The sequence below is a fragment of the Triturus cristatus genome, chromosome 10 (genome assembly GCF_964204655.1).
Source record: "Triturus cristatus chromosome 10, aTriCri1.1, whole genome shotgun sequence".
NCBI classification, from domain to species: Eukaryota; Metazoa; Chordata; class Amphibia; order Caudata; family Salamandridae; genus Triturus; species Triturus cristatus.
In genome coordinates this window covers 1,062,219,946-1,062,292,034 of record NC_140593.1, presented here as the reverse complement: position 1 = coordinate 1,062,292,034, position 72,089 = coordinate 1,062,219,946, and the positions used below count along the sequence as shown (strand labels likewise).

The 72,089-nt window shown below is 45.0% G+C and overlaps 1 protein-coding gene across 1 annotated transcript; it reads left to right on the top strand.

The window, feature by feature from the left end:
* Positions 1–20,646: 20,646 nt before the first annotated feature.
* LOC146796565 (uncharacterized) lies at positions 20,647–57,226 on the top strand. The gene is made up of 4 exons (XM_085631349.1): positions 20,647–20,759; positions 21,160–22,522; positions 50,805–51,481; positions 56,927–57,226. The coding sequence occupies exons 2-4, from the start codon at positions 21,199–21,201 to the stop codon at positions 57,224–57,226; spliced, it is 2,301 nt and encodes a 766-aa protein (XP_085487475.1). The 5' UTR covers positions 20,647–20,759; positions 21,160–21,198.
* The last annotated feature ends 14,863 nt before the right edge of the window (positions 57,227–72,089 follow it).

The window sequence follows — 72,089 nt, the reverse complement described above, 5'->3', positions numbered from 1 at the left end:
TTCTAATTAACCAGATGAAATTATTCCAATTGGGTATAAATTTTAAGAAAAACTGGGGATTCTTCTTGGAAAAAATTAAGTTTCATTCAGGCCCTGGTGCACATTTCAGAGAAATTAAACCTCAACAGGAAGCACTTACAAGTATAAACGTAGCAGGTGCCCCAGTGGATGCTCCACTTCAGTAAAGCACAAACAATCCTAACTTCTTGGATTTGGCGAAAGAAAAGCAAGTGTGTTTCCTCTCCTACTCCACACTGAAAAACAAGCGGAAATCCTTAAGGGAGATGACTGCATCGTTAATCTATTGGAGTGCAATCTGATATGAGGGGACGTACTGAGTGATTTGTTTCTCATCATCTCCTGGTGAGAGCAGAGTCCATGAATCTCCCTTTTGAATACCCTAGGAATGCAAATGCCCAAAATGCATAGCACCACTCAGACACTCACTCCCAGACATTCACAGGCCCTCACACGCCCACTCAGACACTCACCCAGGCACTCATAGATCAACACAGCCACTCAGTCACAGACCCACACAGGTACTCACAGACCCACTGACAGAGCCACAGAGGCACTCAGACACTCACACGGGTACTTACACACCCACTCACAGACCCACACAGGTACTCACACACCCACTCACAGACCCACACAGGCACTCACAGACCTACTCACAGAGCCATACAGTCACTCACATACCCACTCAGACAGTCACACAGGCACTCCCACACCCACTCACAGACCCAAACAGACACTCACACATCCACTGACAGACCCACACAGGCACCGACATACCAACTCACAGACCCACACAGTCACTCATGTGCCACTCAGACAGTCACACAGGCACTCACAGACCCACTCGCAGATACACACAGGCACTCACAGACCCACTCAAAAACGCACAAAGGCACTCATACACCCACTCACACAGTTACTGACACATACACACACTTGCAGACTAACACAGACACACACACATACACACACAGACTCACAGACCTTCTCACAGACCCACACAGCCATTCACACACCCAGTCTCAAAGGTGACAAGTTACAGTTAGGATTAAAAAAATATATAAAAATGTAGAAATTCACTGAAAAAGACAAAGGTTAGAGGAACCTTATAGTTAGGAAATAGAATCTGAAAAAATGTGTATATATATATATATATTACCTACTGGCAGTCGCCAGTAGGTAGTTATAGTTAGGACCTATTATCCATAGGAAATCCGCAACATTCTATTTGGAATAACCTTGGAGCCGGTTGACGAATCTTCTCAAAATTTTCAAGACTGGTGGGGCGCTCCGGTCAGCTCCTATCCTGAAAGTCTTGGGGTGATTTGTCAAGCGGGGGCCGAGAAAAACAGGGGGACCCAAAACGTGTTTTCCCCATGCAATTTTCCATAGGAACCGTTAATCGTAGCTGCAGCCCGAACTGCTGAACGGAATTACACGAAATTTGGCAAAGAGGCAGCCCTTGGTTCACACTCGTGCCTTTTGGTTAAATGGTGTAAATCCGTTCAATAGTTGCTGAGAAAATGAAAAGTAAATTCATAGCTATATCTGGGCGGAGCCTAACCACACATCTCATCGTGAGATCTGATTGGCTGTCAGCACTTCATCCAAGAAGTTTTGGCAGCCATCTTGGGACCAATATACATGATAGCACCTCATTAAAAAGCATTGCAGTTAATAGAAGGTTTTAAGACTTTAGTTACATTATAAATCATTTGTTGATGGTACCATACTCATTTTAGGAATTGTGGTGTGTTCTAAGGTGATTTTACCATATGAAAAAGCCTTCTGCTGGGATATCATGAATCATGTTTGAGAGAAAACTATTTTCTCATGCTTTTCCCACAGAGGTTTGGAAGGTGATCTATAAGCTAAACTGAGAGCATATTTTCTGTAAATTCACATTACCTTTCTCAGTCATGTGAGAATGAAGTCTGACATTATCAGTAAAACATGTACATCCAACAAGGGCAGAGACTGTCAGTTGATTCCGTTGTGTTCTACTGCAGCTTCCCAGAGTGTTCTAAAGAACAACTAGAGCGCTAACAGTCCTACTTATGACAAACGTATGGCACACCTAAAGCCATCCTGATTGGAATAAAGTGGTAACTCTTAAAACATTTAATTTAAAAAGGAACAAAATGAGGGGGTTCATTTTGCCATAGAAAGTATGATTAGTGCTGCAGAAAGAAAAATGAGGGCACATTTTGAGTGACTTCTCAAATCCTCTTCTATTTCATTAAAAAATTCTGACATGCAGACTGAAACATGCACTTTCAATACCAGCAGCAAACTTCCCTGGTGAGCTGTAGCTTTACTACAGTGATCTAATGAGCAACTAGAGTGCTAACATTCTGAATTTATGGCAAATGTGTGACACATCTGAATGCCTTCTTCATTGAATCAAAGTAAAAAACTGACAGTATGCCTACTGAGGAGACTGTAGTAAATGAGGAAATTAGGAAACTTTATATAACAAAGAAGTCTCCCAAGATGGCCACCAGAGACAAAAGAGCCCAAATGTAGCACAAATATCACCCAGATGTAGCCCAAGTATAGCCCAATGACAGAATGCCCCATAGTGTTCTAAAGAACAACTAGAGCGCTAACAGTCTTACTTATGACAAAAGTATGGCACACCTGATGCCATCTTGATTAGATAAAGTGGTAACACTTAAAACATTTAATTTGCAAAGGAAAAAAATGAGGGGGTTCATTTTGCCATAGAAATTATGATTAGTGCTGCAGAAAGAAAAATTAGGGCACATTTTGACTTCTCAAATCCTCTTCTATTTCATTAAAAATTCTGACTGAAACATGCACTTTGAATACCAGCAGACTTCACTGGTGAGCAGTAGCTTTACTACAGTGATCTAATGAGCAACTAGAGTGCTAACATTTAGAATTTATGGCAAATGTGTGACACATCTGAATGCCTTCTTGATGGAACCAAAGTAAACAAGCATTGAAAATGCAATAGGTCCCACCCTCGTTTAAGTTAAAGAAATTCTGTTTGTAATTAGGTGGCTTTTTAGCTTTGCTTTTATTAGTGTTTTTCAAACTTTCATGTACATGACATGCATATGTATGCATATATGTATATGTATATGTATGCATGCATTTATATTTATATTTGTATTTATATAGATATGCAGATTGTATATATGTTTATATATGTATGTATATATATGCACATACATATATATAAATGCATATGCACATATATATGTGCATATGTGTGCGTGTAGAGAGAGGTGGAGAGCTAAAGGTGTAGAGAGGTAGAGAGTAGTAGAGAGAGAGGTAGAGAGGTAGAGAGTAGAGAGTGAGGAGTAGTAGAGAGTAGTAGAGAGAGGAGTAGAGAGTGAGTAGTGAGTGAGTAATAGAGAGTGAGTAGTAGAGAGTGAGTAGTGAGTGAGTAGTAGAGAGTGAGTAGTGGAGTGAGTAGTAGATAGTGAGCAGTAGAGAGTGAGTAGTAGAGAGAGTAGTAAAGAGTAGTAGAGAGTGAGTAGTAGAGTGAGTAGTAGAGAGTAGTAGAGAGTGAGTAGTAGAGAGTGAGTAGCAGAGAGAGAATAGTAGAGAGTAGTAGAGAGTGAGTAGTAGAGTGAGTAGTAGAGAGTAGTAGAGAGAGAGTAGTAGAAAGTAGTAGAGAGTGAGTAGTAGAGTGAGTAGTAGAGAGTAGTAGAGAGTGAGTAGTAGAGAGTGAGTAGCAGAGAGAGAATAGTAGAGAGTAGTAGAGAGTGAGTAGTAGAGTGAGTAGTAGAGAGTTGCAGAGAGTGAGTAGTAGAGAGAGAGTAGTAGAGAGTGAGTAGTAGAGAGTAGTATAGAGTGAGAAGTAGAGAGTGAGTAGTAGAGAGAGAGTAGTAGAGAGTGAGTAGTAGAGAGTGACTAGTAGAGAGTAGTGGAGTAGTAGAGGGTGAGTAATAGATAGTAGTAGAGAGTGAATAGTAGAGTGAGTAGTAGAGAGTAGTAGAGCGTGAGTAGTAGAGTGAGTAGTAGAGAGTATTAGAGAGCGAGTAGTAGAGAGCAAGTGGCAGAGAGTGTGTAGTAGAGAGTGAGTAGTAGAGAGTGAGTAGTGGGTAGAGAGTAGTAGAGTGAGTAGTAGAGAGTGAGTAGTAGAGAGAGAGTAGCAGAGAGTGAGTAGTAGAGAGTGAGTGGTAGAGAGAAGTAGAGAGTAGTAGAGTGAGTAGTAGAGAGTAGTAGAAAGTGAGTAATAGAGAGAGTAGTAGACAGTAGTAGAGTAGTAGATAGTGAGTAGTAGAGAGTGAGTAGTAGAGAGCGAGTACTAGAGAGCGAGTAGTGGAGAGTGAGTAGTAGAGAGCAGTAGAGAGCGAGTAGTAGAGAGTGAGTAGTAGAGAGAGAGTAGTAGAGTGAGTAGTAGAGAGTGAGTAGTAGAGAGAGAGTAGTTGAGAATAGTAGAGAGTGAGTAGTAGAGTACTAGAGAGTGAGTGGTAGAGAGTAGTAGAGTGAGTAGTAGAGAGTAGTAGAGAGTGAGTAGTAGAGAGTGAGTGGTAGAGAGTAGTAGTAGAGAGTAGTAGAAAGTGAGTCGTAGAGAGTGAGTAGTAGAGAGTGAGTAGTAGAGAGAGAGTAGTAGAGAGTGAGTAGTAGAGTGACTAGTAGAGAGTAGTAGAGAGTGAGTAGTAGAGAGTAGTAGAGAGTGAGTAGTAGAGTGACTAGTAGAGAGTAGTAGAGAGTGAGTAGTGGAGCGTAGTAGAGAGTAGTAGAGAGTGAGTAGTAGAGAGTAGTAGAGAGTGACTAGTAGAGAGCGAGTAGTAGAGAGTAGTAGAGTAGTAGAGAGTGAGTAGTAGAGAGTAGTAGAGAGTGAGTAGTAGAGAGAGAGTAGCAGAGAGTGAGTAGTAGAGTAGTAGAGAGTAGTTAGTCAGTGTCAGTCTGTGTCAGTCAGTGTCAGTCAGTCAGTGTCAGTCAGTCAGTCAGTGTCAGTCAATCAGTGTCAGTCAGTGTCAGTCAGTGTCAGTCAGTGTCAATCAGTGTCAGTCAGTCAGTCAGTGTCAATCAGTCAGTGTCAGTCAATCAGTGTCAGTCAGTCAGTGTTAGTCAATCAGTGTCAGTCAGTGTCAGTGTCAGTCAGTGTCAGTCAATCAGTGTCAGTCAGTGTCAGTCAGTCAATGTCCGCTAGAGCAGCTCTGCTGACCAGGTGCTCTGGCTCTAAAGCAGCTCTGCTGACCTGGTTCTCTGGCTCTAAAGCAGCTCTGCTGACCTGGTTCTCTGGCTCTAAAGCAGCTCTGCTGACCTGGTTCTCTCCCTCAAAAGCAGCTCTGCTGACCTGATTTCTCTGGCTCTACAACAGGTCTGCTGACCTGGTTCTCTGGCTCTAGAGCTGCTCTGCTGACCTAGTTCTTAGGCTACAGAGCAGCTCTGCTGATCTGGTTCTCTGGCTCTACAACAGCTCTGCTGACCTGGTTCTCTGGCTCTAAAGCAGCTCTGCTGACCCGGTTCAACGGCTCTAAAGCAGCTCTACTGACCTGGTTTCTCTGGCTCTACAGCAGCTCTGCTGACCTGGTTCTCTGGCTCCAGAGCAGCTCTGCTGACCTGGTTCTTAGGCTCTAGAGCAGCTCTGCTGACCTGGTTCTCTGGCTCTAAAGCAACTCTATTGACCTGGTCCCTTGGCTCTAAAGCAGCTCTGCTGACCTGGTTCTCTCCCTCTAAAGCAGCTCTGCTGACCTGAATCTCTCGCTCTAAAGCAGCTCTACTGACCTGGTTTCTCTGCCTCTACAGCAGCTCTGCTGACCTGGTTCTCTGGCTCTAAAGCAGCTCTGCTGACCCGGTTCAATGGCTCTAAAGCAGTTCTGCTGACATGGTTCTCTGGCTCTAGAGCAGCTCTGCTGACCTGGTTCTCTCCCTCTAGAGCAGCTCTGCTGACCTCGTTCTCTCCCTCTAAAGCAGCTCTACTGACCTGGTTTCTCTGGCTCTACAGCAGCTCTGCTGACCTGGTTCTCTGGCTCTAGAGCAGCTCTGCTGACCTGGTTCTTAGGCTCTAGAGCCGAACTGCTAACCTGGTTCTCTGGCTCTAAAGCAGCTCTGCTGACCTGGTTCTATGGCTCTAAAGCAGCTCAGCTGACCTGGTTCTCTGGCTCTAGAGCAGTTCTGCTGTCCTGGTTCTCTGGCTCTAAAGCAGCTCTGCTGACCTGGTTCTTAGGCTCTAGAGCAGCTCTGCTGACCTGGTTCTCTGGCTCTAAAGCAGCTCTGTTGACCTGGTCCCTTGGCTCTAAAGCAGCTCTGCTGACCTGGTTCTCTCCCTCTAAAGCAGCTCTGCTGACCTGAATCTCTCGCTCTAAAGCAGCTCTACTGACCTGGTTTCTCTGGCTCTACAGCAGCTCTGCTGACCTGGTTTTGTAGAAAATAGGCCTCAGCTAGGCCTACCAGTGCAAGGGGTTCGCCCTTCTCTGCACAGAGTCCTCAGACTATTAGAAAGAAGTTGGCACAGACACTGGAATAGAAAATACAGAGTTTAATAGACCTCATGAGGTGGAACTACATTCAGACAGCACCCTTCGGTATTGAATGAAGTAGCACACTGAACAGCAGGGCCATGGTCCTTTTATACCCACTCAGGGGCTAAAAGAAGACGGTACAAATATACTTGAGAGGAGTTATGCACAGATATGGTCATACAGAAACTGCACAGTCGACAAGTGGGAGGAGTTGACAGTTTGCTAACACTGGTAAACATATCCTGACAGTTACATGATACTAGCAGCTGCAAACTCAACTGGGCATGTGCGGAAGTAGAGGATACTAAATATAGTTTGTTGCTAGGCAGATTACAAGAGCAGTCAACACTAAGGGAGGACAAAGCACATGGTGAGCACATGGCAAACAAAATGGCTGCCAGAAATACAAAATGGATTCTACAACATGGACAAGATAGCCTCTAAATACCAGATGGATTCCGCTAATACTAATCCAATCGCTGCCAATTTACAACAGACGACCCTTTTAGCATTAGCTGAAGACATCTGTTCCTCTAGGGTAATCTAAATATGTATCACTTACATCTATTAACATTATTTCGGCCACTTCTTTATTCAACATTTGTTGGGCCTTGATCTCTTCAATATTACTTTTAACAGGTATACAAGCAGAAATGCAAATGGAGCAAAGCATTGGACCACATTGGATGCATACACAGCATGTAAATAAAACAGTAATAATTATACACAAGATAGTTAATAGCTTCCAGCCCCAAGCAGAAACGAGAGTCCAGAACCATCCAGCTAGAGTCCAAGTACCAGTCTCTGGATGAATTTCTGCAGCAATCTTATGCAGTTTTGATATTGCGTCATATACTGAAGGTGAGTGATCCGGTATAAATACACAACAGCTGCTAACGATGATGCGACATGCACCACCTCGATCAGCCAGAACAACATCTAGAACCATTCGATTCTGGAGAGCTACAATCCTTGCAATTTGCAGCTCCTCTGTAATATTTCCAAGCGCCAAGGCTGTCTGATTGGTAACAGCTTCCACAACTCTAGTCAATCGTCTAATTTTCCTACTGTTTAATGCAGCTCCCACAAAGAAGAACAAACCCAGATTAAAATCAACATACTGTTGTAGAGTGGTATCTGTTTGGTCTACTTCGTCAACACTTATTGTCCTCCTATATCTGTTCTCAGTAAATAACTTAAAGTCTCGGTGGTAGGATGCAGGTGCCAGAAACACAGGGGGCAATAGAAAAGATACATAGCATACGCCTGACCATCCAACAGGTAGGTGATAATATCCGTGGCTACCACAGATAAAGTAAGTATTGGGTGAGGCTATGAAAGTGCTATTATTTGTACCCTCAATAGGCAGAATCACAGTACATTCACTTTTCCCCACTGGAATTCTTCCAACACTGCTTACACATAAATCTGCTTTAGCGCTAGTAACAGAAATCACAAATTGTTTATTACTAGGAAAAGTTCTCATATTTGTGAAAATATATGGCGTTGAAATATTGTCCGGTTGATACTCTTCCCATTCCCATTTAGTCCCGTTGGCTTTAGGATAACCATCGTTGTCTTGGTAGCATACTTTATTGAGGCGAAAAAGAAGCCCACCTAATGTACGTTTCCCAGATGCAAACAAAAGCGCATACCAAGCTTGGCAAGAACCATTATGAGAAAAGGGAAGGGGAATAAAAGGTGTTCCTCCTTTCTTCTGATGTGCAGGTATCATCCCACACACCCAACAGTTTGTAGTATTTGTGGCATTGTGAGTATGATGCAACATCTGAATGAAGGTATTATTCAAGTAGGATTGTCAATGCTTCTGCTCATGATAGGGAAGCGTGAAGTAGTGGTGTTCAACTGGTACGGAGTAGTGGCAATCAAAAGTTCTCGGGCAGGAGCCACCTTCTCAACGAACCAGGGTATTACTGCTACAGCCACCATAGCAACAACAAACCCCATAGTACAAATGATCTTCCTCTTAGAAACAGTGGATCTCATTGTGGACATAATCGGCTTATTTGTTAAAACAACCGTTGGAGCTCTTATCCCTGGGCAGCCGTTGATTTCTTCACCGAGGGTCAAGACGGGTCTCGCTACACTACACAGAACTGATCCCCCCCCCTTGCCACATCGGCATTCCGCTTCACTAACCCAGGGAGGTTGCTCAACCAGTCTTTTTCGACGATGCAGGCTCTTTCCGTGGTCTCAGTTGGTATCGGGATACTCCAGGAATCGTGTGGTCCGGGAAGACTTCCTCAGGTTCGTCAGGTGATATGGCCTGGCCTTTCTCTCTATCCAAGATGTCCCGATGGTCGATCAAAGCAACAGGATTCACCAAGGTAGACGGCACTTTCTTGCAGTGGGTGGAGTGCACCCAACTCCTCATATTCGTTACTCGAACCGCAGTTCTCGTCGATAGGAGCACCTGCTCCGGGCCGCGCCACCTCGGTTCCAAGCTGCTCGACCTCTGGAACGATTTGATCCTCACCTGATCTCCAGGCCGGAGTCCATGGCCTTCACCTGCAGACCTGTCCGGAAGAGCTTCTCGAACCTGTTGATGAATAGAGACCAAACTGTCAGTCAATTGTGCTAAATAGTCACTCATCAATACACACGGTACGTCGTGTAGGGGACGTGGCTTAGGAATTCCCCAAATGTTCATAGGCCTGCCGAACACCACCTCATAGGGAGTAAGGCCAGACCGCGAATGTGGCACTGATCTAATGGACTACAGTGCCAAAGGTAACGCGTCTGGCCATTTCAGGGATGTGGAGGCTAGTATTTTCGCCAATTTTAATTTAAGTGTGGCGTTATACCTCTCCACTAACCCTGCTGATTGTGGATGAAAGGCGGCGTGGAACTTTTGTTTTATTCCTAACCCCTTCAAGACATATTCGACAACTTGCCCAATGAAATGGGGACCGTTATCACTCCATAAAAATTTACAAACACCAAATCTAGGAAAAAAATCCTTCAAAAGCACCTTTGCAGTGGTGAGAGCTGTATTGTCCTTCGTAGGGTATGCCTCAATCCACTTACTGAAGGCGCATACCACTACTAGGACATACTTTAAGTTATTACAGCGCTCGAGCTGGATGTAATCCATTTGCAAGACCTCAAAAGGTGCAGTTGGCGTAGCAAACCCTCCTGTTGGAGTTTGTGTCCCTTTTCCAGGGTTATGCTGAAGACAAATCAGACAGGACTGTACCATCTTTTTAGCTGTGCCGGCAATTTCTGGATGCTCCCAAACTTGCGTAAGCAATTTCGTTATCGAGGAGGCTCCAACATGTGCCGGCCCATGTGCCATATGAATCATAGGTTGTAAATAAGCTGTCGGCAATCTCCACTTACTCATCTCTTTATTCCTCCAACAGCCCTCATCATCCAATGTTCCTTCCTTGGACCATTGCTCAATTTCTTCTGCAGAAGCAGATTTCTGCATATCTAGCACTTCCTGCCTGGTATCATGCCAGCGTTCAGCTTGTGACTTTACTACATACATGGACGTGGTGCTTCGCTACATGGCAGTTTCACGGGCTGTTTGGTCTGCAAAAGCATTGCCTCGCCCTATCTTATCAACTATTTTCTTATGTGCGCTACATTTAACAATCGCTATTCTCTTTGGGTATGTTAAAGCAGTCAAGAGATTATGCACTAATTCTCCATGCATTATCTGCACCCCATGGGATGTAAGAAAACCCCTCTCCTTCCAGAGTAGCCCAAAATCATGAGCCACTCCGAAGGCATAGCGACTGTCTGTATAAATATTCACAGATAAGTCAGTACTGAGTTCACACGCTCGTGTCAATGCTATTAGCTCAGCTGCCTGAGCTGACTTCTGTGGGATACGAGCTGTCTCAACTACCGTCTGAAGTGTTGTAATTGCATATGCAGCTGACGTTGTACCATCTGGTAACTTCAAACAGGACCCATCAACCCATAGCTCCCCATCGACACTTAAAAGGGGCGTGTCTTGTAAATCAACACGACCCTTTGTCTGTTCCTCAGTAAGGAATATACAATCATGAAACTCCTGTGACTCAGACTGAGTCACCGGGTATGGCAACAAAGTGGCTGGGTTTAATGTCGCACATCTCTTTAGTGTAATGTGAGGGGCCAACAATGTCAATTCATATCCTGTCAGACGAGCGCTAGTTAAATGTTGCGTCTTCGTCTGATTTAAAAGGGCATCAACCGCATGGGGTACTAGCACCAACAGCTTATGTGACAAAACTATCCCTTCACTCTGACGTATTGACACAGCTGTTGCTGCAACTGAACGGAAACACCCAGGTAACGCACGAGCAACAGGATCAAGAACTGCTGAAAAATATGCACAGGGACGCTGTTTGTCGCCGTGTGTCTGCACTAAAACTGACAATGCGCATCCATCTTTCTCGTGTACATATAATGAAAAAGACTTCGTATAATCTGGAGTTCCTAACACTGGTGCTGAACAAAGAGCTTGTTGTAACTGTCGGAAAGCAGTCTCACACTCATCTTTTCAATGGAGGGGCATTGGGGTGTCTTTGGTTAAAAGTGCCAACAAGGGTTTAACAATATGTGAAAATCCTAATATCCATTGCCTACAAAAAGAAGTAAGGCCAATGAATGCACGGACATCTTTCTGAGTACGGGGCACTGGTGTGTCTAAAATGGCTTGAATGCGTTCTGGTGTAAGTGCACGTCCCTCCTTAGACAGAAGGTGACCTAAGTAGGTTACCTTCGGTCTACAATATTGCAATTTCTTTCGTGATACTTTGTGATGATGGGAAGCAAGAAAGGACAGCAAGGACAAAGTAAATTTTTCACACTGTTCAGGGGTGTCAGCTGCCAACAAGATGTCATCGACATATTGTATGAGAGCCACTCCTTCAGACAAAACAAAAGAATCAAGTTGTCTTTTCAATGCTTGACTGTAAATACTAGGACTCTCAGTATAGCCTTGAGGAACTCTACAGATTCTATACGATCGATTATTCAGGGTAAAACCGAACAAGTATCGGCTGTCAGGATGAATAGGGATCGAAAAGAAAGCATTCTTCAAATCTATCACAGAAAATGTAGTCGCAGTTGGGGGAACCAGAGTAAGAAGTGTGGTTATATCAGAAACCACGGGGTATTGTGGTACTACAATCTTGTTAACTTCTCGCAAATCAATAATAAATCTGTAGACCTTAGTGTCAGTATCTTTTTTCAGAATAGGAAGAATCGGACTGTTACAAATATTGTAGGGAACTTCCTCAACAACCCCCACTGCAATAAGATCACGGACAATACATGTGAGTGCTTCTTCACCTTCCTGGTAAATTTTGTATTGAGGCAAACGTGGCAATACAGCGCCCTCCTTGATACTAATGTGTACTGGTGGAATAACCATTTGCCCTACATCAGTATCTGAAGTAGCCCACAAAGTACTAGGAAGTGAGGCTAATACAACATCCTCTTTAGCAAGACAAGCTCCCTCCGCCACAGGATGGTTGTCATTCCAGATAACACGGACACCTTCTGGAGAACAGCGTATCGTAGCCCTGAAATACTTAAGCATATCAAGACCCACAATATTGTCTGGTGTATTCGGGAAAGCAAAAATGGACATGGAGCAGTAAATTTATCCACATGGAATGCAAGTGGTTGCGACAATGGGCTAAGGGAAGGGGTTCCATCGAAACCTATCGATGTAATGGTTAAGCCAGACAGGGGAGCCCTTGGGACCAATTGTTTAGACAAGGCACTACGAGTAGCTCCTGTATCAACCAGAAACTGATCAGTGGAGCCCAGAACATTTGCTGTAACATAGGGACCCCTCTGATCTACTGGAACTTCAACTGATTCCTTACCCCATCTTAGGCAATCCTATGCATGAGCAGAATCTTGAGAATCAGATGGCACATAATCAGACATTTGATATTGGTTCCTTCTATCAAAAGTGTTAAACCCATCCTGCCCACGTATATTAGTATCAAACCTAGCACGATCACCTGTGTTTCCTCTAGGCCCTGAATATCCTGGTCGAGTTCTCATTTGTCCCCGACCACGTGTATACTGCGGAGCACGTAGTGCTGGGCAATCCGAAGCCCAGTGGCCAAATTTCTTACGGTATGCACACTGGTCAGCAGACAAATTCGAACGAGTATAAGAAGTGAAAGATGAACCATAAGACCCACGTCCACCCCTATCGCTACCTCTGAAAGACGGACCATAAGCCTGAGCCAACATAATCTTCGTTTTCAATTCTTTAGTCCTTTTGTCCTCATTACCCTTTGCCTCTAATTCCTGGCGCTCATAATACTGGGCCATAGTCAAAAGGGAGACCGGGGAAGACGTGGTCCAGGAACTCTCACTGGCCTTTAGGCAACTAGCTATTCCTGGCAACAGGTTTGCGACATATTTATCGACAAACAGATGTCTGCCTGTGTCATCTGTCAAAGACTGGCCACTAAAATCGTGGAATGCTTCTTCAAAGCGTGTAAAGAAATCAGAGACCGATTCATCTGCCTTTTGCTTACAAGATGCTAAAACAGTCCAATCTATCTTTTTAGGAGGAATAATCGTTTTTAACTTGACTAATATAGCTGCAGGGAGATCTAAAATTAAGTGACATGGCTTCTGTGCGGGTTCCCTTTCGGCATCCATTCGTTCCAAGTCTTTCCATAATGCCCCAAAAGTTGCCTGATCATCAATTTTACGAACAGTTCTCCACATATCAGGTGGTAATATCAATCCGAAAAATAAATCAATATCAGGCAAAGTCATAGTGCAAGAACTAATAGCACCTTCAACTTCCTCATAAAAAGCGGCTGGATTTTTCCGCGGATCAGGCAATGCAGTTTTAAGTGCCATAACATCCGTCCTATTCCAAGGAGTGTAAACCCAATTATAAATAAAATAACCCTTTGCATCAAGAGAGGCCTTATCATCGCTTGTACCCTGTCCTTTAGGAGGAACATACAAGGGCGCGGCCTCCCGCATAGGTTTCGCATGGACTATCATAATCTTATCTGTTCCGGAGGTAGAAGCTTGTGCCATGCCGGTCTGAGAGGTCTGCACAGCCCCGTCTGCAGTCTTTTTCTCCTCTCGCAAGCGGACTGCATCAACACGAAGTTTAACCAAACGCCTGATTGTATCAGCCACCTGGGAGAAAACAAAAAGACCATCACGCATTTGCTTATAATCATCTGTTATATCCTTAGGCTCTAACTCCTCAGAATATTTCCTAAACAACTCAAGGACCTCTCCGGCAAACACCTCAGTAAAATACAGATGCTCCCTTTCATACCACCCTCTCATACTATCAAGAACTTCAGGGGTGGTGGCAGTTCCATGAGCTGCTTTACGAGCAGCAGATCGGAGCTGAGACGAGCGTGCAGCAGTTAACATAGAACGAGTTTCTCGCGTCTTATCTTCCTCCAAACCAGAGTCCACATCTAATTCATGGGGGGCAGAAGGAACAGTATACGGAGGTGGAGGACGATCTAATAATAAGGAATCATCTTGTGGTTTATTAAGTATAGGATAAGGGGGCCTCCGAACAGGGTATTGGCCAGTTACCTGTAAAGCGCGCTCCCTATCTTCTCTCTCCTTCAACTCTTTCATTTCTTTCTTCTTTAACTCTAATGCTTTCACATAAACGGTTTTCCGCTGTTCTTTTTCAATCAAGGCTTGCTCACGTTTCATCCGTTCACGCACTTCTTTCTCCCACATTCGTACACAATCAAACATATCGTGCCTAGTCTTTCGTTTAAACATACATTGCTCCACATACTCAATCTTTCGTAAATCAAATGACCCATACATAGGCCAATGCAACTCAGGATCCTTACGCGTATATTTATTCCATAATGTGCTGTACATTATAGAAGAAAGACCATACTTAATGTACATATCCCTATTAGGCGTCCCCTCCGGGGGGGCCGGTTGTGCTTCATTAAGACTCAAAGTGGTACCATTACTAAAGCAACACATCCTACGAAGTGTGCTAAAGACAGGCATGCCAAAAATAGTGCAGAATATGCAGTATTATAATCAAAGTAGCACTTAAGGTACCTTTAGTACGATGTGCCGTTCAAATCAATTCAGTTAGAGAAAATTCTCCTCATTACCTGCCTATGTGAATTGCAAGTCACATATGTCAAAACAAACCAAGTTGGCCAACACAAAATATACCATATTCAAAGCCACAGTAAGCGTTACTAAACTACCTTACCAATCACAGGCATCAAAACCAACAGCAAGCGCCGCACTTGGTGTCCAGATTCATCCTGCCAAGTTCTAAAATTGGGAAAAAATATTTTAGAAGAAAAGAATATAAGTACATTAAAGTAAAAAATGAAAACAAAAAAATTAATCAATATTTCAGTTTGAATGTTTTAAAAAAATCTTTTTTGCAATTTTCAGAAAAATATATGTTATTTAATTAATAAAATATTTAGAAATAAACAACAGTTAAAAATCTGTAGAAAAACCGTACAAAAAAATAGGTATAACTACTACCACACTTAAAAATTAGCATTTAAAAAACCTTTGAAATTCACTGAAAACAAACATAGGTTTCAGAGACGTTATAGTTAGAAATTAGCATTTAAAAAAGCTTTGAAATTCACTGAAAAAAAACATAGGTTTCAGAGACGTTATAGTTAGAAATTAGCATTTAAAAAACCTTAGAAATTCACAGAAAAAAGCATAGGTTTCAGGGGTGTTAGGTGGCCATTTCACTCGTACAAAACCATAGAAATTCCTCCGTTATAGTTAGTTCTGCTAACTATAACTTGCGCGCTCGCAATGCACTGCTGATGATGTCACATATTGCATCATTCAGGACATGGTCAGTGACATCACTGATGACATCACTGATGGCATTTCAAATGACATCACTGATGACATCATCCACATGACAATCTGATACACCTCATTTTACACTAGTATAACCTTTCATCACTCACTGTAAAATAGTACCATATTTGAAACCATTGACACACCAATATCAGTTACTACATACCCACTCACTGATTCCTAAGTCTACACACACAACTCCGCATTCAACAACAGAATCATTTATACATGCAGTCACTACTTAATAGAACACTATCAAATGCACTTATACACATATATAGACATTGACACATCAGCAGTCTTCTTAGTCGGTTATGCAGTCATCCTACTCACTCGTGAAAAAAATTAATCACACTTACATTTACTCACTTACACAATTATCCAACAACACCTCATTTATTCAAACACATAGTAACTCATAGTTAATATGTTAAAAAATCACCATTACAATTATACACTCATTCATATAGTTACTCTCACAATCACTGACTCTTACACGTACTTATCTATATACACCAACTCTTACATACAATGCCTATTATTTTTTTACTTGTTGAAGATGTACAACTAAAACATATATTCGCTTACCAACACACAAATAAATACACTCAGTCACCCAAACAACTGTTTCCACATGCACTCTTAAACCTATACACCTAGTCAATCAACCATTCACACATCTATGCATAGAGTTACACACACCCCATCCAACCACACACAAACTCAGTGTCCCATACAAATACTCACCCAACTAATTAATAACTAATAACTAATATACACACTCATGTAGTTAGTGACCAACTGATGCAGCATGTTATACAACAACAGTGACAGTGATGCACACATTCACATAGTTTAGTTACTAATCCATGTATTAAGTGAGACACTTTTAATTACTCACTTAAACAGACAGTCAGACAGCTACTAAATCCTCCATCCAGACCGTTATATATCCACTCAATCTTCAATATAGAGACTGGTATATATATAATACATATTTAAATTTCAAACTAAACCACATTCACTGGATAATGTCATCAGTGATGTCATCAGTGATGTCATTTGAGATGTCATCAGTGATGTCACTGACCATGTCATGAATGATGCAATATGTGACATCATCAGCAGTGCATTGCGGGTGCGCGAGTTATAGTTAACAGAACTAACTATAACGGAGGAATTTCTATGGTTTGTACGAGTAAAATGGCCAGCTAACTATGTGTGTACATACAGCGGCGGTGCGTCCATTGGGGCGCAGGGGCGGAGCCCCACTTACCACGCGAACGCACGCACGCACGCAAAAAGCAAATTGCAATGCAATGATATTATTTATTGCGTCGGACTTGGACATGATGAAGGGGGTGGGGCCGGGGGGCGAGCACTGACACAGTTGACAGACAGCCGGCTCGCAATTTATTTGCGCATGCTCGAGTTTGTCTCACGACAAGCACGAGCATGCGCATTCGCCGCACTGTCTGCCACTGAGTACTACTGAGAGGAGGGGGCCGAGAGGCCGAGGGTTGCATCATGCAGCAGCCCTGTATCTCGGTATCCGGGCGAGCCCTATCCGTGCTCTTTCGCCAATCCAGGGCAGGCGCTGCTAATGCAGCGTCTCTGGATTGGCTGAGAGCCTGATACAGCCTCTCAGACCCCCTACGAGTAACTGCATTGGGTGCCGCGCAACTATGGCCAATCACTGTGGCTTATGTCTGAACACAGTGACAGTGATTGGCCATGAGGTGCGCACTCTATGCAGTCTGTGTCGCGTCATCACGCACGCGGTGGTGCCACACTGTCTGCATAACCTCGTGGCGGCGGTGCGTACAGGACCCGTTGTGTGACTCGTGTGTCGAGACAATTCTTGTGTACTCTACTCTGTTGTCCCTGTCCCTGACTTGTCCATTGTGGTGAGTACTGCAGTCTGCGACTGCACAGCTCATTATCATTGATTTTGAGTACGTAGGCATTCCGATGATCCGATCTGGCCCATTCCCGATTCCCATATACATGCCTTGCCAATGCCAGCATTAAGAGCAAAGTGGGAGATTTTAAAAAGAAAAGCGGGAGATTGGGGCCTTGAATCGGGTTAGGGTTACTGACTGTCTGTGATGTGTGTGTGGGCTTTCTTTGTAAGTGTGCATTGCTGCAGCAGGATCGGATCGGATCGGACACATTTGAAACAGCGAGCATCCATTCATATATCATAGAGTTGCTTGTTGTGTAACTTGTGTCACACCGTGTGACACAACAAGCAAATCTATGATGAATGGATGCTCGCAGTTTGAAATGTCCGATCTCACGCCGGACCGACCAGACTGCAAATGCAATTAAATAATGGATTGGCTGGGATTGGCTGCGTCATGAGCAAGTATGCAGTTTGTTTTCGGAGGAGTCCGGCAATAAAGATCTGGCGCATGTGAAAACACTGCATCTGCTTCTATTCCGGGCTAGCTTTCTTCAGAGTCCTGTATCTTCCCCAGAACTGCGCTGTGACTTAATACTTTAGAATGTTAAACTCTCCAGGGTGCAGATATTGTCAATCGATTATTCACATATTTCAAGGTACAAAAGAGGCTGACAGGAACAAAAGGCGCCAACTCCTTGCTCGCCTGCCATGTTAGAAGTGATACCAGGAGACCAGTCTTTTCAGAGTTACCCTGACACACGTTTTATCGTCACTGTTTCTTATTCTTCACTGACGCTATCTGACAGCACTGAATGCAGGAGATTTTTTATTTAAAAAAGTCAATAATCCATGCCACAATATCAATGCGCATAATGGAGTGCAGATGTTTCAAAACAATTACTTTTAACTTCGTTCGTTAACAGCAGACAAGACCGAAGGTGTACGTTTCTTCACTGGTAGTTGAGTGGGCCTTGCACACACTGCACTGGAAGTAAATACGAAAGTGACCCTGTTGCAATCTGTCGATTTCTTACTTAACAAATGGTCACTTAAAATGTTTATTAAAGGGAAAGAAACAGCACTGACTGGACTGACGGATGCGAGGAAGTAAAAACGGTTATTTTCTGTCCTTTCACATCCGTTTCCTGAAAATGTCTATTCCCTGTTCATTTCAAGAGTGGTAACTCCTTAATTATCTTCAGAGAGTTTACACATTTGAATTCCTCTTCTATGAGCTCTTGTCTTAACAATGTTCTCTAGAAGAACGAATAATTTTTTTAAGAATGTGCAGCGCAATTCAGAATTGTGCACGAAAAAGATGCAAAACCTAACAATTAGGATTTTTTATGAGGGTTGAAATCGGATATGTAATTACCAAAGTGGAAGGCCAATTATCGCATTACTGTGCACCTTACACTTCCCAACAACGCAGGTAAGGGAAACGGATTCGACTATAATCTGCAGAAAAAGGTATTCGTAAGGAGTCTTCCCTCGTTCGTTTACTTTCCTCACTCTAAAATGAAAACACATTTTCAATGTTTAAAATGTATTATTTATCATGTAGATAAGTCAAGATCAATGCACAATTCGTTTTTTAAATGAGAGAGGTTCTAGACTATAGAGCGGCCGAAACTAACGTACATTAGTCTCACATGTCATTTATTTTACTTGAACTGGCTGTCTGAACTCCTGTGACACTCACTTTATATTAGTATTTTATTACTTTATCCACCTTGGCATACCCATCTTCACACCCTTCCTCAATAACCTAACACCCTTTCGCATTCTACACCTGATAGACCTGTAGTACCTACTAGTCCCTTCTCACCTATATCAACTGACCGCACATCTTACCCCTCCCCTTCCAGATAACCTCCTGATCCATTGGTCCCCCTGCCCACTGATCCTTACAATTTACTCACCTGCTCCCACATCCCCGTACCCCTCCGCTAATATACCCAGACCCATTGTGCAACCCCTCCTCGACTTTCATTGCAACCTCCCCCTACCCAAGAACACACCTGCCACCTCAATATATTATGCAGTATTTATTTCACAGATTATTTATTTCTGGTGCTTTTTCTATACAAGGTATTTCCAAGTTGTCAGACGGTGTCTTCCAGAACAGCAATGCCACAGCACATGCCTCACACAAAATCCGACCAAAGCCAGCATGTCACAAGCTCAATAAAAGACATAGTCATTTATAACGCTAGTTTGCTGCGCGCTCACTTTAGGCAGAAAGGCAATTAGTCGAAGATCACACATCGCCAATTTCGAGTAAATAGCACTTAATGAAAGCAGGCATGTTTTCGTGTCCATAGCAAACTCCCATCAATGTCTTTAGCCCCTCGCTGACATTGCTTGTGTACGCTGCGCCATCCCTCTGTTTCCCATGTCACAAGCAACCTTAAGTTTCCCTGCGGCTTTGTAACCTGCTGGCACCCCCACCTCCATGAAGCTAAACTCAGCTGGTAAACACATCAAGCCTTTATCAATGAGCTGATTTTTTTCATGTAAATGCCCATCCAGGGGCTTATTACGGAAGCTTTCCACCAGGGCAAATCTGTTTTGCTCCTTGTGCAGCATAAACCTACCCGATGGCAAGGTTGCCCAGTGAGTTAATACTTCTGGAAACCCTGACATCGCACCCATGTCAGTAAAATGTTTATTATTAAATGTTATTTTCAGCACTTTTGAATCATTACCATTTGCAAACAGGAAGAGACTGCTCGGTTCAATATCTCCCAAACGTGAACAAACGCTTCTCTCAAAAGCAATTCAAGTGGGCATAGTATTAATCAGGTTACTGTCGTCATGTGTGGGCTAAGGGCTTTGTAATTGTGCTGCGCAGGATCGGACATTTGAAACGCAAATGCACGTTTGGTTTTCGTACATGCCAACATTTGAGAAGAGCAAAGTGGGAGATTGTAAAAAAAAAAATCGGGAGAATGGGGCCTTGAATCGGGTTACTGTCATGTGTGGGCTTTGTAAGTGTGCTGCAGCAGTATTGGACATTTGAAACGCAAGTTCACGTGTTTTTTTTATCACCTTTCAGAAACATGGAGCACAATGGCAGGCAGAGAGAGAGGGGGATGCAAGAGTTGTGCTGAGATAACGCTTCTAAACGTGTCTTTAGTCGAAACGTTTGAATTTAAAATTTTGATCTATTATATTCCATAAAGATACTGAAAGCTAAAAATCATATCATTATTACATTTAAATGTAAGCAGGTTCCAATGGATAATTTTAACGTAGCAGACTAAAAAAAGTCTGGTTTCCCCGAACATCAAACAAAATAAATATTTTAAGAACACTGTAGTTATTTTATGTTAACTTGAAGAACTGACGCTGGTAAAATTCATTGGGATTACTTGTATTTTAAAAGCAATGCTTGTCTAGTTACAGCACGTTATTTTTATTTTCAGCACCTTCTAAAGCTTGACAACCCTTACCAAATTTTTGGTCATATTTCCGGCGAAGAACAAGACCTCCTTTGCTGCTCTTTCACCCCGGCTACGACCCAGCAAACACCAGAGTTAAAGGTAAGGAAACTGATGCTATTTTTTTTTTAGATTGGAGTTAGAGGTATGTGTGTGGTCACTGTACATGGTGGTTGGGGTAGGCACACATTCTGAACATTGTACCCTCAGTGGATGGAATTTACTAACAGCTTAGCCCTGTGATTTGGGCAATAACGGTTGTTAACAGCACTATCTATCCCTTGCCTTGTTCAAGGCCCTCAAGCAGTGTCTGTTTCAGTGCCTTCAGCAACCACTATGGCACACAGAGGCAGCAGACAGTAAGGCTGTATTTTTAGCAGTCATGTTGTGCTAAGGGGAGCTGTTGGAGATTTATTGCGATACTGCACAAGATATATGTATTTATACTGCAATTTGATATTATTGCACCGCACCTTATATGTTGTACTTTGATTATTGGCAGGTTTCTTTAATATATATTGGTAAGGCCAGCATCGTCATCATGAATACAGTACAAGAGCTGATTACAAGGTCATTCCAGGCACGGCCACTTCAAGAGAAAATAGATTTAAAGCAATTGGGACCTCATCGGCCTGACCTAAAACTACAGCAAACTTCCCAGGACAGAGGAAAAATGTCCACACGTACATTCTCAAACGCCTGGTACACAAAAGCTGATTGGCTTACAGGGTGCCCTTTAAGAAATTCTCTGTTCTGCTTCCCCTGCTTGCTGTTTGGTGGTGAGTTTTCTTGGACAAATCAAGGAGTAACAGACTTGAAGCATTTGTCTGAAACAATAAAGAAGCATTCACGCACAAGAAAGCATATGGAAAACCTGACTAGACTGGGAATGTTGGGGGAAGATGCTCCGATTGAGCAGCAGATAAGTGATGCATACCGCAAAGCAATACAGAAACACAATGAAGCAGTTGATAGGAACAGACAGATTCTATCCAAAATAATTGATTGCATTCGTTTCTGTGGTGCTTTTGAACTGGCATTGCGAGGCCATGATGAATCGGAAGGTTCCCCAAATCCTGGAATATTCAAAGGCCTTGTGGATTTAATAGCAAGCATAGACAAGGATATGGAAGCACATTTAGCACGTGCTACAGTCTTTAAGGGCACCTCTAAAACAATACAAAATGAACTTCTTGAGTGTATGCTCGAAATTATGAGAAGCCATATTGTGCAAGAATTGCAAAACACAGACTTTGTGGCTATTCAGGCTGATGACACCACTGATGTGGCCACTAAAACACAGTCCGTATTAGTGTTTCGATACATTGACAATGACAGACAAGTTGTGGAGAGGTTCTATGGTTTCACACATTTAAGAGACTCTAGTGCAGAAACCATTACTGCAGCTATACTGCGTCAACTGAGCTTAATTTTTCCAGAGCTGCCTCAAAAAAAAAAACTTATTGCGCAAAGCTATGATGGTGCGTCCGTAATGAGTGGAAGCCTTAGTGGAGTTCAGAAGAGAATTCGAGATGTGTACCCTAATGCTCATTATGTGCACTGTTACGCTCACCAACTTAATCTTATTATGCAACAGGCAGTATCAAAGATCACCGAGACACGAATTTTCTTTCAGGATATAGGAGGCATGGCAGCATTCTTCTCGCGTTCCCCCAAAAGAACAGAAGCACTTCATGACATTGTAGACAAAAGCGTTCCAAGGGGATCCTCAACTCGTTGGAACTTTAACATCCGTACAGTCAACCTAATCTATGAACATAGAGAGGACCTTCTGAAATGTTTTGAAGCCATAGAAGCCAATGATGAGTTTGATTACAAAAGTCAGATAGAAGCCCATGGCTTTGGTAGAACACTACAAGACAGAGAGTTTCAGTTCTTACTGTATTTATTTCATGATATAATGGTAGCTGTCGACCTGTTAATCAGTTACAAGCACGAGAGATAGATACTGTCAAAGTGCAAGTATATACTACTATGTTTGTACAAAGCATAAGCAATGTGAGAGATGGGGTTGACAATTTAGACAGCAAACTTCCAGAGAAATCTATTTTCACAAACCGCAGGAAAAACATCACCACTATGGTCCGAATTGCAAAGGAGATCTGTGACATTGTAATTGTGCAGGCTCGAGAGCCTTTTTCTTTCACTAAACATTTGGTGAGTGCCACATTATTGCAAAGTCAACAGTTTGCCAAATATGATGAATCCTTCCCGGAGCGTGCTCTGAATGAGGCTGTGGGAGCTTATCCTATGCTCAATAAAGAAGAGCTGAGAACTGAGTTGACTGTACTGTACGGAATGCCTGTGTACCGGAAGGCCACAAGTGCCTTGTCTTTGCTGGCTTTAATACATAAACTTAATATGGAAAAGTCACTTGGAGAGACAGTGGCTTTACTTAAAATTGTCATAACCACTCCTATGACAACAGTCGAGGCAGAACGATGTTTTTCAGCCTTAAAGAGGATTAAGACATTCCTGAGAAACACCATGCTTGAGGAAAGACTCAATGCTTTGGCAATGCTCTCTGTAGAGAGCAAGCTAGTTCAGAAAATCCCGGACTTTAACACTAAAGATATTGAAAAGTTTGCTGCTCTTAGAGAGAGACATGCTGATTTCATTTACAAAAAGTAAACAATGTTGAATGCTGCTACTTTGCAACCAGTTTAGTTTGTTAAATAAAAAACATCTGTGAGTGAGGTACTCAGAAATGCATTGTATCTCGAAGTCTGTTATGAAGCTCTGTGGTTATACACTGAATAAGCAGCTACCTATGTTATATGACATCTCTTTATTAATGTTATAACTGCACTTTCACAATTGCTTTATTAACCTTCCTGCTTTCTCAAATTTGCTTGAAAATGCACCATTTCTCTTCTCTTTTTTCAAAATTTTCTCGGGGGGAGAACCCCCCCGAACCCTCCTTATAGGGGTTCGGGCTCGCTCGCTACGCTTGCTCGCAACGGTGAAGTATACCAATCATTTTACGCCCCACCACTTTAAAATGTCACCAGCCGCCCCTGTGTACATATATATATGTGTGTGTGTGCGTGTGTATGTGTGTACAATTAACCATGACTATGGACGGTGGATGGAACAAGTTGGGACAGATAAACATATTGATGCCCTAAGTAAGTTCTCTTCAGAATAAAGCATGTTGGCTTTGGCAGTATCGCTTTTTAAGGAGATTTTCAATTGAATGAAGACAAAAAGAATCAATGAATTATTATTATTGTGTGATGCTTCTGAACATTGGACTCATACAGAGGGGTATATTCTCAAGAACGTGTGATAACTACTGCAAAAGTAGTTTAATGCAACTCTCCACATTGCAGTACATCGCGGGAAAATAACACCTTGGTTACACGGCATTCCCAAGCCGGCAGCACCATGCGATAGGCTCACAACAACGCGTCAAATGTCCGCGATGAAGTCAACGTGACGCCGCAAAAATGCAAAACATCACAAAAATCAGCGAAAACCAGCCACAGGCCTGCAAATCCCATACATCATGCGGGAAAATGAACTATAAAAGGAAAAAAAAACACCAAATCCCAATTAAACTGCGTAGCACCATAGATGCACCCGAACTGAGTGCAGAGGACAACCCGAACCCCACAAGCCCCACAGGGAAGGGCAAGGAGAAGAGGAAAAGGAAGACAGAGTTCAGTCCGCAGGAAGACCGGATCATCGTCACGGAGGTAATAGAACACTACCAACAACTGTTCGTCACCTCCACAACGTCATTGGCAACACAAACGGAAATATGGCAGTCCATCGTCAACAACATACAATGGCACACATGCAAAATCATGCTCAGCACACTGCACACCTACAATGAGTGTGGAACATGTCCCAGATACCCTTGGCACACCGCAGCACACATACAAACACCAAGTAGGCCCCCATCCACAATGTGCACAAATGGGCCCCCGCTTCATATCACCAATGCCACAACCTACACATGCACATGTGCTGAATCCAAAAAGCATCGGCCCTGTGAGCCACATGGACTATGCACCTGACACTGCATGACAGATAGCATGGCTGCAGTCACAATACATGACATGGTGCACGAGACGACTTTGAGATGGCTGAGTGTGGACCACATCCATAAAGGAGCAGGTCACACTTTGACACATTCACGTGCACCTACAACCCATGATGTCAAAAACACATCTGCAAACAAACAATGCACAAGAGTACAAAATATGTCCAAGGGCACAAATGACCCAGGTCGCAAACTTCACAGCACCCGAAAAGCACACAATTCAAAAGCACATTGACTCAAAGGGATGAGGGGCCGCCAAATCAGAGCTGCAGGGCCAACTCGCCAACAATGCAGCACACACACATAGCAATCACAGCACATCAACATTGACGAAAATGTGGTACAAAGTGCAATACCTACACCACAGGACAGAGGACACAACTGGTGCCGCTCGTGCATAGAAAATGGCCAATCACATCTGGCCTTGCATGACACTATGGACGATAATGTACGAGTACAACCTCACATCCGTCATGTAGTCGAAATGTCCCTTGTTTCCCAGCAAATAGCCAGCTCCTCCAAAACAGTCCCAATGTACATTGTCATGCAGTCTGTATGTAAACATGTACAATGCATCAACATACATGGAATACACTGTTAACCTGCATCTCCCCTTTACATCGCAAAGGGACAATCAACACCTCCTGAAGAGCAGACCACACATCTCTACAGTGATGATGAAGAAGACACCCTGCACATTTGCTCAAACACCCTCCAACGGCTCGTGGACAGCCTCTGCACCCAATCCCCAGGAGCAGGGCAGTCCAGCTGCATCGTGGTGAGCCTACACCCTGCACAGACCACACAGCAGGAAGCACCCACGACCACGGCTGGCCCAGAGGACCCCACGACCAACACATGGAATTCCAACGCTGTGTGTTAGCGTGTCAGGAGGAGTTGGCTGTTCAGAAGCGGGTGGCGTGGCAGCCATTCTCGATGCCATACGTGGGTGTCTGAGTCCCATCAGGGACCACATACAGTCCCTAACGGACACCCCCTGTCCGCACCATGCTCACCGACAATCCTTGGCTGACCTCACTGGGGCCATTACTCAGATACAAGAACTGTGTAGTCAGGCAGGCTCCAGTGATGGCAGCACACAGTTGGCACAGATGCGGAGGCCAATGGAGACCATGGAGCGGATGCAGGCTGGAAGTAGGGCTGCCACGGCTGAACACCAGTGACATGTATCTGGGATCTTCCAGGCCTTGCAGATCCTCATCTTGCCATTGCTGCCACAGAGCTTTACCAGATGATTGCTGCAGGAACTTCGACACACTCATCTCCACCCCCTGATGTGTCATTGGCACACAGTGATGCGGCCACTACACAGCCGCCCCGTGATGTGTCAATGGCCCACAGTGATGCAGCCATAACACCACCACACACACCTGACACACCGAACACATAAGACATCTCGGAGGAGTGAGATGTGGAGTGCAATGACTGTGTGAGGAAGGAGGCAGTAGCATCCGTACCCACCACATGGCCAGTCTCTGCATGGTTCAGCCCTATGCATCATGCCCTGGAACAACACCTCCCACTGTCCACCGGAACACTTTGAGATATTCAACTAGACCCCGACATGGACTATCAAATCTACTCTTGTACCAATGACACAGCAATCCGGCTGAGGACTGTACTCTTCCTCTTCAGATTGACTATGCATTCACCCAAGGAGTCTGTTTGGCCCACCACTGGGCAACCACTTAATGTGGGCTTGAACTGGCTATGTACCCCTCCATCTCCGACACACTCCAGAATGTGAATAAAACATTCCAAATCACACAGATGTGTCATGTCTATGTTCACTCACGTGTACAAGTATGGATGAATGTAGGGGACGTTGATTGCACTAAAAGGTACACCCTGGTAAATGTCATCAATGCACATGTAAGACCCTGACCCACATGGCCAATTAGATGACTGTGGAGGTGTGAACTAGCTGTGGCCTCATTGCACATGAACAACAATCTCGCATCCCCCAACGTAACTCCACGTCCATGTATCATATAGGGCTGTGTGTGTAAAAGTCAGAATAGATAGCCCGCCTGAAGTAGTGTCCTCCATTGCATGTGGCTGCAGAACCTCTCTTCGCATGACGTACTCACACACATCAGTGTGTACACAGTCTGTTTTAATGGATCATATTGATCCACATGGCAAGAAGTTGGACACCATACTCACATTGCTGAAGACAAGTAGGAGCACAGCTCTACCAGCAACTATCCCAAACACAATGTCTGGCTCACAGAGTTGGAGCTGGCAATAGGGAATCACCACCTATGTACCAGAGGCAGCCTGTCCCTCCCTGTGTACAGACAATGTTCATTGAGGCACACAATTTGTCATACTAATCAACAATCATCACAGTTGTAAACTGGTGAAGTTGAGCAGGCTTTATTAGCATGTGCGTGTCAGTAAGGGCAAGTGATGGGCCCCAACAGTCAGACAAATGCTTAATACACTTACAGGCAGAATGGGAACGTGTCGAGGTACAAATAATGGGGTGGCAAAAATGTATACATATCTGTTAGAATCCGGGTTCTCTGGTTGGCACAGGTAGGTACTTGTGACAAGCAGGGATCCTTTCCTCTAGTCAGGGTAAGGGGTTACACTCCTAAAATAACTCCTGCTCACCCTCTAGGTAGCTTGGCGCGAGCAGACAAGGCTTATCTCAGAGCGTTATAGGTTAGGCATTTGTGAACACAAACAGTAACCAAGTGATAACACTACAGATGGACACCACACAGGTTTTTATATTAAAAATAAGGATTCTTTATATAGAGTTACCACAAGACCATTAAACGACAAAAATACACAATACTGTTACTTAAGATGGTAGAAGTTTGCTTAGTTCTCTTAAGTTCTTAAATGCGACACTTTAAGTCAATGTACCTTAGATGCGACACGCAGGGCAACGAAAGTGTTGCAACGATGCTGATGCGATGAAGTTTTTGGTGGAAAGAAATAAAGACGTGAAGATCTTCCAGATGCATTACGCTTCTCCGATGTTGCGACAAGACTCGTCTCGATGCGTTGGCTGCAGCGGCGTCACCCCTTTACGCGATGCGACGACAGCGGCCGTGGCAGCGGCACTCTTCTCCGACGTTTGTGAGACGCTTCCACTCGATGCGATGCTTCAGCGGCGTCACCCCTTTACGCGATGCGACGACAGCAGCTCCGATGGCGACACGCTTCTCCATGGATGCGAGGCGCTTTTCTTGATGCGGTGCAATGCGACAACTACTATGGCTGCTATGGCGACACTCTTCTTCCTCGATGCGAGACTCCTCTCTTGATGCGGTGCAATGCGTCAGCTACGATGGCTGCGATGGCGACACGCTTCTTCGGCGTTGCGAGACACTTCCGGAATGATGCGAGACGCTTCCGCTCGATGCGATGCTGCAGCGGCGACACCCTTTGCGAGATGCTCCGACAACAGCTCCGACGGCGGCACGCTTCTCCTTCTTGAGTCGCGCTCCCAGCTCCTTGCGACACGCAGTCCCTCAGAAGGCCCAACAACAGCAGCAGGCACTTCCAAAGAACTCTGGGGAGCTGGGGGGTGAAGTCCACTGGTCCTGGGACTTCGTTCAGAGGGCAAGCTCAGCACAAGCCCTTGGAGATCTTTTAAGCACAAGTTGAAATAAAGTCTTTGTAGTTTTTCTCCTCTCCTTCCAGCTGCAAGGCAACCACTGCAGGCCAATCCCCCAGGTCAGTGACAGTACTCCTTCTTACAGCTTTCCCAGTTCCTTCTCCTCGGGCAGAGATTCTTCTTGTCAAGCAGGATCTAATTTCTTGGGAGCAGAGTCCCAATACTTATACCCCTAATTCCTTTGTTCCTCTGGGTAGAGGGGCCTTTGCCCAGTCCAAACCAGTTCCTGAGCACTTTGTTGACATGACTCTGCCTTTCTATTCAGGGTGCAGGGCAGAGACATCAGCCGCTCCACAGGAGGTGGAGCCAGCATTGTGGTGGCAGAGCACAGCCCTATTCAGAGTCCAGGTGCACTCCTCCCACCCATCTGGATGTCAATCTCTCTATTCACCACCAGGCTACCTAGCCCTGCCCCTCTGTGTTTCCCCAGCCCTGTCACTCACACAAACCAGACAGGCAGATACACATCATAGCAGAGGCGGGCTGAAATGGTTAGGCAAGCAAATACCAACTTTCTAAAAGTGGTATTTGCAAACACAGAATATTAAAATAAACTTTACTAAAAGATGTATTTTATTATTCTGAGTTCAGGCATACTAAACTCGATGTTCTACCATGTTCCCTGGGTCTGTTAGGATCATAGGATGTAACAATTCTAACAGCCCATCCTGGCCTATGGAGAACAGGTAGCCTTACAATAGTGAAAAACGAAAATGCCTGTAATTCACTATTAGGACATGCCACACACATCAGGGCTTGTCCTACCTTATGCTTACAATGCACCCTGCCCTTGGGCCTACCATAGGGGTGACTAATATGAAGTTAAGGAAAGGTTTAGGGACTGGGAAGTGGGTGCACTTGCCCAGTCAGCATGACAGAACCAGACTGCACGCAGGTTCTGCAATGGCAGACCTTAGGGTGACACAACCAGTGCTGCAAGCCCACCAGCAGCATTTGTATTTACAAGCCCTGGGCACTCCTGGTGCACTTTACTGGGGTCTCACAGTAAACCAAATAAGCCAATCATGGAATCCAACCAACATATACATTTTAAATAGGGAGCACTTGCACTGTGGCACTGGTTGGCAGTGGCACAGTGCTCTGAGCAGCTAACACCAGCAAAACACATGAGGCACAGCGACAAAAAGTGGAAGGGAGACTCACGCCAAGGTGCCAGGTCTAACACGTGTCCCCTCCAGCTGAAGAGTGGGGAGAACTACCCTACCCCAGGGAGTTCCTCATCACTAAGGCGGAAAAATCTGGACAGACCGCCAGCATTGGCGTGATCTGTACAAGGGCGATGTTCCACAGTGAAATCCATACCCTGTAGGGAAATGGACCACCTCAACAGCTTTGGATTCTCACCCCTCATATGCATCAACCATCTGAGGGGCCTGTGGTCTGTCTGAACCCGGAAGTGAGACCCAAACAGGTAGGGTCTTAGCTTCTTCAGCGAGCAGGACACAGCAAATGCCTCACGCTCAATAGCACTCCATCTCTGTTCCCGTGGTAGTAATCCCCTGCTAATAAAGGCTACAGGTTGATCTAGGCCCTCTTCATTAATCTGTGAAAGAACAGCCCCCACACCATGCTCTGAAGCGTCTGTCTGAACGATAAACTCTTTGGAGAAGTTGGGAGCCAAAAGCACAGGCGCTGTGCACACAGCAGCTTTCAGGGCCTCAAAAGATTTCTGACAGGTTTCAGTCCAAATCACCTTCCTGGGCTGCTTCTTTGAAGTCAGCGCTGTCAAGGGGGCAACAATGTTGCCATACCCCTTGACAAACCTCCTGTAGTACCCGGTGAGACCTAGGAAGGCTCTCACCTCTGTCTGGGTTTTGGGCGACTCCCAATTCAGGATGGTTTCTATCTTGGGTTGAAGGGGTGGCACCTGGCCACTCCCAACTTGGTGCCCCAAGTACACCACTGAACCCTGCCCGATCTGGCACTTACTCGGCTTGATCGTGAGGCCAGCCCTCCGCAGCGCCATCAACACTTCCCAGAGGTGGCGCAGGTGTTCCTCCCACGTGGAGCTGAACACTGCGATGTCATCCAGGTAGGCTGCACTGAACGAATCCAGCCCAACCAACACCTGGTTGACCAACCTCTGGAAGGTGGCAGGGGCATTCTTCATCCCAAAGGGCATAACACGGAACTGGTAATGCCCATCAGGGGTGGAAAATGCTGACCTCTCTTTGGCCCCATTGGTCAAGGCGATCTGCCAATACCCAGACGTCAAATCAAACGTGCTGAGGTAGTTGGCAGCCCCTAGCCGATCTATGAGCTCATCAGCTCTGGGGATGAGGTGTGCGTCAGTCCTGGTGACCGAATTGAGTCCTCTGTAGTCCACACAGAATCGGAGTTCGGGTGTGGCTCCCGGCGCTGCAGCCTTTGGGACCAAGACCACTGGGCTGGCCCAAGGACTGCTTGAGGACTCAATTACCCCAAGGGAAAACATCTTGGAGACTTCCTCCTTGATGCAGGCCCTTACCCTGCAGTCACCCTGTAGGCCTTGTGCCGCACAGGTGTACTGTCCCCAGTGTCCACATCATGGACACACCAATCAGTGACACCGGGAATCAGGGAAAACAGGTCAGAGAATTGTCCCAGTAACTGGCGACAATCGTTCTGTTGCTCAAGGGTCAGGGTGGAAGAGAGGATGACACCATCCACTGACCCTTCTTGCTCCTTGGCTGACATGAGGTCAGGAAGAGGCTCAGTCTCCTCCTCCATCCCAGCATCTGTCGCTAAGAGCATGCCCACTTGGGACCTCTCCAAGTGGGGCTTGAGGCGGTTGATATGAAGGACCCTCAAGGGGTTCCTTGGAGACCGCAAGTTAACCAAATAGGTGACAGGGCTCTTGCACTCCACAACCTCAAAGGGACCGGTCCACTTATCCTGGAGCGCACAGGGCTCCACTAGGGCCAAGACCCATACCTTCTGTCCAGGCTGAAGCTCTACCAGAGTGGCATTCTGGTCGTACCACCGCTTCATCTCCTCCTGGCAGGCTTCCAGGTTTGCCTCGGCAAGTTCCCTGAAACGCCTAGTCTGGTTTCTGAACGCCAGCATGTAGCTATATACATTCTGGGGAGGTTTCCTGGGAGAGTGCTCCCAGCCTTCCTTGACCAGACTTAGAGGTCCTCTCACTGGGTGTCCGTACAGAAGCTCAAAGGGGCTGAACCCTAGAGACTTCTGTTGCACCTCTCTGTAAGCAAAGAGAAGGCATGGTAAGAGGACGTCTCACTTACGCCTCATGGGTTCCTCAAGACCCATTATCATGCCCTTTAGGGTTCAGTTAAATCTCTCAACCAACCCGTTTCCTTGGAGGTGGTAAGGTGTGGTGAACTTGTAGGTCACACCACACTCTTGCCAAAGGGATTTCATATATTTAGATATGAAATTGGGTACCCCGGTCAGACACCACCTATAGAGGGAATCCCACTTGGGAGAAAATTCCCATCAGCGCACGTCCCACCACGGGGGCCGTCACTGTCCTCAGAGGGATGGCTTCCGGGTACCGGGTGGCATGGTCCACCAGGACCAGGATGAACCTATTGCCCATCACTGTCCTGGGGTCCAGTGGCCCTACAATGTCAATCCCCACTCGCTGGAATGGGGTACCGACCACAGGGAATGGTTGGAGTGGAGCCATCTGCTTCCTTCCACTCTTCCCACTTGCCTGGCGAGTCTGGCAGGTCCTGCAGTGAGTGTCTGAACTACTGCGCATTTGGGGCGAAAAGAAGTGGGTGACAAGCCTTTCAAAGGTCTTGTCCTGCCCCAAATGTCCTGCCAATGGCACATCGTGAGCCAGCCCCAGTAGGAAGGCTCTGAAGCGCTGGGGTACCACCAGCACACGGGCTGACCCAGGCTCAGCAACCTTAGGCTCAGAATACAGGAGGTCGTTCTCCCAGTAAATGAAATGTGTTCCAGACTGATCACCGTTGGCCTGGTCTCCAGCCTGCTGCCGCATACCCACGAGAGAAGGGTACTCTTTCTGCTCCCTGCATAATTCCTCCCTGGAGGGTCCTCCTTCTTGCTGCCAATGGGTCAGCTCAGGCAGGTCCCCCAGTTCAGCTATCTGTTCCCCTGTAGGTTCCAGGGCATCCCCCTCAAGGTCTGCTTCCTCCTGGACCGTGGAAACTTCAGGGGCCGGTTTCCCGCGTCCCTGCCTCTTCTCCCTAAGGCCGGTTCCTGGGCCTCCCTCTCAGGCTCCAGGTCCTCTTGAGCACCTCTACTCGCTGTCATGGACCGTGTGGTGACACACGCCCAATCTGGCATACCCAACATCTCCAGGTGAGCACTCCGCTCCACCTTAGCCCAAGGTGAGCTCTCCAGATCGTTCCCTAACAGACAGTCTACAGGCATGGCGGGCCTCACAGCTACCTGAAGAGTACCAGAGACCCCCCCCACACAAAGGGAACCTGAGCCACTGGGCAGTGACTCTCGGTGTTGTCGGCAGCAACATCCGGATAGAATGCTCCTGGGACAACCTGCTCCTGAGACACCAGGTGGCACTTGACAGCCGTAACACTGGCTCCTGTGTCTCTGAGAGCTTCCACCCTATGGCCATTTATGGTCACCCACTGCCTGTATTTTTTAGTGTTCTCAGGCAGCTGGGTTTTGGGGGCCGCTTCACGGTCTCCTAATGAGACCAGGGACATTTCTACTGAACCCCACCCACCTTGGACACCCATCTCTCCACCCAGGGCTACACTAGCCATCTGCCGGGAGGTTGCACCCGGGGGTGCCGGTTTACCAAACTGGCGACAATTGGGATCATTGGCAAAATGACCCAGCTCACCACATCTGTAACAGGTTGGGGGATCTCTTTGAACAGGGGTACCTGTCGGGCCCCAGTCGGTTTCTGGGGTGGAGGAGTCTGAGAACCCTTTCCTTGGTTCCCTTGGGGATTACTTTCGGGCCTCCTCTGGAACTCCCTCTGTTTACCCTTGTCCCCCCCCCTCTTCTGCTGGGGACCCTGCCCACCTTTGGTGGAGTCGCCCACGGGACCCTTGTGGACCCTGGTACTGACCCAGCGGTCCGCCTCCTCAGCAAGCTTCCTAGGGTTAGTCAGCCTACTATCAATCAGGTGCTGCCGTAGCTCAGGAAAACAATTACTGGACAAGTGCTCCCATGCCATTAAATCAAGAAGCCCTTGAAAATTATCAACCTTGCTACCCTTCACCCAACCATCCAGTGCTCTGCAAAAAAAAAGTCACATACTCCACATACGTACTATTGGGAATCTTAGTGCAACCCCTGAACCGCTGTCTATACATTTCAGGGGTTAACCCATACCTAGCCATTAAAGCATCCTTCATATGGGGGTAAGAGTTATGCGAATATGAGGGCAAATCTAGCAGTGTGTCCCGCCCTTCACTCAAGAACCGCCCCCACAACCCCGCTCCCCAATCCTTCTCAGGGACCCGGTGGGAGGACATGGCTACTTCGTAGGCTTTGAACCACTGCCCTATGTCATCATTTGTAAAACATTCCTTCACTACATCTTTGGGTATGTACACTCTGGACTCTGGGGGTGTGTTGCCACCAGAGGGAGTGCTTCCCAAGCCCTGAGCTTTCAACTCCAGCTCCCTCATTTTCATCTCATGCTCCATTTGGCTTTTTCTCTCTTCCATTTCCAGCCTTTTTTGCTCCATTGCCAGTTGTCCATTTAGTTTTGCCATCTCTATCTCATGAGCTCTGGTTTCCTTCCTGTCTGCCAACTCCTCTGGAGATAAAATGTTACTAGAAACACTGCTACCTGCAGGGGAAGGGGGTCTCCTTCCTCTTGGACCCACTGGCCCATCTAGCTACTCCTCTGCATTATTATCATCAATGGCATTCCTGGCTTCTACCCAGGCCCTCAGCGCCTTGTAGAACTCTGCCTTGTTTTTACATCCAGTAGTGCAAACATTAAATTTCTTGCAAAAGAATTTCAGCTGTGAAAACTTGTAGCTTTCCAGTTTCTCTTCTTCCCATTCAAATTTAGTATTAACAGAGACTATGGATGCTGCTTTCTCCACCATGGTTAAGCTTGGCAGTGCTCAAAAATAGACAGTCCCAAAAGAAATCTACCAACAAGTATTGGTTGCGTTTTAAGGTCTGCACTCACTAAGTAGTGTTCACCAATTACTGTACATGAGTCACAAATGCAAGTCCAGAATCCTCACCGCTGACCACCAATGTTAGAATCTGGGTTCTCTGGTTGGCACAGGTAGGTACTTGTGACAAGCAGGGAACCGTTCCTCTAGTCAGGGTAAGGGGTTACACTCCTAAAATAACCCCTGCTCATCCTCTAGGTAGCTTGGTGCGAGCAGATAAGGCTTATCTCAGAGCGTTATAGGTTAAGCATTTGTGAACACATACAGTAACCAAGTGACAACACTACAGATGGACACCACACAGGTTTTTATGTTAAAAATAAGGATTCTTTATATAGAGTTACCACAAGACCATTAAACGACAAAAATACACAATACTGTTACTTAAGATGGTAGAAGTTTGCTTAGTTCTCTTAAGTTCTTAAATGCGACACTTTAAGTCAATGTACCTTAGATGCGACACGCAGGGCAACGGAAGTGTTGCAACGATGCTGATGCGATGAAGTTTTTGGTGCAAAGAAATAAAGGCGTGAAGATCTTCCAAATGCGTTACGCTTCTCCGATGTTGCGAGAAGACTCGTCTCGATGCGTCGGCTGCAGCGGCATCACCCCTTTACGTGATGTGACGACAGCGGCCTTGGCAGCGGCACTCTTCTCCGACGTTTGCGAGACGCTTCCGCTCGATGCGTTGCTGCAGCGGCGTCACCCCTTTACGCGATGCGACGACAGCAGCTCTGACGGCGGCATGCTTCTCCGTGGATGCGAGGCGCTTTCTTGATGCAGTGCAATGCGACAACTACGATGGCTGCGATGGCGACACGCTTCTTCCTCGATGCAAGACTCTTCTCTTGATGCGGTGCAATGCTTAAGCTACGATGGCTGCGATGGCGACACGCTTCTTCGGCGTTGCGAGACACTTCCGGAATGATGCGAGACGCTTCCGCTCGATGCGATGCTGCAGCGGCGACACCCTTTGCGAGATGCAACGACAACAGCTCCGACTGCGGCACGCTTCTCCTTCTTGAGTCGCGCTCCCAGCTCATTGCGACACGCAGTCCCTCAGAAGGCCCAACAACAGCAGCAGGCACTTCCAAAGAACTCTGGGGAGCTGGGGGGTGAAGTCCACTGGTCCTGGGACTTCGTTCAGGGGGCAAGCTCAGCACAAGCCTGTGGAGATCTTTTAAGCACAAGTTGAAATAAAGTCTTTGTAGTCTTTCTCCTCTCCTTCCAGCAGCAAGGCAACCACTGCAGGCCAATCCCCCAGGTCAGGGACAGTACTCCTCCATACAGCTTTCCCAGTTCCTTCTCCTCAGGCAGAGGTTCTTCTTGTCAAGCAGGATCTAATTTCTTGGGAGCAGGGTCCCAATACTTATACCCCTAATTCCTTTGTTCCTCTGGGGTAGAGGGGCCTTTGCCCAGTCCAAACCAGTTCCTGAGCACTTTGTTGACATGACTCTGCCTTTCTATTCAGGGTGCAGGGCAGAGACATCAGCCACTCCACAGGAGGTGGAGCCAGCATTGTGGTGGCAGAGCACAGCCCTATTCAGAGTCCAGGTGCACTCCTGCCACCCATCTGGATGTCAATCTCTCTATTCACCACCAGGCTACCTAGCCCTGCCCCTCTGGGTTTCCCCAGCCCTGTCACTCACACAAACCAGACAGGCAGATACATATCATAGCAGAGGCGGGCTGAAATGGTTAGGCAAGCAAATACCAACTTTCTAAAAGTGGTATTTGCAAACACAGAATATTAAAATAAACTTTACTAAAAGATGTATTTTATTATTCTGAGTTGAGGCATACTAAACTCAATTTTTTACCACGTTCCCTGCATCTGTTAGGATCGTAGGATGTAACAATTCTAACAGCCCATCCTGGCCTATGGAGAACAGGTAGCCTTACAATAGTGAAAAACGAAAATGGCTGTAATTCACTATTAGGACATGCCACACACATCAGGGTTTGTCCTACCTTATGCTTACAATGCACCCAGCCCTTGGGCCTACAATAGGGGTGACTAATATGAAGTTAAGGGAAGGTTTAGGGACTGGGAAGTGGGTGCACTTGCCCAGTCAGCATGACAGTACCAGACTGCCCGCAGGTTCTGCAATGGCAGACCTTAGACATATTTTACTAGGCTTCTGTGGGTGGCACAACCAGTGCTGCAAGCCCACCAGCAGCATTTGTATTTACAAGCCCTGGGCACTCCTGGTGCACTTTACTGGGGTCTGACAGTAAACCAAATAAGCCAATCATGGAATCAGACCAACATATACATTATAAATAGGGAGCACTTGCACTGTGGCACTGGTTGGCAGTGGCACAGTGCTCTGAGCAGCTAACACCAGCAAAACACATGAGGCACAGCGACAAAAAGTGGAAGGGAGACTCACGCCAAGGTGCCAGGTCTAACAATATCCTTACGGTTGGCAACGGTCTCAGCCCACCTTGCCTTGCTGGTCGAGTCATGTGATGTTTGGCGTCTGCTCATTGCCCCATGTTAGGGGACACGACTCACAGTCCATGGGATCTGCATGGAGCTGTACCACCGGACTGCGCCGACTGTGTGCTCTGCTGACACTCCTGTTTGTGGGCCAACAGGGGGCGTACACACAGGTCGTAATCCAGTTCAGCTACCGTTGTGTTGGATAGGCGGACCTCCATGGGCCACTCGAATGTGCATGATTGACAGTGGAACCATGGCTGGACGCATGTGACGTACGCAAGCCGGAAACTCAGACGGTAACTGATTCGCAAAACTTCCATTGGCAGAGCTCCCAACAGATGCAGCATTCGTGCACGGTACAGTCCCATGTGACTGGGGTTGTGCATGTTCCCGGGATTGCTTGCCATACCATTTGTTGGTCTTGTACCACCGGCACTCCTCAGACCGGCGGCACATCTGTGGACGATATACCACCGCTCGGAGTAATAAGTCATATGCGTGTTCAACGTTTGGACGTATGGGTTGTCTTTTTTACAGGTGTGTTGGGGGCATGCCATGCAGGTGTAGCTTGAGCAGGGACAAGTGTGTGTGGGGTGTGGACAAGTCGCTCTTTTATTAGCGCAGTTCGTGGTGTGGGAGTCACCAGAGACAGGTCTGGTATCTCATTCAGGGGGTGCCGGGCGCATTGGAGACCAAGGTCGGAGGTTCAGATGTCCATCCGCCTTGTGTATTAGACAAAGGAGCTTTCATGCCTAATTTTGGTCTGACTACTGCTTGCATTTCTGAAATGTGACGCTGAAACTGTTGCCAGTCCTTAGATTTTGGGTGCACCAATTGCAAGACACACGCAACAGTTGGCATGCATGTGCCAAGGGCTTGATTGTCCTTGCGCTCCTTGTTCAGTCTCTCTCTCTCTCTTTCTCTCTCTCTATGTCCTTTGATGAGTGCCTGACACACCTTCTTATCTGGGATATTGTCTTACAGGCTGTCACTTGCAGATTGTCCAATGATGACCCGCCATGACTCTACCAAATAGTGGTTTGGTGTGAAATTTGATTTTGATATTTTGTTTGGACTATCAATTATGAATAATTGATTCTGCTTTTTCTGTACTCACATGGCTGTTAGTTGTGATTCTGCGGCATCAGGCGAATGATTTTGTTCATGATTTTGTGACGTTGATGTGCATTCTCTTTGTCCGGGGAAGGTGGGGGGTGCCCGGTGTGTGGCCCTGGGGGGGTGGTACGGGGCTGGGTGGCGGTAGGTGTTGTGACCCTCTTGGGTGTCCTGGCTGCATGATCGTTGGCTCCATGGCATCTGTTGTTCTTCAGGTGTGGCTGTGGTCTGGGCTCCCTTTGATGGAGCAGGTTGTAGTTCCTTAGCACTGGTGCTAAAAATAGCTGCCTAGTGCTAACACAGATACCATTGCGTCATAGTGCAAGGGTGCCTGCGTTGCAGGGATGATTGTTTATGTGCAGGAAGGGACACCTTCATGCACAAAAACAATCATTAATGGTGTTTTGCTCTTTCTATGTGTGCTGAGGAATGCAGCACACATAGAAAAAGCAAAAACGAGGAGAAATAAAAGTATTTCTACTCGCTGCGCCAATCTAATGCCTGCTTTTGGATGGTATTAGTTTTTGGTGCTGCCTCAGATTTACAGATCCTTGTAAATCTGAGGCAGCATCAAAAAGCAATGGATGTTGCAGTGGAACGCCTACAGCAACACCCATTGCACGCCCCTTTCACGCAGATACCTGCATAAAAGTGTACACTATTTACAAGGTGGCGTTAAGTCACTTTTTGTGGATTCATACCACTTTATAAATATGGAGCAGGTCATTGTGCCGCCGGAACGTCTGTAAAAGTGACGGTCCGTGGCGCAATCCCCATCTACATATGCACCTTTGAGCGTTATTGAAAAGTTGGTGCATGTTTATTTGTGTTCCATGTAGAGTTGGTAAAAATGTAAGGGCATATTTACAAGGGCATTGTGCCACGGAAGCATCACTTTTAACAATGCTCCAGTGGCACAATGCCCTGCTCCATATTCACAAAGCAGCATTAAGCCACTTCACGTGCATTGTAAATATTGTACCCTTTCATAAAGTCTTCTGCATCAAAGGGACGTGCAATGGGTGTTGCTGTGGACGTTCCACCGCAACACCCATTACTTTTTGATGCTGCAGCAGATTTACAAAGATCTGTGAATCTGAGGCAGCGCCAAAAACTAACGTCAATGAAAAACAGGCGTTAGAGTGGCGCAATGAGGGGAACTACTTTTATTTCTCCTCGTTTTTGCTCTGTAAATAAGGTGCATCAATAGTGGCGTAAGGGTTTCTCAGGGTGGCGCAGGGAAAGTGAGGCTTCTTTACAGGTGCGTCACTTTCATGTAAATCTGCCCCCAAATCTGCATGTCAAGGCTCTTCTAAAGCTGAAAAATCAGAATGAGAGGTATTTATCACATGCTAATTACCTCACACCGAGGCAATCATATTTACTGGGTACAGTAAATATGCCATCCTATAACATAAAACCCAGAATCAGGGCCAATGACTTTAACATCTACACCAGGTCTTTTCCACAGAGAACGGATGCTGCAAACTTTACAATAGCATAGCACTTATGAATCTCTCGACAGTAGAGGCATGCCAACTCCATTTTTAAAAAGCCTCATCTTTACACATTATATGCACTAAAACCTTGTGGGCCCCAAGGCACTAACTGGCACATGCATCAACGTAGGCTTTTGCTATTGCTTAATTGCGATTATTAAGGAATCGCAATTAAGGAATTGCAAAAGCCTATGCATGTAGGAATCGCTATAAAAATACTGATTCCTACACATTCCTTAATTGCGAGTCGCGATTAAGGAATGCCGTCCCATTCATTCCCATGGGCCTCTAGGCCCATAGGAATGAAATGGAGATTGCATGAGCAATTTGCGAGTACCAGTAGGTACTCGCAAATTGCTCATGCAATTTCAAGGGTGCAAGTGTGTCAAAATGACACTCTTTTGCACCCCTGAAATTGATCTGTGCACATATGTTGCACACACACATGCCCTAAGGGCATGTGTGTGCGCAACATGAAACTTTGAAAAATGCACAAAAGTGCATTTTTCAAAGTTTTTGCAAATTACCATGAAGTTCAACTTCATGGCAATTTGCTCCCCCTATTAGCGAAATCGCAATTTTTTTTACTTTAATGCATTGCATTTAAGGAATCTCAATTTGGGATTCCTTAAATGCGATCGCAATTTAAGTAATCGCAATTTAGAGAATCCTTAAATTGCGATTTTTGCATTTGGGATGATGCATCCCAAATGCAAAAATACCGGTCGCAAAGGGGCAGATTCTGAGAATCTGCCCGTTTGCGACCGGTTTTTCCTTTGATGCATGTGCCTGAACATGTAGACGACTGAGCTACTGTTAAAAACAGGCTTTCTAGAATGTAAATAGAGTGTATCCAGACATGTGCTGACTGCAGCTTTTTGTGTGCAGCAGGTATGGCAGTCCAGCAATAATGCTTTTAAAGTCACTAATGTGGGTGGTTTAAATGCACAACGCAGCTCACAGCGACATTCGACGTCCATGCCACTCGTGAATTTTCTATGCCATCTTATTGTGGCCTTAACTTCAAGTCAGATATGCCAATTGGGGTTAGCTAATTATGTATCAGGTTTAGGATTTGCAGGGCATACACTGGGAGTTGCATCCTCCCAATTCTAATTCCCCCTGACCTCTGACCCCGAGTTGATTAACATCCTTGGTCCTGGGAAGGAAATCCTTAGTGCAGTCCACTAGAATCTCACACAGGAAGTTGATATCGATGGAGAGAAAGTAATTCGTAGCAGTAGCTTTGCTTCAGCAGTTTCCAAGGGAGCTGTCAGTGTCTCATTTCTCTCATGCAGAAACCCTTCCTAGTGGCCTCAATACCAGCTTGTAATTAGAAAATGAAAGGCAGGTCTTGAACATGAAATTACATGTCTCCCAATATTATTACCTATTAAGAATCTTCAGGCAAGTCAGTTTTACTTTACTTACAGACCACAAATTGCTGAGACCGTCACCATAGTAACCCATAGGGATATATAAAGTCCTGCTGGGCTATGCTCCATAAGCCTGGAACATTAGCAGATGCTGTGATTAAACATTCAAATTCATAAATCTCCCAATAGTAAAAACAGTGTCAAATGCAGTCACTACTTAGTGTAAGGTGAAAATAATAATTATAAAAATATCATATGGCTTCCAGAGTCTAACAGCCTGATAGACCTTCATGGCGCTCATTCTGTTGTGCTCTGAACAATAAAAAGCTGGATGGAGCTGTTTTTTTAGCTATTAAAAACATCTTTTCCTTTTGTGAGCCTACCATTCTTTTTAGTTCTTGCTGAAGAGAACTTCTGCCTAATGCATGTACAACAAAAGGTGTTATATGCAAATAGCTGCAAACAAAACTTGCTCCAGGTTGCTAGCTCGTGGTGTTTGTTCTTGGCTTTCACCCTTCATGGGTGGAGAGTTAGAATGTATGTTTCAGCACCTGAACAGTTCTGCATTTCATTAGCGGTTGGCGGTGTACATTTTGAGTTTTGTATAATAGTGATGCTCCTATGTTCTTTCTCTAGATCCAAAGAAGACCAATCTAAGCAAACAGTAGCAGCCACTCTTTTTTAACAGGTGGTGGGGCAGGTGGTGATGTGGTGTGGGGGGGGGGTAAATAATAAAGCGCTTCTTCTGCTCCGGTCGGACTCCGGTTCCCCTGGGGTTGGTGCACACTGCCAGGCTCCTAGAAGCCAATCACAGCATTGCTCTCATACTTGTAATACAGCATGAGAGAGCACCGGTGTGATTGTCCTGAGCAGGCTTGTTTAACGCTCGCTCAGGTCCCAGAAACCAGTGCCTCTTCTCCACCCAGCTGTACAACACATCTTGGGTGGAGAGAGATCAAAGTGCTCATGACAGTTTGGCCAGCTTTAGACAGCCGGCCAAACCGTCATGCGTACTTGCAGTGTGCACTACTCCTCCCCCTACTCTCATCATGGCCCCGTCCAGAAGTGGCTTGCTGGCTCAAGCGTGGAAAGAAAATGGTTTTATTATCATTTTACTTTTACCTCCCTCAGCTGGTCCTCAGCGGGGGGGGGGCAACGCTCCTTGGCCAATGCGGAGGAGCCGCCGCTGAAACTAAATAGCACTGCATCCCAGGACAGTAACCCACCATATTGTGCTGTGGCCTAGGCAAACAAACGCTCGTCACTGAAACCGGAGGGTTAAAATCCACAAAACAGCACCTTGTGAATATTGACACACTCCTTTCCAAAGACACAGGCCCACCATGCGGCAGCTCAGGAACACCTGCCCACCGTGGTATACTCCATCCTATGAACACTAGCCCACCATACTTCACCATTTGTTTTTAAAATATTGTGTTTGAATTACAAATTATAGGCGATCCCGAAACTGCCATCACTTGTAACCCAATATTAATGATCAATAAATCACACTTAGGATCTCATTTATTAGAGACATTATTACCCAGACCAATTGCAAGAACAACATGTATTGCACTTTGAGTCACTTAATCTTTGTCTCACAGCACACTACTCACATGAAACACTCTCTTTAAAAAGCTTTTCCGAAGTGTCCTATTTTCTTGCACTTGTTGCATCTTCTAACCACGGTATGAGAGATTACTATTAACATGCATCTATGAAGCACTCTATACCCCTCTCCATGTTCTTAGTCTGACTTCTTACTTCTTTCTTCACATTTACTTTAATTGTGTTCACTTGTGATGAAGAACTCAGCTCTAAGTTTTTGTACATCACTTTATCCAACACTGAATGCTCCACCCCTTTAGTAACAGTTTCTTCCACAATTAGATTTCTGGAAGATAATATATGCGTGGCAAAGACAAGCATGGGAATTACATGCACTGTAAAGTCATACAGTCCTTCAACATACTCATCCCACTTTCCAGTTCTTTGAAATGAATATGGACACAACATTTATGACATCTGCAAGGGCATATGCTTTCTATTAAGAAGTAGCCTAAATAGAGCCCGGAAGATGCCCGTGAGGACAAAACGCGTTGGCTACAGTTTTAAGACGATTGTTAAAGAAGAAAATGAATAAAGAATTCTCCTCTAAACACATTCGAAGGATATTTTGAACCATGTATTGTAATTAATGGGTCCTGTTTGTGAGGAATATCATAAGAAATGTGCTGAACTCCTACTAATTTGGAGTTATATACTTTGGTAAACATTGGGTGCTGAACCACAAAGGATTGAGTTTGTAAAAACGTGTCAGATGGTACCACATTCTGGACCTCATTATGATGGCCGGCAGGCTACCACAACAGGCCGTCGGTGATGTTACACCCGACATCCAGGCCATCGAACCGACCGCCGGATTACGATAACGGCAGTTGGAGCGCAGATGTCATGGGAGAGACTGCCACCTACGACAGGATCCAAGATCCCATTGGGGTGGCGGTCAGAATCCTATCCCTACAATGGAGGCGGTGACTGCACAGGCACTACTTTAGGGATTAGGATGTCCCTTTCCGACTGCCTTTTCACCGCCCTTAAAAAGCAGACAGAAACAGACTTTGGGAGCCTCAAGAAGGGCCCCCAACCCCCATGGGCCACTGCTTGGGGGCACAAGTAGTGCCCCCCACACATCTAGGCACTGTGTGCCAGAAACCAAATGGTGCTCTCCATGACCTCCCGAACCCATTTTCGCTCGTCGGGCAAGGCGAAGATGAGGTAGGCAGTCCGGAGTCCGTGTCGACCCGGAGAGCGTCACGGACACGGCCCATCTTCTCGGGCGTCAAGCCACATACCCAGGAGTTACCATTCCTAATCCAACCTGAGTATTAGTATAAAAAGTATAGAAACTGATCAACAATAGAGAAAGTGTTGGACTTTGGATGGGTCAGTTCAACTATTCCAACTATAATCTGAGCACCACTAGAGAAAGTGTTAAACTTGGAGGTGTAAGGTTAAATATTCTCTCTTCAATCTAGGCAACATTAAGGAAAGTTTTAACTTTAGAGGAGTCCAATGTAATGTTTCCAATCCAATCTGACCAGCAGTACAGAAAAATTATCACTGTAGAAAAATTGCATCTACAATTCCCTATCTTAAGAAATTGGAAAAAATTACATAGAAGTCTGCTAACAAAATGTAAAAAGTAAATGTATTGAATTAAAAAATGACAAAACATTATTTTGACTAAAAACACATCAGACCCAGTATATTAATTAATTTACTATTTTTTGTTGCTGTTCTATATAAAATGAACTTGGCTCAAAACCATTAGAGTACTTTCCATGAGCCCCAGAATACATTACTCAAGACCAGATTTTTTCTAAGGCAGAGGAAAATTAAGTGATTTACCCAGTATTACCAGATGTTGAGCCAATTCCAAAGCCAGTGTTTCCCATCCAACTCAATTATTATTTAAAAAAAAGTTAACATTCACACAACAGAATACTATTATTAAACATTATATCAATAAAAAAATGTAAAAAGTGAAATAAATATAAATACAAAAGTAAACTTAAATGTAAAAGTTAAAAATACTTTCTAATTCAAAATATACATATACATTAAATATTCTGACCAAATAAACAAATATTTATAAACTCTCTATAAAATACTTGAACAATGTTCCACAAAATTATATTTATACATAATTCCCACCCCACTTGTATACAAACACAAAATACTGCAAAATGTAACCAAAAATAAATATTAACATTAATTAAACATAATAAATACAAACGCAGTGTAAGTACAAATATTTATAACATAGTAATGAAAAGTGTGCATTTTATAATTTTCAAAACCACAAACCATTAATAGAATTTCCTGAAAAACAATAATTTTAATAGAGGTAATAAACACATTAAACAATTAAAATTAATTATTCACAAATGAAAATATATATTTAAAACACTTAACTACCCTAATGCCCTCTTAAATCAACATCCTGCAATGAAACAAAGTAGTATGAAAGAAAATATAGTATTTTTATATATAAACACAAACACTACACAAATAAATGCTAATTTTAGAAAAGTAGAACTGTAAAAAAAAGTACAGATAAAACAATATATTTAGTTTGCATAATTAATAACCAAGTCACTTATTTAAAGTGTAAAAATACACTTACTTCATGAGATATTAAACCCAATAATGCACAAAACACTACAACTAAAAATGTATAAGACCTCATTATGATACCGGTCTGATGAGCGTCCGACCAGCATCGTGTCAGAAACAGGACCGCCCAATTGACAGTCGCTCTTACCAAATTACGATACAACTGCCCTCACAGTGGTCGGAAAGTTCATTTCTCCTATTGTGGCTTGTGCTGCAGGCCACAATGGTGGTCAGACTGCTATTGAAAGACTGTCTGAAAGGGACATCGTAATCTCTTTGATGATGCCTGAGCAGGCACGGTCCCTATTGTAGGGTATTAAGTTCCGACCAACGGTCGGACGGGCTCTATGAACCTGTCGGAAGCATCAGTCGGTCCCTGCACCCCTGCCTCCGACTGTCTGCATCATAATGCAGCATTCGGACCGCGGAACCAGATTTTGGTCGGACCGCAACCGACTGCCTGTCAGTTGTGATCTGACCGACATCGTAATGAGGGTTAATTATTCACAAATAATTAACAATAAAATAATAATAAGAACTTAGAAAACTCAAACTAATAAAACATTACAAAAAAACAATTAGGTACTGCATACAAAAATGATAATTAAAGCATTAATAATTACTTCAATAGCTTTAACAAAGAAAAGAAAATAATGTTCTTACCTGCCATATTATGTTCCACTATAGTGTAGACATCACAATGTTATTGTAACACTTAGAAAGATCAACAATGCTTTTGAAATTATATTTAGGTGAAACACCATTTCTGACAATTGTCAATGGTAGTCCCTGATGGAAAGGTTCAGGGAAGCAGAAGAACCTGTACCAGCGGCAAGCAAATTAATCTCATTTCCACCAGAAAGGTGAAAGGAATAGGATCTTGTTTCTGCACCAAGGATGACAAATGCCAAAATCATCTGGCAGCGGTATATCACAAGAGTGGAATCCAAGAAATGTGAGAAAATCAAATTGCACATTGCAAGGTCTTCTCCAACTAGGCACCAATTTGTAATGATGTGATGCAAATATTGATAGATGAAATTTGTAAAGAAGAGCAAGTTTAACCATAAATTACAATGCCTACACATAGAGCATCCAATTACAAGAAGCAGCAAAATTAAACTGAAGACATTTTGGAACCTTGCGACCATGGCACAAAAGGGGTGCATGGAACAATATAGGACTGAGAGCACAATGGGCATTACGATGACTTCATTGAGCAACTAAAATACCAGAAACAATTACTGGAGAACTGAGTTATTTTTTAAATGTAGGCAGGTTGGATTACAGCACTGCCTGGATCTTCAAGGCAACACAGTGGTCAGCTAGGCCTGCGGAGGAAGCTGGGCTTGGACAATGGAAGAAGGACTAGATTCAGTCCAATATGGTTTGATGGGCTCAGGTAGGTTGATATCTTCATTACAGAAGGTTAGGAAAGTTGGATAAATCCTCATCTTAGGAAGAGAATCCAGGCGTGAACTCAGTTGTGGTGCTGGGTGTCCCTCTGGATCAGCTGGAGTACAGCCAGTCACTCATATAAACTAGACACACATAAAACCCTTAGGGAGGGTCTTTCTCTCTCTTCTGTTCTTACTGGCCAACGAGAGAGGAGGAGAACTGATTTCATCTGCTGCAGGAACTTTGTGGTCCAGCAACGTCCACAGTGAGCCACTCAGCCACTGACCTGGTAGTATCAGTGGTTAAACCCTCGAGATGAAGCTCCTCAGAGAAGCATACTTCCCCATCCCTCACATTTCGTCATCAATATATACCACAAGATTTGCCACTAGCTGGTGTGCCCATGTATATCACTTCCTGAGAACATGAACGTTGGCTCACCACTACCTTAACCATGAAAAAAGTGAAAGTGTTCTGCTTCACTAACTAATTCATTCTACTAGCATTAGCATTACTGTGCCATGCTTCCATGTACATGTTGGTGCTATTTCTTATCAAGACCAATTTTCCAAATAAATGACCAAGTCTAGAAGAACTGAAAAGTCATAGTTGTTGGTTATCACTTTTTCTCTGTTTTTTATATGGAAGACTACAATGGAAAATGTATATTTTCCGCTGAAAAATTAGACTGCAAAACCTACCTGGTGAAGCATAGAATATAGGCTATTATATCTATACTGAGCTCCTTAATATCTGGAATCTGTTCTACATTTCTGTTATAGCCCACAGCTGATCCCATAAATAAATTCCATCCAGAAAAATTCAAAATTGTACAAAATTGTGTTATTTCCCTCTATCTAAAGGATTATATAAGAAGCCACATCCTATCAAAATTAATTCTTTCAAACAAACATTTGGCTTGGCATCAGGAAATACCTCAATTGCACACTAACAATGTAATAAATATAGCCTGCTATCTTTGCCAGTGCAGAATGGAAACATCTGAGTACTCACATCGAACATGTATGCATAATGCTACAAGCGACCACCTAAAACACTGGTAGGCGAGCACCTTAGATCTAAAAGAAGAGGTACCAACACTGCAGTAAGGTAGGTGTAAGTCCAATATTGATAAACCAGCATTTTGTGGAGGCAGCAACTGTTTGAAGAGTGACTTTGATCGTATAACTTTTATTAGCTTGGTTTCTATCTAGCTTAGGTTGTATTGCGATAGCACCGCCTGTGAAGATGACAACCTTGTCACTTTTTAATGCCAGATTCCCTGGAGAACTCTTGCCTCTTTTTTTAACTTTTTTTTTTTTTTTTAAATCTCTTTATTAACAGTTTCATTTAATGCAAGCAGGGAACAACAAATGTATAACTAATACACAAAGGACAAAGAATACAACATATCTTAACAGAAGAAATGCAATATTATTAGCAAAATAAAGGACTCCCAGACACATAATAAATAAAATTATATCTTAATGCGTATTCTCATTAATCCAATTCTCTTGAAACGCCTAAATTTGTTCACCCATCATTCTCTTTTTTCTGCCTTTAGCTCTATATATGGCCCTTTCCAAATTATAATTGGCTAATAGGCGTGATCTCCAAAAAAAAAAGGAAGGGGGGGTCTTGATTCACCCAGGCTTGCGTAATACATGCCCTCCAAGTTGCCATAGAAATAAAAAGAAAATTTGTCTGACGTTTTTTAACTTTGTAGAGCAAACACATTTCATGTTGCTTGTGTGGAAGGTTGCTGTGAGATTTGTAACATGACAGGTGCTCACATGGCAGCCTCCCCATAACCAGTAAAGACCCTGATTACAGAAACAAGACCTCTCCTTGGAGAATGAAAAGGAGACTAAAAAGTGAAACAAGCAGGAGTCGTAATGCAATGTCTTATCATTATTAATCTTTCTTGAAAGGTGTTAGACACAGAGTTAAGAGTAGCAGGCGATGTAACTGGTGATATGCTTCTTACCGTTGAATGTTCTGCAAATTTGCAAAAAGGTTTTCAATTACTTAAGAAGTAGAGAGAGATTATGACAGGTGAGGATTTGTGGCAATTTTCCAAAAGGCAGCGAAGCACTGTACAAGGTCAAAGGCAAAGCTAAAGTAAACAAAAGTAAAAGGTTTTGCTAGCTTTAGCTCCTGAGGCACAGCCGGGAGCAGGGACAAACAGTTAATTTTATTTTACTTCTAACAACTACTGTGAATTGTTTTTAAAATCGCCGATTCTGTTGCTCCCTCGCCACTCAGCTGATTGCTTGCTGACGTGGACAAGGTCTTCCAGCTGCCGCGACGTGATTGGCCTGTTGCCAGGACACGCCCACTAGCGAAGCCACGCCCCCTTTCACACAAAACGCGCGCTGACCACGAGCGCAGCGTTTTGCTAGCTTTAGCTCCTGAGGCACAGCCGGGAGCAGGGACAAACAGTTAATTTTATTTTACTTCTAACAACTACTGTGAATTGTTTTTAAAATCGCCGATTCTGTTGCTCCCTCGCCACTCAGCTGATTGCTTGCTGACGTGGACAAGGTCTTCCAGCTGCCGCGACGTGATTGGCCTGTTGCCAGGACACGCCCACTAGCGAAGCCACGCCCCCTTTCACACAAAACGCGCGCTGACCACGAGCGCAGCGTTTTGCTAGCTTTAGCTCCTGAGGCACAGCCGGGAGCAGGGACAAACAGTTAATTTTATTTTACTTCTAACAACTACTGTGAATTGTTTTTAAAATCGCCGATTCTGTTGCTCCCTCGCCACTCAGCTGATTGCTTGCTGACGTGGACAAGGTCTTCCAGCTGCCGCGACGTGATTGGCCTGTTGCCAGGACACGCCCACTAGCGAAGCCACGCCCCCTTTCACACAAAACGCGCGCTGACCACGAGCGCAGCGTTTTGCTAGCTTTAGCTCCTGAGGCACAGCCGGGAGCAGGGACAAACAGTTAATTTTATTTTACTTCTAACAACTACTGTGAATTGTTTTTAAAATCGCCGATTCTGTTGCTCCCTCGCCACTCAGCTGATTGCTTGCTGACGTGGACAAGGTCTTCCAGCTGCCGCGACGTGATTGGCCTGTTGCCAGGACACGCCCACTAGCGAAGCCACGCCCCCTTTCACACAAAACGCGCGCTGACCACGAGCGCAGCGTTTTGCTAGCTTTAGCTCCTGAGGCACAGCCGGGAGCAGGGACAAACAGTTAATTTTATTTTACTTCTAACAACTACTGTGAATTGTTTTTAAAATCGCCGATTCTGTTGCTCCCTCGCCACTCAGCTGATTGCTTGCTGACGTGGACAAGGTCTTCCAGCTGCCGCGACGTGATTGGCCTGTTGCCAGGACACGCCCACTAGCGAAGCCACGCCCCCTTTCACACAAAACGCGCGCTGACCACGAGCGCAGCGTTTTGCTAGCTTTAGCTCCTGAGGCACAGCCGGGAGCAGGGACAAACAGTTAATTTTATTTTACTTCTAACAACTACTGTGAATTGTTTTTAAAATCGCCGATTCTGTTGCTCCCTCGCCACTCAGCTGATTGCTTGCTGACGTGGACAAGGTCTTCCAGCTGCCGCGACGTGATTGGCCTGTTGCCAGGACACGCCCACTAGCGAAGCCACGCCCCCTTTCACACAAAACGCGCGCTGACCACGAGCGCAGCGTTTTGCTAGCTTTAGCTCCTGAGGCACAGCCGGGAGCAGGGACAAACAGTTAATTTTATTTTACTTCTAACAACTACTGTGAATTGTTTTTAAAATCGCCGATTCTGTTGCTCCCTCGCCACTCAGCTGATTGCTTGCTGACGTGGACAAGGTCTTCCAGCTGCCGCGACGTGATTGGCCTGTTGCCAGGACACGCCCACTAGCGAAGCCACGCCCCCTTTAACCCCTCCCCTCCTCCGCCACATAGCATGAGCCCCCACCGGAAGCGCAGCGGACGAGCGCAGCGGGCGCGACGAGTGCGCGCCGAAGGCGCGCCTAAGGCAAGCCCGTCTGCGCCCGTCCGCGCACGACCGGGCCTAGGGCCAGACAATATGCCTGTCCCAGCCGCCTTTAAGGTAAGCTATTCCCGCAGAGAGCTCCTCAGCCTTAGACCCACTAAAAACAGCTCATGTCTGGCACTACACGACCCCACTGTCCCTTTTCGCCGCTGTGACAAATGCAAACCAGGCAACCTCTCTCTTCCAAAACCCCCCGCCCCTCCCCCTGTCCTTAAAATCTCGACCCTTAACTGCAGATCACTTCCCAAACATGCCCTGCTTATCAACCATCTTATTGTCGACCTTAATTTGGACATACTTTTCCTCACAGAAACCTGGATTACGGAGCATTCCAACGCTGACGTCGTCCTAGCTCTCCCCCCGGGCTTCCTCATCATGTCTCAACCCCGTCCCCTAGGTAGAGGAGGTGGATTAGCCATTATCCACAGGGACCACTTTATCTGTCGATCCAAAGACTGCGCGATCCAAGACTCAGAGAGCTGCCTCTTCACGATTCAGCTGTCTTCGACGAACTCCCTGTCAGGCCTTCTAGTGTATCGGCCGCCCGGCCACTTTGGCCCCTTCACAGCCGCCCTCCTGGAAACCGTTTCCTCCGCGGCACACCTGACACCTAACTTCCTTATAACAGGCGACCTTAACATCCATCTCGAGGATCCCCTTGACACTGGGGCAACCGACTTTATTGACGACCTAGCGGCCTTGGGTCTGCTTCTCGCCAACTCTGAACCAACTCACACGAAAGGGCACCTTCTCGACCCGGTGTTTTCCAACATCCCTTCCCTCCTTTTCATCAACTCCCAACCCCTCCCGTGGACGGACCACTTTCTAGTCACGACCCATCTCCCTGGAGCTTTCAAAAAGCCTCAAAAACCCCCCACCTTCACCAGAGATAGAGCGTGGGCCAGACTCTCGGTGGAGGATTGGTCCACAGCCCTGGACGCTTCGACTCCCAGTCTTTCTGAGGACCCCTCCACCGCCGACTCCCAAGTCAGAGACTGGATATCCTCCACTCTCGATAATTTTATCCCCATAAAAAATCGGGAGATCAAAAACAGGATAAAAGGCCAGGCCCCCTGGTATACTCCTGACCTTAGGGATCTACGCAAAGAGTGCAAAAAGGCCGAGAGGCAGTGGAGAAAGGACTGGCTCCACAGTAACAAAGACCTCTACAATAGTGCAGTTAGACGCTACAAATCAGCTCTCAAACTTGCTAAGGCAGGATTCTATGACAACAGAATACAAAACGCCACCAATTCCACAAAAGAAGCGTACCTGATTGTCAAAGAACTCCTCAACATTCCATCAGCACCTACCGTTTCCCATGCCCCCCCAGACAGAAGTAATGACTTTGCCTCCTTCTTCGACTCTAAAATCTCGCGAATATTGGACTCTCTCCCCAGTATCACCCCCCACATCTCCACTGATACTGAGGTCTGTATCAACAGCCCGCGGCTGTCCTCCTTTAGAGCAACCTCCCTCATTGAGGTCTCCGCCACGTTAGCCAAAATGAAAAGCGGCTCCCCTCTTGACCCAGCCCCGGCCAGACTATTAAAAGCTGCCGTCCACAGCATAGCTTCCACCATCAGGGATCTCATTAACATCTCCTTGCGCCAAGGCACAGTGCCGCCCAATTGGAAAAATGCGGTTGTCAAAGCCCTGCTAAAGAAACCCCATCTGAATCCTGACGATATGTCTAACTATAGACCCATATCACTCCTTCCCTGCATCAGCAAGATGGCGGAGAAACTAGTTAATTCCCAACTCTCCCAATTCCTTGAGACCAACAAAATCCTGCGCCCATCTCAAACTGGCTTTAGGCCCGGCCAGGGCACGGACACAGCCCTCCTCCCCGTCATTGAGGAATCAAGGCGCATTCTGGATTCAGGAGGATCAGTGGCAGTGATCCTCCTGGACCTCAGTGCCGCCTTTGACACGGTGGATCACCGTGTCCTTCTACATCGCCTGGCCAGGGCAGGAATTGTGGGCTCAGCACACGCCTGGATTAACTCCTTCCTATCAGGCCGTTCATTTCAGGTGTGGGACGGCAACTCTCGCTCAGACCCCCTTCCACTCACATGTGGAGTCCCGCAGGGGTCCTCGCTTAGTCCCACCCTGTTTAATGTCTACATGGCCCCTCTGGAAGACGTCGTGACCCCCTATGGGATCAAAATTGTCAACTACGCTGACGACACCCAACTTGTCGTCTCCCTCTCCCAGCTGGACAAACACCCAGACAGCCTGCGGAACTGCCTCCAAGACATCTATTCCTGGATGTGCGAATCTTCCCTAAAATTGAACGGTTCTAAAACCGAAATCATGCTCTTGGGCAACAAATGGTCATCAATCCCCACCTCGGTGTGGCCGGACACCTTTGGTGAGATACCCACTCCAAAGTCAGAAGTCAAAACGCTAGGCGTTTGGCTGGAACCAAGCCTCACCATGAAGACCCAGGCAACCAAGACCGCTGGATCATGCTTTGGTCTTCTGCGGTCAACCCGTAAAATTCTTCCTCTCCTTCCTCCTATATCCAGGAAACTGCTGGTTCAAGGGCTCATCCTAGCCAGACTCGACTACAGCAACGCCGTCTACCTCGGTGCACCGGAGTTTACCTTAGCCAAACTCCAACGGGCACAAAACGCTGCGGCACGGGTTATAATGGACCTCCCCCCCAGAGCCTCTGCCAAATCAGCCCTCAAGGCCCTGCACTGGCTCCCTGTCCGCCAACGAGTTGAGTTTAAGGCAATGTGCACCAGTCACAAACTCATCAATGGTGCCGGCCCTGCCGCCCTGAAAGACCTTGTCGCCCCCTACAAAGCCCCTAGGGCACTGCGCTCGGACGACGAGCATTTGGCCATCGTCCCTAAATTTAAGAAGGCTCGGACCGGTGGCCGTCGCTTTTCGGTCAAAGCCTCCTCAGGCTGGAACGCACTGCCTCGCCATTTGCGTCTGGAACCCTGCCACGCTCTCTTCCGGAAAAAACTAAAAACTTTCCTATTCCCCAAATAATCATCCGGTCCCCCCTCCTCTTGGGTTATCATAGCTACATAGCGCGGGGATGCCTCCGGGTCACCAGGCGCTTTATAAATTTATAAATAAATAAATAATAAATTAAAGAGGTAGCTGGGTCCTGGAAGCAGTAGTGGACTGTTACTGTATCATGATGTAATGTTCCTTAAAAAGACTAATCTTCAGCACTTTTGTAAAATATAGTATGGTTGGGTAATCCTGGTGGTTTCAAGGATGTTGTTTCAGGTCAAGGCTGCATAGACTTAGAAGGCCTGTTGCCATGTTTATTTTTCTTTTTTTTGTACGTCCATTCCTCCTGCCTAATGGTGTTCCAGATGTGGTTGATCCTGGTTTAGAATTCTGCCTTGATGGGATTGAGCTTCAGGTAAGTGCTGAACTTCTAAGTGTGGGTGAGGTACTTACAGTGTTGGAAGCATTGGATGTCTAGAGTGGAGAAGTGTTTCAAGTAGTTATGTATTAACACCATATTGGCAAATGTTGATGCTATTAGCAGTGACCAGAGGTTGAAGATGATGGGGACCAGATGTAGCCTAGGCGAACAGTTCATGGGAGATAATTATCTCTTTAACCTGGAGATGCCCATGTGAAGAAACTGATATCAGTTGTAAAGGTAGAAGGAAATCCATTTAAAGGAATTGCCAGTGAATTCCATTGAAGATTTTAGGTTGTGGATGCAGATGGGATGGTCGATGTTGTAAAAGGCAGCTTAGAGGATTAGCAATATCAGGAGCAGAAGTAATCTTCATCTGTAAAACACATGGAGGCAGATTTACAAGCCCCTTGCGCCAAATTTACACCGCCGTTGTGTCACTTCTGTGACGCAGCGGCATCATAAACAAAGCAACACGATGCAACATATTTACAATGTGATGCATCTAGGGAGATGCATCATGTTGTAAAGCCCTACGCTACATTATACCTGCGTCAGGTATAATGTATGCATGGTGGGTGTTCCGTCGCAAGGAAGACTCGTAAAAGTGACTCTGTGAAATCTACAAGATTTCACTGAGTGACTTTTACGACGCCACTGCATCAAAACCTTGCGCCTGCTTGAAGCAGGCGTAAGGAGTGATGCAGCATGGTCAGAATAGGCATTCCTGACCATTGTGGAGTTGCGTCGTGCTTACGACACAACTCCAGCAATGCATTGCCTTACCGACAAAAGATGTGACACGCATCTGTCTGTCCTTGCGCCACTGTGCGCCGCATTGTAAGTGCACCGCATCCATGGTGGCGCAAGGCTATTTTTCCGTCACGCAAATGAACTGCCGCATCCCTGCAAATATGCAGAGATGCGCCAGTTCTTGTAAATCTGCTCCAAAATCTACAATTGTAAGGTAGCTTTCTCTGTGCTGTATCATGGACAGAACCCAGATTAGCAGTTGTGCAGGAGATGGCTGGTGCTGATGTGTCATTGGAGTTGAGCCTAATTTGTTTTCCCAAAAACCTCGCGATTGATTGGTTGGTGAATGATGGGCCAGAAGTTGACAAAGTCAATAAGGTCTAGTGTGGGTCTCTTCAGGAGGTTCGGGCCTGTCTTGAAAGCTTCTGGGAAGACACTTTGAGTGAGGGAGTTTTAATGATGGTGAGGTAGTGTGGCAAAGCTGTTCCAGAGAGAGCTTTGATGAGTTTAGTAGAGTGCCTATCTTGTTAATAACAGCACATGATCACTGTGACGAAGACATCATGTCGTGTTAGTTATTAATTAGTGTAAAAGTTCACAGGTTTAACAGTTCATTGCATTGTACTGCACCTGGAATTATTTCATTAGTGTAGCGCACTACAGAATTTAATAGAATCTCCAGTGCCTCTCCTAGTATTTGCATGCACACTACACACTAACCTCTTATATTATGCATACTTATTTGCAATTCTTAATCTTGTTTACAGATTGAATATGGTATATGATTTTTCTTATTCCTCCATTTAAAATGAGTGCACCATTTTACTAGATCAAATACTGCATACCAATTCAGGTGAAAATAGTAATGGTGGTGCTCCACTTTAACCTTTATCTAGACTCATATCTTTCCAGGAAGTGTACCGCAAAATCTTTGGGTCACACAACTATTAGGGGTTCGAGATATCACTCATGCCCTAGGATCATTTTTAATTTAAGTTGCGTGTTTTTTCAGGTTTTTCATCTAACTTTTCGAGCTCCTCTGGTTCGGGCTGGGCCGTGGGGAAAGAGCTTGAGACTGGGAATTGCCTTTACGCAGTCGCGGTCCGTGCAGGTAACAACGGTGGGGCAGTGGGGCTAGGAAAGGGGGGATTTTGAGGGACGATGCAGAGGGGAAATTAAATAAATAATTGATTTTCCCTTGGCATCGTCCCTCGAAATCCCCCCTTACCCGGCCCCACTGCCCCACCGCTGTTAGCTGCCCGGACCGCGGCTGCCTTTAGGAATGACCTGTAATAACTTTCCACAGTTACCTACTTTCAAATGTTAGGTCCAACCTATACTTAACAATAATATTCTGATCACACTGCTTTTGAAAAGCTCTTACCTTTCTAACTCTCTCTGTAAATGTTGAGATTATTGTGGTCCCTACTGGAAATGATCTATACTTAGTCATTTCAACCATCTTCATTGAAACTAGGGGAGTTCAACTAATTCTCCACAAATATCGCATGAGTATATTTACCAACCAAATTGTGCATACCACTTGCAAGATTCAGCATCTAAATTTCATAGGAGCTGTTAACAGCTACTCAGGACCTTTGAATTGTGCAAAATATATCAAATTGAAACAAACCACACATATGTCAGCCAAACTTAAAAACATATTTTCTAATTTAATAATCAATTGTAATCATCATATATGCCATCAGCTTTCTTACCAATCACTTAAAAGTCACTATAATCAAGTTTATGAGGCCAAAAAAAACTATATAGAATTGTCCAAATTTAAAAGTAAAGAGCTTTTTAAAATTATAAAAACCTTTACAAACCCGGCCTTGGAGATGAAGGCCGCTCTGGCCACCGCCGATTGGCTTGTAGTATTAGCAAATGTCTTCCATTAAAAGATAAGAACGATCCCACAAACTCTGAGGGCGAACTGCGCCATTGGTCAGCGAAATATTATTAGGTCCTTCTATGGAGCCCGTGTTAGGAGCCGCTCATCCGCTGCAGCAATCCCCGGCTGTCATTGGAAACCTCCCTAGCTAGCATCAAAGGCCTGAAGTCGGGCTCTCCCTCCGACCCTTGTCCAGTAAAAGTGCTAATGTCTATAGCACGGCAATTAATCCGGCAGTAAATAAAATTTGCAACACTTCATTAGAATCTGGACACATGCCATCTAGATGGAAGCAGGCAAAAATTCTGCCACTGCTTAAAAAACCGTCCGCTGACCCAAAAATTCCAGAAAGATACAGGCCATCTCCCTTTTCCATGCCTTCTCTAAGGTGTTGGAGAAATATGTGAACTCGGTGATTACTGACTATGTGGAAACCAACAGCCTTCTCCACAGTAGTCAGTCTGGGTTTAGAGCCAACTTTAGAACCGAGTCTGCCCTATTAGAAGTCTCCGAACATATAAGGGAGTGCCTGGATGGGCGAGGGAAAGCCATTCTGATCCTGTTAGACCTATCAGCGGCCTTCGATACCGTGCCCCATGTTAAACTTTTGGACAGGATCCAGGCTCTCGGCATCGGAGGCTCAGTTTTACAGTGGCTTGCCTCCTATTTGAAAGGCAGGGATCAGTAGATTTGGATTCCTCCTTTTGCAGCTGGAATCCCGGAAATGGACAAGGGAGTCCCTCAGGGCACCATTCTGAGCCCCACATTATTCAATCTCTATATGCTGTCCTGACGGACAAATATGGAGCAAAAATTATTTCATACGCTGACAATACTCAGCTCCTTTGTCCTGTGACAAAGGGAAGAGTTTTGAGTGATCCAAGATCAAAATTTGCCTCTCAAAAGTGTTTGCATGGCTAAGATCGAACCAGCTTAAATGCAATCCGGAAAAGTCGGAAATCATCTTTTTCGGCACTCAACCGCCAGAGGACTGGAGAGTCTGGTGGCCAGAAGATATGTCGCAACCTCTCGCTGCACAACAAAAGGTAAAGAATCTGGGCGTCCTGATAGATAATCGCTTATCTATGAAAGCCCAAGTCCAATCTGTGGTGGAAACGTGCTTTGGTCTCCTCAGGACAATGAGGAAATTTCTTCCACTCCTGACTTTGGACTACAGTAGATCTGTGGTCCAGGCACGGATTACTTCAAGATTGGACTATGTGAATATATTCTACCTCGGCCTTCCAGAATATCTTCTCAAGCGTCTGCAGGTGGCACAAAATGCCGCCACCAGAGCCATTCTCAGGCTTAAAGCTAGGACTCATATTTCCCCCAACCTCAGGACACTCCATTGGCTCCCGGTAAAGAATAGAATCAGATTTAAAGCTATGGTGCTATTCTTTAAAGCTTTGCATGGAAATGGGGCTAAGTACCTTTGCAGAAGTATTGCCCACTATGTTCCTTCCAGAACTCTCAGATCCTCCTCGATGAATCTAGCCACGGTCCCTAGAATTTCTCACATCCGGGCTGGGGGCCCCTCGTTTGGGTTCCTTGGTGCTCAGGCCTGGAATGCACTTCACGCTTCACTGAGAGCGGTGACAGATTTAGCCACTTTCAGGCAGCGTCTCAAAACTTTGCTTTTTAACCAATAAGTGTGAGTAATCTGCCCTCCCTCTCTGTTTTTCCCCTCTTCCCTTTTCTGCAATTGTAGTCGATAGGGGGGGTCTACTCCAGGAGCCGTTGATGCGCCGGGACACCCGTTTGAGTAGCTGTGCTCTATATAAATGCTTTCATTCATTCATTCATTCATTCATGTAGCGCAAATAAATAAAGCTTTACTGCATTAGGCTCTTACATTACTAATAAATAATCTCTATCACTACTATGGGGTTCTTCATATTGAAAAGGTCTATTATTGTGATGCTTAATTACTTGTCAAAATCAATTTATTAGAGAAGAAGTTCTTAATTGCCACAATTTCATTCGAAGGATCATAGTTAAAAGCAAACACATAAAATTCATCTAAATATTTATATGAGCGTGTGGTATGCCATCAGTTTTTTGCACTGCTCCGGGCAACTAAGAGCTCCATTGCTTTTGACCTACTATGCTGCTTAAAATAGATGATATGCTTTCTGTACGCTTGCCATCAACCAGCATCAATTAAGTGCAAAGAGGAAATAGGTTTAATTCTCCTGAAGTGTCCACTGGGCATATTATCAAGGGCCGGCGATAAATATCGCAAAGCGCGCTTGGCGCTTACATATATATCGCCGGCTATCTCTGGAATTTATCGCCCGATTAGCGCGTTATCAACAACACGCATCACTGAGGCGATTAAAATTACAGAGATAGTAGGGATATCGCCATTTTCCATGGTGGAAAATGGCGATATCCTAGATGATAGGGCCTGTGGTCTTGGCCACACAATCCACCCCCATGTTAGGTATGCCTTAGTTAGGAATTTAACAGACGTTAAATTCCTGCGTTAAGGCATACTTAACGTGATTTTAAACATCGCTAGCCTGGGTTAACGATATTTTCCCAAGGGAGTCTTGTCAGGTACGCCTCCTTTGCATCTCATTAGCGATGCGATGGGAGGCGTGCTGTCAAGGGGTGCTATTGCCAGTAAACTGTCGCTAACAGCTGTTAGCGACAATTTGCTGATAGGGCGATAAAAATATCGCCGCTTTAGCGGCAAAAAGTGCTAAAGCGGCGATATTGCCCTTGATGATATGCCCCCACATGTTTTACAAGCACAGTACGAGTTCTTGTTGAGCTCTAAGTTAAACGTGCACAACAAAAAAATGTGTTAATAACACAGAAACTAATGAAAGCAGTGTGCTGGTGAATACGTTATTACAAAGAAATGCCTCATGCATCTTTTGAGTGTACATTTTCAAAAACACTTGAATTGATGTCATTTTCATCTGCATAATTGGATGGAAAGGTAGGGTTTGATTTTCTCTGTTTCATTCAGCCCTGTATGGTTCCCAGTCGCCAAATGCTCTTGTTGGCTTTGTGTTCATGGAGTTTTTCAGAGGCAAACGGTTGATCACATTTTTTTTATGATTGGGAACGTATGTGCAGATGAAACCAATTCTGATGTTAATTTTTCACTGGCGATTTCATTAGACACATCATTTTCTATTGCTGGACCACTTTTGTAGTGTGGACGGGGTTTTATGTACACACATTGCTATGTTAGCATAAGCGTTTTAGAAACTAAACGCCATCTTGCCACTTTGCTGCTTTTGCACACAACACTACAGGTAGCTGTTATTACAAGTAAACCTGCTTGCTTGCTTTTTCTTCACATGATAATGGTCTGTTGTTTACATCCCTAGACGTGCACCGCGACCTTAGTCTGAACACTGTGTGCAGAAGCTGTCAAGGTCAAATAACAATGTATGCTGTTGAATTCAGGTTGATCGGCCCACGCTCTAGACACAACATGCACACAGCTGCAAATATCTGAAACTCGGGTGCCTTTAATATTTCATTTGCATGCATGATTCAGACACTTGGAGAAAACCTTTCCAGACACAGAGAGCAGAGCCGATCCTGTGATGTGATTCACCTAAGCTCATCTTTTAGGTATGGGGTTCCCCATTCAAAGCTAGAGACCTTCTATTAGTTTTATAAAAACTAGTTTACTAGCCAAGGGAGGGTGGTTCACAAAGTATTATAGGACTTGTTTTCCACTATCATTTTTATTATGATTTCTCCCTTCATTTTCTATGGTCTTGTAACAATGCTGATGGTTTTGTTTTTAATCATTTGCCTGCTTATATTAGCCAAAGTACTCATCTTAGAGCAAGTAGTTAAAATAAACATTTTAAACTTTTCCGTGTCTCTGATTACTCTTGTTGTGGACTGATATGAGAATAATAACGAAAAGGTGTTTCTGATTCCCACCATTCCTGAGAGTACTCTAAGTCGCTTGTTCTGGGTTGTCTAATCTTTGGTAGCTTCGAGAAAATACGGAGAACGAATGAGACTCTGATGCTAGTCGGATAGGGGTTCCGGGTACTGAGGTGAGTTTTTTGGTACACCTCAATTCACTGAGGTCCTGGTTTCCTGTGCATAGTTCTGTGCATGAGCAGAATCCCCACAACATGGCGCACCTAACGTTTTGGTCTTATGATTAAGACGCCTTAATAGTGCCTATATTTGTCCACAACACCATCACTCTTGTTTCCGGGAGTAATGGCTTAAACCTACCTAAATAGTTAATATGTAGGTTCTCTCAAGCTTGACAATTAAAAAGGTTTCAATTTAAATTCTACCCTTTTTTTGTGCTACAGTTTAATATAGATTGTTTTTCTTTTCTGTATCCTTATGGCTGGAGTCGCTATTGCAGCGCATAGTCGCGCACCTCTCCGGTGTCATTTGACGCAGTTCGGGGTGCCTGACGATGGGATGTCTATTATCTTTGTAGTGAGTGCCGATGCATCGTTTCCCTATGAGTTGTTTTACTCTTGGGTTTTTGGGTTTTGTTTTACTCTTTGCCGGAGGTGAATGCGGATAAGACGTTTCACACGTACACTTCTACGGCAGTCCCAGCTAATTAACGCCGTATAGGACGCAGGAAATTCCCATTTCTGTTTGTCAGCATCGTATTTGGTACAATAGCGCCCTCCCCCACACTGTTACACCGGTTCGTTTGGGTCCCTTGTCCATTCCAGGGGCCACTTGGCCAGTCTTGGCCGGGTTTACACCACATCCACGTTATTTGCAGGCCCCACTGGATGACGTACGTCAGCTCCATACCGCCTTGATTATGGTATATAGGGCTTTAGTGCAATACATCTCTTGCAATGTCCAGGTAGGGGCACCTGGGGTTGCGGCGCAACCAGCTGGCCCAGCCGGAATCACTATTAGTCCCATCATGGTTAATTCGGTAATGGGCAAGCGCCCCCAGAATAAGGTTGATATGCCTTATTGGCTTGCTGAGAAATTTGACCAGCTGGAAGCAGTATTTTGAAATTCTACTCCTGTGGAAAAACACAGGATCCTTACCATTAGTTTGCAGAAAGACTTGGTCCCAGAGGTAAATGATTGTCAGAACTGGGGTAAAGTGTTTGTAGCAGTCTACTCGAAGGGCTTCGGCACACCGTCTATGACTGTACTGCCCTCCGTGATCAAGCGTGTTCAAGATCAACACGGTCCGGAGGCGGCGGTCGAGTTAGGGATGAGGCTTGCCGGTGTGTTTAACGTAGTTGCTGATCTCATCCTTGCTAACGTCAAGGGAGATGCGGTTAACTTTCAGTTGTCGAATGAACTGCACCTCGTCGCCGACGTCGATAAACCCCGACAGTTACCGAAAATTATTGCAGAGGCTTATAAGACCATTGGCCACAATGGTTTAGGGCTTAAGCCTTTTGCAAAAACAATAGCGCAAGCGCAAACTAAGACTGTTACGCCTCCTAAAGACGACCATCCAGCTTTTCCTAAACAAAATTGGAAAACTAAAAACCAGAGGAAGCAGCAACAGAAACAGGGGTCTCTGCCTGTGTCACCAGTTCAAGTGACTGCTGAACGCACATATGAATTGCGCGATCGCACTAGCATTAGGTCTCCTGATAGATTTCAGGTTTCTGAACAACGTTCTCCTCGTTCTTCACAGGAAACATCAGTCTCACATTCCGGTGGAGGAGAACGAGGCAAAGGTCGGGGTGCCCAACAAAGACGTGAGCAGCCCCACCCGGCTGACGGTAAAGGCAAGCTGGAAGAGTTTGCACGTCAGTGACCCCCATTTCAGAAAAAGAAAGTTGCTGCACTAACAGCGAGGTATGCCACAGATAGTGAGAACACAGCTTCGGAACCTGACATGGGCACTAACCCTGCTCGACAGCGCGGCGGAAGTTACAATAGTGCGGCAAGCACTGCGTCCATATCTGAAGGTGACAGCAACTGACACATTTATTACTGTAGAAACTGCTGACACTAGAGTGGCTCCCCCTGATAGACTATATGACATAGTACTCTTAATTGAAGGTGACATACAATGTGCAATAAAAGGGATTTTTTGGGAAAATCTGACCTCTACATATGACATTCTGTTAGCAGAGGCGGACTGGCCCCCAGCTTTCGTTTTGGCAGCTCCCGGAGGGGAGGAGGTAATCCTCCCATCTTTCGCACACACTGTACCGAAGGAGCAAGCTCAGAACTTTGCAGAAGAGTGGGCCTAGGTGCTTGCTCCGGCGTTGTACCGTACTCAGGTTGGGTGGGATAAATTGTCGCCGAGCCATGAGATTCCATTACGGTCTATGCCCCAGGCACAACCCCAATATCCCATGCGCCGCAAAGCTAGATCTCACGTCACAGAAATCTTTGAACAATTGGAATATCAAGGTGTATTAGAAACATGTGTGTCACCCATGAATAATCCTCTTTTCACTGTAACCAAACCTGATGGGTCGTACTGCCTAGTTTTGGATTATCGGCATTTGAACTCTCATTGTCGAAAGTGTGCGGTACAGAATACCCACAGTTCTGCACTAGTGGATAGTCTCGTGAGAAAAAGGTTTAAGACCACACTTGACATCTCCAATGGCTTTTATAGCCATAACCTGTCCTCTATTAGCAATCAGTGGACAGCCTTTACTTCTGGCGGCAAACAGAAACAATTTAAAAGTTTAGCCATGGGCTACAAAAACAGTCCAGGTGTCTTTGCCGCACATGTAGTCTTTCTGTTAGAGAGCATAGTCCCTGATGCATACTCATATGTTGATGATATCTATCTCACAGACGACTAACTATGGCCGCATCTGTGTCGCATTGACCACATCATTGTTATGTTTGCGGACTTCGGTTACAAATTTAACTTTGCAAAATCACACATTGCAGAGTATAAAGTGTTGTTTTTGGGCTCTGAACTCAACAACGAAGGTCGAGGTTTAGCAGCTCACTTCCTGGAGAAGTGCGCATGTTTGTGTGCTCCAACAACTCTGAAAAAACTACAATCATCGCTGTTTTTTTTCAATTTTGGCCGTACTTACATTCCCGATTATGCCCAGCGTATCAAACCGCTATATGCCTTGGTACAACCTACTTTTTCCAAATCGAGCTGGCTGCCAGAACATTCAGCTATCCTGCAATCTCTGCAGGCTGATCTTCTTGCTTCTAAATACTTACTGACGCGTGATAACCACACAAACCTGGTAATAAGAATTGTGCCTGGCGCAGTGAGTTTCACATACTTAACGTTCAATGAGGGCGACACAGTCCCTATTGCTTACAAATCACGCCTGTACACTTCGGCTGAAATGCGCTTTTCCACTGTCGAAAACGTTTTGACTGCAGTGCAGATGGCGATTCTGAAAGAGAGAGTGCTGTCGCAGGGGAAATGCATGTTGGTTGTCACACTGTATCCTGACCTAGAGGCAGTAACGAAAGCCAGTGTGCCAAATTCTAAAGCTTTGCATCCGCGTTGGATACAATTAGCCACTTCTTTGACATCTCTGGATGTCACTTATATCTTTGATGCCTCATTGCAGACTCAGGAGTACTTGCAGTATGAATTTGTTCATTCAGCTCCTCTGTCCTTGCGCCCGCTTGAGGATTACCATTGTATCATTTACACTGACGGTTCAGCGCAACCGGCGGCGGCTTCTAAGCATGCTTATTCAGCAGCCTACGCAATAGTGGCTGGTACTTTCGTGAATGGTGAATTCAAAGCTGATGTCGTGCACACGCAGACATTAGGTGATTGTACCGCCCAGTTGGCAGAGCTTCGTGCTCTGGTGCTTGCACTGGAGTTTACTGATCCTCGTGTGACTACTCTTATAGTGTGTGACTCTTTTTACTGTGCTCAGTCTTACAACGAAAATTTTTTCTTTTGGTCTCAAAATGAGTATCGTGATTCCAAAGGTAGCACAATCAAGCATAAAATGCTTTGGGTTCGAGTCGCAGAACTTAAACAATGTCTGCCGCATGTGAATTTAATTCATACTCTTGGGCACCAGTGTGTAGGTGTCCACGCTGTTGGCAACAGTTTAGCTGATGAAGCAGCAAAAACAGCAGTGGCAACATATCTAGTAGCAGCAGTTACAAGATCTAAAAGTAAGATTGATGATGAGATCTTGGCAGCAATTGCTGCGACGGAGAAGGGTGATAATTACCCTCGGGGTTTCCCTTCTAAATGCTCTTATCATTTAAGTCCTGACAAAATTCCCTATGTGAGAATTAACGACGTTGGTGACAGATTGATTCCCAACGCGGACTGCTGACTTTCCTTGATAACAGCCGCTCACGAAGGTATGGCTTCTGCCCATGCTGGCGTTTCTACGACTGTTACTATCTTACAACAACGTTACTGGTGGCACGGATTGTATAAACAAACTCGTGCTTATGTCCTTAATTGTGACATTTGCCAGCAGATTAAACCTTCGACTGCTGCGCATCCACCACAAACACAGTTGTACATATCTAACAAACCACTTGGGTGTGTTCATTTAGATCACTGCGGTCCTTTCTCCTCTGATACTGCGTATAAGTACATCTCAGTTGCAGTGGATTCGTGCACACGTTTTCTATGGGTCTGGCCACAACGGAGTGCTGATGCTCGAACTGTCATCAGGGATTTGTGTGTCTTTGTTGGAATTTTAGCATGTGGTACCCTTCATTCAGACCAGGGTCCTGCGTTCGCCTCTAAGGCGTACAAGGATGCCATGAGATCTTTGGGGGTCCAGGTCAAATTTTCGTCTCCATACCGGCCTGAGGCCAATAGCGCTGTGTAGCGAATGGACAGTGACTTAAAGCAATCCCTGACAGCTAGGGTTTTAGGTCCTGGCAGGAACTGGTTGGCCCATTTGTATAGCGTTCAACATGCACTTAATAATCTCCCTAGAAGGTCTCTGGGTGGGCGGACCCCAATACGAAATGCTCTTTGGCATAAAGATGTTTGTCCCGGACCTTGATGGTCTAGACATGTCGGCGTCAGCCGCACCCTTTGACGTAGATGATCATTCTGCTGTATTACAGAATCTACAAGTGACCCGAGACAGTCTTGCAAAGGAACACTTGCCCTCCACAACTGATGCTGCACTTCAGATTCCGGTAGTCGGCTGGCTACCTCGAGTTGGTGATCTGGTCCATGAGAAGGTGGAGAACAAGAAGGAGTTCGGCCCCTCTTATCGTGCTCCAGTTCCAGTGCTTGGCGTGCAGGTACAAGAAGAGTAATTTTACCTCCACTTCCTGGTCGCAAGGATAACAGGTACATCTCCATTGGCAATGTCAAACTACAACGAGTGGCCATTCTTCTTAGTATGACTCCAGCAGTCTCTTGTCCAGCAATGCTGAGAAATTCTGTTTTGGCTTCGGCAAATACCAACAGGCTGATGTTGCCATCAAGATGCATACAGTTACTAATCCTTTATTGACTACACCGGCTGGTAGTCCAGTTGAAGATACTGAGTATACATATTCCACAGATGTGTCGTTGCCTGGTTTACAATCAAGTGCAGTTGACCAGTCTTGTTTTTCATTTGACACTAACTCTATAACTTCGAACGCCCCATTGAAAAGTTCTATTTTTGCGGTTTGGTTTAAAAGGCATTTTTTAATTCCCCCTTGGACTTACATTTGGCTGGTGCTCATATCTATTTTTTTGTTCATGTCGATTGGATTTGTTGTTGTATTTTTTCGTCTAGTAAATGGACACTATCTCACCGAAAGATCTGCAATTAGATTAATTGATGGAACTTTGGCACCCCACTCCCCGTCACACATCATGAAGCGAGACCAGACTTTTGTTAATATTACTGTGTTAGATGGGATTGTATGGGATGCTGTCAAATTTCAAATTCATGGTCCCACAGAGGTGATAAATGTCCCCAATGTACTTTGTGTTTCAATGGGGGATGTTGTGAAACAAAACATACGCTCTGATGATTGGGATGTCCAAGCCGTAGAGGCTAATTTTTCTGATTTGAAATATTATGCTGCTTTTGATGCTGAAGATTTGTATTTAGACACAGCAAATTATGGAGAGTTGTTTTGCTATCAACACTATGGCAATCATTTCCTGCATAACGCAAATACGTTTAGAAATTTCGTCATTTATAAACAATGGGAACATTGTCCAGCACCAATTGAAGGCAGCTCCAAAGCTCTGGTGAAACAATTTACATATTTTACTGATTTCAGTGTATCTGAACCTGAAGCCTTTTATTTTAAAATGGCTGCTGAGTCAGTATCCAAGGTTAGATTGACCCACACTAAATTATTGTATTCCAAGTCCTTTATGGATGAATTAGCTATTGGAGGCTATGAGATGTGGAAAGATACCATTGATCTTAAATCAGTTTGGGGTTCTAAAGCTTGGCAGGTACAAGGTACAGAAGCTCTGCATCGTGCATGCCTTATCCCAAACCACATGTTGTTTTTGAATTCTACCATTTTTCAGACCACCTGCTTTGGATTGGCTACTTCTAAGAAGATGAATTCCCCTACTATTCCTGGTCTGGGCGCTTATCCAAAATGGGATAATCACACAGAATTGTCCCTTGATGAATTACAGTCGTTCATTACTAATACATCCTTCAACATTTCCAACTTAGATCCTGAAGGATGGTTAATATGGCAGAAAAGTTCAGATTCCTGTCAACATCGTTTTCTGGGTCTGTACCCCGGCTATTCACAGTAGGGTCGACCACCGATTTGAATCTTCCCATTCAGTTACTACCTCTTCTGTAGGAAAGTTATGTCAATCCTGGCTGCAACATTCCACCTTGGCATCTGTTAAACTTCATTTATCCAAATTGACAAGGTAGATTTGTATGATTTTGTTAAAAGCCCGGTGGGTGGCAGGTCCAAAGATGGGTGTATGCTGTTTACAATGAAGTTTGGAAATTATCTCAAATAGAAGCTGCTTCTAGATTAAGGGCAATTGATCAAGCCAATCTAGAAAAAGTGCTGGCTGTCATTGATAATAGCATTAACACCCTTTCTTCCAGAATTTACACGTTAGATAATATTGTTTCATCAGTTGTGGATATTGTACAGGATGATATGTCTGTTTTATACCATGGTCAAAATCAATTGCATTCTATAATGCAGTTTGCATGGACGTTACAAACTTTGAAGGCTGGGAAAGTTCCCTGGGACTACATGAATACATCATCTTTATTCTGACTGCTAAACAACAGTTCATGTCCATGCTGGATACAAGATATTCATTATTGCATATTGAAAAGTTGGAACCTTTACCGGTCTCTGTGGCTGAATCGAACTCAGCTGTGTGGCTTATCCATGGATTGATCCCTTTACCATTTCCATTGTTTAAGTTCAGTTCATGTATGAAACACTATGCCTTAGGCAGGTACGAACCATTGGGTACCGCTTTCCTGCATGAAGTTTGGTCACTCCCATTTACATACAGATGCATGAGAGAGGGTAAAGAAGTTTATTTAAAAGGAGAGGAATGCACTTCCACACCTGATCACTCAGTAGTCTGTAAGAACATCCAATTGCATGGTGCATGCAACGTTCAGGCACCGAATTTAGCTTGCATTCTAAAGGGAAATCCTGTGCCAGCAATTACACCCACTTTTAAGTTATTAGTTATTTGCTCTTACATAATGAGGCATGCTGCGGAATGCTTGTGGGGATTCCGTACATTGTGACTGTCTCACAACGCGTAGTCTGTTGTAAAAATGTCCTTTTCCCACCCCCACATGGGAGACTAGATGTATCCATCTGGCCTTCCATCCCAACCTTGAAAGCAGAGTTCAACAAGATGAGCAGAATAAGGACACTATGGTCTCAAATAGAAGTCGCCATGACTTCCTCACGCGAAACATGTGTCCATCACGTAGCAAACACACGCACCGAGGTGCATGCGCTTTTGAATACTGATCTCCCCCTTCATTTCGGTGCTCTGATTCATACTATATTCAATGCCTTGTCTACAACTGGCTTGGTGCATTTTTTCAAAGTTGTGGGCTCTGGCCTTGTGACCTCCTTCCAAACAATATTTGGTGTGATACCGGCATTTTTTCATTCTATCTTTTCCAGCGTCTTCGGCGGGCTTCTGTTGATTCTCGCCTTGACTGCTGGTGTGCTGCTGTTGGTTTGCTTACTCTGCAATGGCTGCACGATTTGTATCACACGACAGCCTGCCCCGGCTGCTTCAACTGCGCCACCGGATGCTTGATTACTATGGAACATTACCACTGGCCACTTTGAGCGTAGCCTATGGATTATCCTTCCGGTTCTCGTACTTTACTTGCGTGCAACCTGTTTTCCATTGCCTAGATTGTCCATTCGAATGGGCTCTGGATTTGTGCCTGTCGAACACGGCGTCTCCTGCCCCGCATTATGATCGACTTATGAGTCCCTTAGTGGCTCATGAGTTGGACTGTTCTGGTATCGGGATTATGGCCTGTGGAGCGGACTCCTAGGGAATTGGGATATATATGCGGCAGCATATGACTTCTTGGCGAGAAGTTACCTTGAAGAACACGCAAGTTGTCCTTTGATAGTGCTAGAGGCTCCGGTTATCGAAGAACATGTATGTACATTTACTTTACTTGATTGGATGGCTGACTCTTTTACTGAACATTATAATGACTTCCTCTTGGAGGCAGTTGCAACTTATTGTGCCTACACGTCGATGGATTAAATTGACAGTTGTCCATCTTCCTCACATCCTAATCCAGATTTTTAATTTTCCTTTTTACTCCACGTTGGGCTGTATTCCGCCCCGAGAGATGCTTTAATTTTTATTTTTTCCCCACAAAATCTTTGAACTTTCAATACCAATTATAAGGCTTGACAATTTATGAACTTGGTTCTGACTCACTCGAACTTGAACTCTGCATTCCTACATTGCTTCCCTATTCTGTTCGTGGTCCGATCAAGGGAGGGTGTAGTGAGGACAGAGTTTTATATACACACATTGCTATGTTAGCATAAGCGTTTTAGAAACTAAACGCCATCTTGCCACTTTGCTGCTTTTGCACATAACACTACATGTAGCTGTTATTACAAGTAAAACTGCTTGCTTGCTTTTTCTTCACATGAGAACGGTCTGTTGTTCACATCCCTAGACGTGCACCGCGACCTTAGTCTGAACACTGTGTGCAGAAGCCATCAAGGTCAAATAACAATGTATGCTGTTGAATTCAGGTTGATCGGCCTACGCTCTTGACACAACACGCACACAGCTGCAAATATCTGAAACTCGGGTGCCTTTAATATTGCATTTGCATGCAAGATTCAGACACTTGGAGAAAACCTTTCCAGACAAAGAGAGCAGAGCTGATCCTGTGATGTGATTCACCTAAGCTGATCTTTGAGGTATGGGGTTCCCCATTCAAAGCTAGAGACCTTCTATTAGTTTTATAAAAACTAGTTTACTAGCCAAGGGAGGGTGGTTCACAAAGTATTATAGGACTTGTTTTCCACTATCATTTTTATTATGATTTTTCCCTTCTCTTTCTATGGTATTGTAACAATGCTGATGGTTTTGTTTTTAATCATTTGCCTGCTTATATTAGCCAAAGTACTGCATCTTAGAGCACGTAGTTAAAATTAAACATTTTAAACTTTTCCGTGTCTCTGAATACTCTTGCTGTGGACTGATATGAGAATAATAACAAAAAGGTGTTACTGATTCCCACCATTCCTGAGAGTACTCTAAGTCGCTTGTTCTGGGTTGTCTAATCATTGGTAGCTTTGAGATGATACGGAGAACGAATGAGACACTGATGCTAGTGGGATAGGGGTACTGGGCACTGAGGTGAGTTTTTTGGTACACCACAATTCACTGAGGTCCTGGTTTCCTGTGCATAGTTCTGTGCATGAGCAGAATCCCCGCAACACTTTGTGGTCTTTCTTCTGTGTCATCTTCTCCTAGGTTGCAGCTGAATATTAGGTGTAGTCATCTAGCAATTTGCCTCTAATTTCATCTCTCTCCAAGTAGCAGAGAGCGTGAGACATTTGGGGGTATATTAGAAAGGAAGTGTCGGAAGAGGCGTTAGCCTTCTTGGCTTAACGCATCTCTCCGCCACTTCGGAAACGCGAGGCTGCACCATATTATCAAGGATATGGGGCAGCCTCGCGTTTCCCCCTGCGATGTCTGCGAGCAGGGAGGTTTGTTTATGTACAGGACGGTGTCCCTTCCTGTACATAAACAAACCTCCCTGCCTCCTAAAATGCTTCATGCAGCACCCATGTAAGTTGCAAAATGGCATTTTTAAAAAAAGGTTTGTTTATGTACAGGAAGGGACACCTTCCTGTACATAAACAAACCATGGCATTTTGCTTTTTGCATGTGTGCTGCACAAGGCAGCAAACATGGAAAAAGCAACAAAGAGGAGATATAAAGCATTTCTCCTCTTTTCACCATCTTCAGACTAGGATTTACCTGGTCTTAACTTCGGCGCTGCCACTTATTCTCACCACCCTTGATAATAGTTGGCAGCGTCGAATTCAATGGGTGTTGCGGTAGAACGCCCACCGCAACACCCACTGCATGCCCCTTTCGCGCTAAATTTAGCGTGAAAGGGGCACTATTATCAAGGCAGCGTTAAGCCACTAAACGTGGGGAGAGGAGTTGGCCTAACGGCTAGGACGCTCGACCTCGGACCTGTGGAACTGGGTTCGAGTCTCGGTAATGATGCTGAACATCCTGTGATTCTGGGCAAATCACTTAATCTCCCCGTGCCTAACAAAAAATGAATGTGTGTCCTCATGTAACATAACTGGTGCTATGTAAAGCGCTCTGATACCTGATTGGATTCGGGTCAAGTTCGCGCTATATAAAACTCTGCAAAAAAAAAAACATGGGTTTAAGCCACGTTAAGTGGCTTAACGCTGCTGTGATAATAGGGAGCTAACCCTATCGCCATCACAAAAAGTGACGTTGTGGTGGCGATAGGGGCTTGATAATATGCCCCTTGGAGTCTCTCCTGTCACAGCTAACAACTGGATTCGACGCTGTGCTTGGTGTTCCTCACCCAGCACTGGGAGTCATTCACATCACCTGATCCCCAGGTAGGAAATAGGTTCGGATATTGTGCTTGCACAGCTGTGGCTGGAAAGTAAGTATATATTTTCTTTATATAGATTATATATTTACATGTTTCCACAGATTACGACTCAGAACATTTTTGCAATGAATTACTTGCTTTCTTTATCGGTAATCCTTATTTATGCAATTTGCCTCCTTTTCTTTAGCTATTTGGGGAATCTTCTCAGTGGCCGCATGGTAGATCAGTTCTTCACTTCTATGGAAACAAACAACATACTCGGAAATAATAGGAATATTTTTTCAACTATAAACACTCCACCGGGAAATGTGGCCCCTCAACATGAGGAAGGTAACTGGTTAATGCATCAAGTGCTGGAATTTTCAAAACTTGGGCAGGGTAGTCACAGTCTTCTCCTGGACCAAGCAATATGCCTTCTATTACTTTCATGTCACCCTTAAACCTATTGTCAATTGAAATATGTTAGAAATTGGGTTTCTGGTTGGCTAGGGTATGCACCTGAGCCAGGCAGAACCCATCACTCTAGTCAGGTAAGGGAGTTACACACCCAAG

Excerpts from the sequence above, each read along its gene's own strand:
- LOC146796565 (XM_085631349.1), top strand. The coding sequence starts at position 21,199 with ATGAATACAGTACAAGAGCTGATTACAAGGTCATTCCAGGCACGGCCA. Across the intron at positions 22,523-50,804 it reads GATAGAAGCCCATGGCTTTG|AAACCTGGATTACGGAGCAT; the intron begins GTAGAACACTAC and ends TTTTCCTCACAG. Across the intron at positions 51,482-56,926 it reads CCTCCACCGCCGACTCCCAA|GTGTTGGAGAAATATGTGAA; the intron begins GTCAGAGACTGG and ends GCCTTCTCTAAG.